This window comes from Primulina tabacum, chromosome 13, assembly GCF_025594145.1.
Source record: "Primulina tabacum isolate GXHZ01 chromosome 13, ASM2559414v2, whole genome shotgun sequence".
NCBI lineage: Eukaryota > Viridiplantae > Streptophyta > Magnoliopsida > Lamiales > Gesneriaceae > Primulina > Primulina tabacum.
Genome location: NC_134562.1, coordinates 1,936,332 through 2,008,420, shown reverse-complemented (window position 1 = coordinate 2,008,420; position 72,089 = coordinate 1,936,332). Strand labels below are relative to the sequence as shown.

General features: G+C 36.7%; 1 protein-coding gene and 1 pseudogene across 1 annotated transcript; both read right to left on the bottom strand.

The window, feature by feature from the left end:
* Positions 1 to 17,795: 17,795 nt before the first annotated feature.
* Positions 17,796 to 64,107, bottom strand: LOC142523132 (phenylalanine--tRNA ligase beta subunit, cytoplasmic-like). Its single transcript, XM_075626779.1, has 18 exons — positions 63,973 to 64,107; positions 23,723 to 23,892; positions 23,403 to 23,532; positions 23,197 to 23,312; positions 22,421 to 22,487; positions 22,020 to 22,061; positions 21,710 to 21,751; positions 21,451 to 21,527; positions 21,125 to 21,251; positions 20,876 to 21,043; positions 20,375 to 20,503; positions 20,201 to 20,302; positions 19,984 to 20,118; positions 19,545 to 19,619; positions 19,014 to 19,121; positions 18,679 to 18,774; positions 18,495 to 18,578; positions 17,796 to 18,099 (listed from the first exon to the last, which is right to left on the bottom strand). The coding sequence occupies exons 1-18, from the start codon at positions 64,105 to 64,107 to the stop codon at positions 18,031 to 18,033; spliced, it is 1,872 nt and encodes a 623-aa protein (XP_075482894.1). The 3' UTR covers positions 17,796 to 18,030.
* A 6,948-nt stretch (positions 64,108 to 71,055) lies between these two features.
* The window catches only part of LOC142523130 (uncharacterized), a 1,749-nt pseudogene continuing 715 nt past the window's right edge, over positions 71,056 to 72,089 (bottom strand).

The window sequence follows — 72,089 nt, the reverse complement described above, 5'->3', positions numbered from 1 at the left end:
CGCAGCATGGGAGAGATTCAATAATTTAGTAACAACATTCAGGAATCATGATTTTTCTAACTATGTTCTTATTCGACTTTTTCTTAAAGGTTTGGATACAATTACACGAAGATGGGTATTTAATGGAGCACTAACAACTGGTAGTCAACTACTTAGTCGACGTGAAGACAGTGTGATATATTTGCTAAATGATATGGCCGACTTTGACTACCATAAGTATTGGGATCCTTCGCTGCAGAGTTGGAGCCACCAATACACTCCAGAAATTAGCCAATCTGATTTTACAGACCAACCTTTCGAGCATCAAGAAGATGAGGGATATAGTTTGAAATAATCATAAGTCGATTGAATGATATGGTAAACAAGCGTGTGGCATTGAATGAGGAAACTGTTGAGCCTCAGTCTGAGGAAGTTTTGGAAGAAATATCAAACGAAGATGAGGCACCAATGAAGTTGAGAGATGAACAAGCTCCTGAGACTATCGATATGAGCTCGTCGATAATATTATCATACATACATCTAGGAGATCCTTGTCTTTCTCCATTGCCGATTTTTCAACAGATTTTGTTCTTCAAGAGCCAACGATGATACTCTCATCTCATGTCTATTATTTAAAGTCACGTTTTGTTGAGGAGACGAGCTTACATTGCATACATCAAGCCAAACTTGAGGGCACATGGAACCAAGACCCATATATGGTGTCATATGACACATACTTTGGACGGCAGCCGCTCTTTAAATGAGTGCTTTTGAGGGTCAAGCCGACGACTAAAAATCAAACGCTTTTGGGAGGCAACCCAAAATTATTTTTTTATTTTTAATTTCTTTTATTTTTATTTTTTTCACATAGTACAATCGTTATTACCTTTGTCCAGAAGATGTCTTCTAACAAGGCGTGACCACGCCTTACAAGAATATCACTTCTGCACCAAAAAAAAAAAAATTTCCAAACACAGTAGATGTCTTTTGACAAGGCGTGATAACGCCTTGTCCGAAATCATCTTCTAAAAAAAAAATTGTCTTACACGCAGTAGATGTTTTCTAGCAAGGCGTGATCACGCCTTGTGAGAAAACATCTTCTGATTTTGAAAAATAAAACAGAATTTTTGTTTGTTTTATCTAACCCTATTTGTTCTCACCCCCTTTCACATCTTCTGTCGCAGGCTTCGTCAACACCGCCACAGCAATAGAAAGCTTTGCTCCACGATGACCAACAATTTTCAGGGGAGTTTTCTAACTTCTTTTGCGTTTTTACTGTCTACGTTGTGCATTTAATTTTTATGTCATTGAGGACATTGCCACATATAGGTATGGGAGGGGGTACATATCTTTATTTTTAGTTTCAATTTTTATTTTTTCTACTTTTTTTGCATATTTATTCGAAAAAAATATTTATGAAAATAAAAAAAAAGGAAAGGAGAGTACGACGGAGTAAAGTCGTTTGATCCATAAAGCATTTAATGTTTATTCGTTATCTCTCTCATTTAAATCTTGAATGCCTCTGATGCGAGTCTATGAAAAAAAAAAACCTGATGTTTTCTTTGTATGCAACTGATTTTGCATTCTTACTGCTACATTTATGGGTAGTTGCTCTTGATGATGTGTTGAAATGACAAGTGTATGAGGTCTAACACACATACCACTTTTCTTTGGTGAGCTTTGAGCCTATGAGCAAACATTATATAATGCTCCATTTTATTTGATTGTGTGTTGGTCATACATTGTTGATTTTTCTAGAACTTGCATTGTTATACATGTCTTTGTTGATACCTTGTGATGGATTAGGTGCATAAACAAAGTAAAGGGTATTAGGTTCAAACCATTTTTTTCGCATCATCAGTGCCGTTCTTTTTGAGCCTACCCGGAGTCATTTACCCCTAGTGAGCCAAGTTCGAGCCTGAGCCTATTTGTTGAAAAATAACCACGTTACAAGCCATGATAAATCTTTTTTGTTGGTTATTCATCTATTTGAACCTTGAATTGGAGAATCATACAAACTTTTCGTATTTAGCGTCGCTTTGAGCCAAGAAAGTGCAAATTGTTGAGATCGAGTGAGTAATGCTCGAAATCGTTGTCTCAAAAAACTCCTTATAAAAATAAATGAAAAAAAAAGAGAAAAAATATATATTTATAATGAAAAGAAAAAATGAATGGAAAAAAAAGGGAGTGAGAAGAAAATAAGAGCAATGAAGAAAAAATATGCTCTTGGATGTTATAATGAAATTGAATATGTTATTGTTCGCTGGATTCTATTGTCTTTGTGAAAAGTGTGTATGATTTCTTCAATTCCATAAATCCATTGTGCCTTCTTTCCTACCTGACCTTTAGCCACAGTACAACCCATTTATAGCCCTTGTTTGTGCATTTTAATTCATTCATTTGGTGGAAGATGTGATATATTTGCAAGCTTATGGTAAAATTTTCAGTGTTTTGACATGAGAGCTCCTTGATACATACCTAGACACTTACGAGTGAAATGAGCGAATCCTGTGAGGAGTGTTTGGACTCTATGCATTTTTATTTCTACACATTCGGATGGAAGTAATTGCTCATGATGTTGATAGTTAGATGTTTAACAACTAAATTGCTTTGGTGCATGAAAAAATATTTTACGGACAAGTAAATGAAGCAGAAAGAGGATAAAGAGTTGAGATAATGGATCTATTCTTGTATGCTTGAGGACAAGCATGGTTTAGGTGTGGGAGATTTGATAGGCTCATGATAGTTTGTATTTTTATTGTCATATCTCTCATTGCTACGACTACCAACGTGCTTAATCGACAAATTTTTGTGTGCTTTTATTGTAGAAGGAAGTTTTCTGCTCTTGCGATAAATCTGGGCTAAAAAGGGCGATTTTATATCACAATTAAAGTTGCCGATATGATCTTAGTGGAAGAAATGGAGCAGAAAAATTCAGAAGATGTTTTTGCATAAGGCGTGACCACGCCTTGTGATGATTCCTTGGCTGCCTAGTGAGATAAGGAATTTTTATATCAAGGAAGAAAAAGAAGATAGAGTTTTTTCCATAAAAAAACTCTATATTCTTGAAGGATATTTTCTATTATCATTTAATTTTTAGGGATTAGATTTTATTTTTTAGGTTATTGGTTTTTTTTTTATGTTTTGGGCCCATTTTCTTTCTCTTGAGAGCCTACTATTCACGTGATAAACAAGAGGAGGCAAAAATCAGGTTTTCTAGAATCTCACACACAATCCTCTAACCACCAATCTCACGTGGTGAAGAGCAGAACCTTCCTCTCCAAAAAATCTCACGTGAAGCACAAGAAACAAGGTGCTCAAAGATTTTCTCTCCAACTCTCTCCACACTTTTAGGCTAAGTTTTATTTATGATCCAGAGATATTTTTACTATTTCAATTTTATCATTGTGAGGCTTTTTGTGCTGTAATTTAATATTCGTGTTAGTTCAAGTATTTGTTGATTTATATTTAATTCTATGAAAGTTGTATCTCGGTTAATCTGACAATTTAATTCGATATATAATTTTCTACTGCTAACCATGAATTCAGTGATCCGTAATTGTCATGAATGATTGGGTAATAAATAGCATAGATTAGATGTGTTGTGCTATCATAATATATTTAGTATAAATAAATTAACGAAACTCGATCTATCAATTGCAGCTATCTCGGTTGTTAGATTTTAGGATTAACTGTTTTCACAAATCTAAATGCTATTTTTAATTAATATGGAACGCTATCGTGCCCAGTTAATTATTGATAAGTTTTGACTGGATAATGGGTTTGGTCAATTAAATTAGGAAAACACAAGGATTTTAGCGGCTATCCCTATAATTCTAAGGTTAATTATTTGTAACTGCATGAATAAATAATATGTTAGCCGATGAACAATGAAACAATTGAATAGTGAAAACCCCCTTGAATCAGAGTTTGATAATTTAATTTTCGTTTAGATTTATTATTTTTTATTACTTTCTAATTTTAGTTTTAATATTTTATTTTGTTCATATCCCAAAATCCCCCCATTTTTATTGCATTTTGCTCGAAAGAAATCATCCCCCGTTCCCTGTGGATTCGACCCTGCTCACCATTACACTCGTTTTTATTTAAAAGAGTAGGAATTTAAGTTTGGTGGCACAACGACATCACACCAGTAGTATTTGCGCTCAAGATTTGGAGGCACTATCTATATGGAGTAAAATGTGAGGTGTTTACCGATCACCAGAGTGTCAAGTACATTTTCACCCAAAAGAAATTAAACATGAGGCAAAGAAGGTGGATGGAACTTCTCAAGCACTATGATTTGTCAATCAATTATCATCTGGGTAAGGCAAATAAGGTGGCAGATGCGTTGAGTCGAAGGAACCCTGGGACGGTGAGCTTATCTTCACTATCAGTACAACCAGGCCTCCGAGAGACCATCAAATTGAAGCAGAGTCAAGACACCTCCGTCCTTAAAATGAAAGAACAAATCCAAGAAGGAAAAGTTCCAGAATTTCAAATTGATGAAAATGGTGTACTCTGGATGAAAGGATGATTGTACGTGCCAAACATCGACGAAATTCGAGAAGAAGTAATGGCCGAGGCACATAAGTCAAGATTCTCAGTACATCCAGGAAGTACCAAAATGTATAGAGACTTGAAGAATAATTAATGGTGGAACGGAATGAAAAAAGACGTGGTTGTCTTTGTTTCCAAGTGCCTAACCTGTCAACAAGTCAAGGCAGAACATCAACGGCCTGGGGGACTTTTACAACCATTGGAAAGAACAACATGGAAGTGGAATAACATCTCCATGGACTTTGTAGTCGGACTACATAGATCAAGGCAAGGTCACGATGGAATCTGGGTAATCGTTGACAGATTGACTAAGTCGGCACATTTCTTACCGGTGCGGATGACTTACAACCTGGATAAGCTCGCTACCTTGTATATGGACAACATAGTGAGACTATACGGAGTCCCGACAAGTATACTGTCTGACAGAAATCCAATATTTGTATCAAGATTTTGGAAAAGTTTTCAAAAGGCTATGGGGACCAAGGTTACTCTCAGCATGGCCTATCATCCTCATATGGATGGTCAAACCGAACGAACAATTCAAACCCTCGAGGATATGCTGAGGGCATGTGCGTTGGATTTTTTTGAAAATTGGAGTGAACAGTTACCCCTGATCGAATTCTCCTATAACAATAGCTATCATAGTAGCATCGAGATGGCTCCTTATGAGGCTTTGTATGGTAGAAAGTGTAGGTCGCCTCTATATTGGGACGAAAGTCGGAGAAAAAGCTGTTACCGGACCTGATCTTGTTAAATTAACCGTTGATAAAGTAGCCATAATCAAGGAAAGACTCAAGGCAGCCCAAGATAGACAAAAGAGCTGGGCCGATCTGAAGAGAAGACCCTTACAGTTGGAAATTGGTGAAAAAGCTTACGTCAAGGTCTCCCCCATGAAAGGAGTAGTTCGGTTCAGTAAATCCGAAAAGCTAAATCCGAGATATATGGGACCAATCGAGATACTGGAGAAAGTGGGAACCTTAGCTTACCGTCTAGCTTTACCGCCTGATATGTCCAGAATACATAATGTTTTCCACATCTCACAGCTGAGGAAGTATATCCCAGACCCTAGTCACGTACTCAAGGTTGCACCACTGATGATTGAAGGAAACCTCAATGAAGAACTCAAATACGAAGAACTCCCTATCCGAATAGTGGACACAAAAGATCAAGTGTTGAGGCATCGGACAATCCCATACGTCAAGGTGCAGTGGTCAAATCATACCGAAAGAGAGGCCACTTGGGAGCTTGAAGAGAAAATGCGCTCACAATACCCTAATTTATTCACAAGCTCCAGCTGATCCAAGTTTCGAGGACGAAACTTTCAATAAGGAGGGAGGGATGTGAGAACCCGGAATTTTCCGATCCGAAGCAAATCATGTAAGAGATTCGAACTTGAAATTTAACTCAAACTAAGCTTAACAACTTTCATTCTAACTATAAAACTTGAATATTAACTTAGATTTTCGGTAAATTTAACTCGAGGAAGTGACTTCAAAGCTCGGAGACTGACTCAACGGGAGGCCAAGCTGCAAGTAACCACATCCATCGAAGTATTGTCACTGGAGGAGTAAAACCCCAGCTCAAGGACTCGTTCTGTCAGCTCAAAACAGCTCAACCAAGCTTGTCCTAACAAGACAAAAAAGGGAGCTATAAGTTGAGCCAAGAGTTTGGACAAGTTAAATGTGCAGGAAATAACCTTTGCGTTAAACCATGGAGGAGCTACGGAAGGAGCTAAGGGCTAGAACATCTTTATCATGCAAAGAATGACCCTTGATGCTTGGCATGCCTTTGACCACCATAATGAGCACAATAAATTCTTTCTTGGGAGACAAGGTTTCGGCCATGGGCTAGATGAGGGGACAAGTTTTGGCCTATAAATATGAGACACCATGCATTGCAAAACCTCACAAAAACCAAGCAAGAAATTCGGTTTCCCCTTCCCCCACTCTACAAAGCTTTCGGCCGAAATTCAGTTTCTGCATTTGCAACTCTGATGTATTCTTAATTCTATTATCAATGTACAGACAATGTTTAATTTATGAAAAAGACTGGTTTTTGGCATTTCGATACGAGGCTTAATTGTTTTCAAGAAATCGTAAAACAATGTCGGATGTCACCGATGCTTCGGACACGGGGCGTGACAGTGGCTCACATCTCTGTAATGATTTGCAGATGATGGGAAGAAGTAGGAAACTTAGAAAGGTGAGACCTTCTTGAGGATGGGCAATGGAGCAAGAGTTTCTGCCAAGGCTATTGGAGATGTTTACTTGCTTTTGAATAATGATTTTAAGTTAATTTTAAGAGATGTTTTGTTTGTACCAGATTTGGTTAAAAACATTATTTCCATTTCTATGCTTGATAAAGATGCATATTATTGTTTATTTAGCAAAGGTGTTTGCAACATTTACAAGAATGAATGTTTGATTGGTACTGGAGAACTTGAAAACGATATCTATAACTTAAAATTGAAAGATATTCCACTAAACAATGTCCAAGAAATAACAACAAACAAGCAAAAACAAGATACTCTAAATTCGGCACAATTATGGCATGCTCGATTAGGAAATATTTCTCTAAGATGGATGAACAAGCTAGTGAGAGTGGGCATGTTTGATATGTCTGATATTAATTCTCTCCCAAATTGTGAATCATGTCTGAAAGGAAAGATGACTAAAGTTCCCTTTAAGGGCCATGTGGAGCGAGCCAAAGGGTTATTGGATTTGATCCATACCGATGTGTGCAGTCCGCTTAGCATCACCACTAAGCATGGACATCCCTACTTCATCACCTTTACCGATGACTTTTCGAGGTACGGGTATGTGTATTTGATGAAATACAAGTCTGAAGCCTTTGAAAGGTTCAAAGAATTCAGAAGTGAAGTAGAGAAACAGTTGGGACGAAGCATCAAGTCACTTCGATCGGATCGAGGTGGTGAGTACTTGAGTGCCGAGTTCCAAGAGTATCTTAGGGAGAATGAGATTCTCTCGCAGTGGACTTCGCATGCTACACCACAGTTGAATGGTGTTTCACAGCATCGTAACCGAACTTTGATGGACATGGTTCGGTCTATGATGGGGTTCACGGAGTTGCCGCCATCCCTTTGGAGATATGCGCTTGAGACAGCGGCACTGTTGTTGAACAATGTCCATTCAAAGGCAGTTGATAAGACTCCATATGAGATATGGATGGGTAAGCCTCCCAAATATTCTTATCTTAGAATATGGGGATGCCCTGCTTATGTGAAGTAGATAGTGGGAGATAAATTGGATAGTAGATCCATTTTATGTTACTTTGTGGGATATCCAAGGAATTCAGTTGGATACTATTTCTATCATCCCCAAGAAACAAAAGTGTTTGTTTCTAGGAATGCAACCTTTTTGGAAAAAGAATTTCTATTGGATAGACAAGGGGAGATGATAGAACTCGAAGAGGTTCGAGAGACACCCACAATTGAAGAACCCAGACCCGAAGAGGCAAGAGAGGAGATACAAGCTCCTAGAAGACCCGAGAGAGTCTCGAGACCACCTATGAGGTATGGTCTGCTTCTTGAAGAGGTCCATGATGAGTTTAACCATGTATGTGATCCAAGGACCTTCAAGGAAGTGTTAATCTGATGCCGATTCATCCAAGTGGCTTGAAGCAATGGAATCTGAGATGAATTCCATGCATTCGAACCAAGTGTGGAATCTCGTGGATCCACCTGAGGGAATTGTTCCCATAGGATGTAAATGGATTTACAAGAGGAAACTTGAGGCGGATGAGAAGGTATTAACCTTCAAGGCGCGAATGGTGGCAAAAAGATATACTCAAAGACAAGGAGTTGACTTTGAGAAAACCTTTTCTCCAGTTGCAATGTTCAAGCCCATAAGGATATTGCTAGCCATAGCTGCATGGTATGACTATGAGATATGGCAGATTGATGTCAAGACAGCCTTTCTTAATGGGGATATTAAAGAAGAGATTTACATGTCTCAACCTAAAGGGTTTACATCTGTCGGAAGTGAGCATATGATATGCAAACTTCAAATATCTATTTATGGTCTAAAACAGGCATCTAGGAGTTTGAACCTCAGATTTGATAGTACAATCAAAGAGTTTGGTTTTGATGAGAATCCTGAGGAACCCTGTGTGTACAAGAACGTTAGTGGGAGTGTTGTGGCATTCATGGTGCTTTATGTTAATGACATTCTATTCATTGGGAATGATGTAGGAATGTTGCAATCAATTAAAATATGGTTAGCCAGTAAGTTCTCGATGCAGGACTTGGGTGAAGCGTCTTTTGTATTGAGAATACACATCTATAGAGATAGATCAAGAAGATTGCTAGGTCTCACCCAGTCCACATACATTGATACCATCGTGAAGAGGTTCTCGATGGATGAGTCCAAGAGAGGACATCTACCAATGTGTCATGGTGTGTCCCTATCCAAGTCAATGTCTCCCAAGACTGATGCAGAGATAGCGGCGATGACACGCATTCCTTATGCATCTGCAATTGGTAGCATCATGTATGGGATGATATCTACACGTCCTGACGTGGCTTTCACACTAATTGTAATGAGTAGATATCAATCGAACCCTGATCTTCCACATTGGAAAGCTGTGAAAGACATCCTCAAATATTTGAGAAGGACCAATAAATTGTTCTTGGTCTATGGGGGTGGGGAACTGAAATTGGAAGGCTATACTGACTCTAGCTTCCAAAGCGATATCGATGACTCGAAGTCAATATCGGGGTTTATATTCATGCTCAATGGTGTTGCTGTCTCTTGGAAGAGTTCCAAGCAAGACAGTACAGCGGATTCCACACTAAGGCAGAATACATTGTTGCATCATCCGCAGCAAAGGAGGCTGTTTGGATATGGAATTTCGTCCAAGAGTTGGGCGTCATTCCTAATGGAGTTGCTCCTGTCCCGGTGTTTTGTGACAACACGGGAGCCATTGATCAAGCAAAGGAGCCAAGGTCTCATCAGAAGTCCAAACATGTATTGAGAAAGTACCCCATCCTCCGAGAGATTGTGGAAAGAGAAAAAGTGTCGATTGACAAAGTCAGCTCCACAGATAATGTTGCTGATCCGCTAACTAAGCCTTTACCTGGACCATTATTCAAGAAGCATCGCGAATCGATGGGTTTGAAGCATATGGGTAGTTGGCTCTAGTGCAAGTGGGAGATTGTTAGAGTAGGTGCCCGTCGAGCCAAATGTTGGCCGAGGGTTCATGTTTAAACTCTATGTATAAACAATCTTTATTTTAATAATATTTGAAATTATTGTTTTGGCACATCTTTAACTGTATACACATGCTAGTTGCATAGATAAAGTCCTTGAATATACAAATAGTAGAAAGAATATGAGATGCTCATATGATGAGTATCATGAAACTCATATTTGGAATACTGTATATTCTAAACAGTTCCTAGTCGATTCAGCCGCCGGAAAGAAGGATATAGGCCACTCGAGTTCGAGACTAGTATGTGCGATGTGAGTACTATGTTTCATTGGTAGGGGACATTGTGATGTCCGAACATGCAGATAGGTGCTCCTTGTAGAGTGCACTGAACAACCCTCCATAAAGAACTTTCCAAGTGGTTCTCACTTATCGAGTGGAAACGTCCTAGTTTATGGTTGTATACCATTAGTCCTTATGACCTGGGACAACATTGAGACTCTATATGTTAGCATTGCACTTTGACTTGTTTACCGACTCTCATGGGGTCATCAGGTGGGAAGGTTGGGTGTTTTGTCGAAACATATAGGAGTCGATGCATTGTAGTCGGGGATTCACCACTTACCTTTGGGTATGGATATCCTATGTGATCTCATGTATATGTAGTATAAAATCTCTTATCTGAATATGGTGGTAATTATGAAAGGGGTTTCATAGATCGATGCAACTACGACATGACACATAGTATCGATTCTTTGACAGCTCTTGATATACCAATAGTTGTCGAATCGGTCGGGATATATGAGATGAAGGGACCGTACTGTACGCTAACCATAATTGAATGGTTCTTGCAGGCACTATCATTTGATACCTAGGGAATCATGTAAGCGATGCTGCTAGGCGTTTAACATGATTGATTGGGTACTATCAGACTTGAGTTCTGACGTTCTTATTATCAAGGAGTTGATAAGTAAGAATGGATCAATTGGGGTATGCTCATATAAAGACATGTTTAGTCACGAATCACATGGAGATGTGAACCCACGGCTAGTTGTATCAATGAACCATTGAGGGCCACACAAGTGCTAACTTTCTAGATCCCGTTGAGAAGTAAAATAGTTCAATTTGTTGAACGGCTTATAAAGGAGTTTATAAGCGCAAATAAAAATAGAAGTATGACTTCTATAAGGAGAATGTAACTTTTAATTTGAGGAAGTGTTCCTAAATTAAAAGTTGGCCAAACAAATAATGTATTGAAAATTGTGATTTTCATAAACATTATTATGGACTAAATTAAATTAATTCATGTGTTGAATAATTAAACACTACTGGACCTACTAGAGTCCAAATAATTAAATTAATTCAAGTATTGAATTAATTAAACACTAGTGGACCTAGTAAAGTCCAAATAATTAAATTAATTCAAGTGTTGAATTAATTAAATAACATTGGGCCTTGTAGAGCCCAATTAGAAATAATTATTAAACTAGTGGGCTTGAGTAAAATTAAGTAAAGTTTAAATGGACTCAAATGTGTTTGAGACATTTAAGTAAAAGTCCATGGGCCTTGTAATTGTTACAAGCCCAAATAGAATTGCATGCTTGGGAGATGAAGGGTTGGAGGCAACTTTTGAGTTAATGGTATGTCATGCACATGAAACTTTTTCTTTTCAACTTTATGCATAACCAAGACAACTCATCCTCCCTTCATTACACTTCACCTTGGCCGAAATTTTTGTTGCATATTCTCCTTCATTTTTCTTTCTTCAATTGTTAAGGAAACTCTCTCTTCTCAAATGAAAAAAGCTCTAATTTTTCTAGTGTAAAATTAGAGTGGATTTAGCTTGTTGGTGGTGGACTTGATCTTGAGCAAGATGTGCTCAAAGGAGGCTTGTAGATTTGTCTACTTATCAAGAGCCAAGTTGTTTACAACTTGGTTGGAGCCATCATCAATCTCAAGAGATTGATAGGTAATTTCTAAAACACCCTATGAATGTCCTATGTGTTTTTATGTATTTGCTACACACTATAGTGGTTGAGGTGCTCGGTTTTGCTATGAAAAATAATTTTTAAACTTCCATTGCGCATTCGGGCACCTTAAAACGACTCCTTTTAGTAGGACCAGCAACTCTCACATCACGACGCAAGATCGACCGTAACCCATCAATAAAATGCCTCAACTTCTCCCGGGCATCATTCGCAATTAGGGGCACAAAGTGACACCCCCTCTCAAACTTCCTGACAAATTCTTCCACACTGTTGTCTCCATGTCGCATCGTCATGAACTCCCTGGTCAGGCGGGAGCGTACCTTCTCAGTGAAGTGCTTGGAGTAGAAAACCTCCTTGAAACCATCACACGTCAGTGTTTGCAAGTTCACTGACACCAATGTGCTTTCCCACCACAGTCTGGCGTCTCCTGTCAGAAGGAATGTGGCACACCTGACCCTGTCTGCATCCTGCAGCTCCATAAACGCAAAAATTACCTCGATGGACTTAATCAATCCCTCAGCTATCATCGGGTCAGTAGTCCACGAGAATTCCTTCGGATCCATTCTCCTAAACGTCTCATAAACTGCTTCTGGTCTAGGCCTCGCCCCTGTATCCACTGCAGCATTGTTCCCCTGAAACTGTGCGAAGAACTGAGTCATCCCTGCAAGCATCTGAGATCGCATATCTGGCAGTGGACGAGGCATAGTGGCCCTCTCCCCAGCCTGAGGCTCTCTGTCCTCATCGCCTGCTCCACGCACAATCCTACGTCTGGGAGGCATACTGTTCCAAAATTTACCCAACACGTAAACCCAACATACATGAACATAATATCAATATCATAAGATACAAGTAATTTGAACTTAAACATATACATGCTGAAATCATGTCTTGATGCTTAATACATGAAAGAATTTAAAACTGTAAAACTTACAGACTTGAGGTGTGACTTCGTGAGCTTCTCGCAACTGACAGTAGGCATAACCCTTTACAAGAACACCGCTCTGATACCAACTGTAACGTACCGTACTTTTAAACTATTTTAAATATGGGGAAAAATAAAAATTTTCTTAAATAAATAATAAAAATTCAAGTTGTGTTAAAATAATCTGCTCTTCTAAAAATAATTGAAATAAAAACAGTTACAATCGAAGTTTGCAAAAAGATAAACGTTTAAACATCTTAAACAATATAATGAAAATCAGAGTATTTAGAACATGCATAAAGTTCTTAAAATCAAAGGCGGTCCTCGGGTTTAGCCTCCTACGCAGACCGAGCCGGCTCATTGGTCCCCACCCCTCGTCTCCTCATACTCGTCATCACCTGCATCGATCAAGTCCAGTGATTCTAAAGACTCAACATGTATAAACTAGAAATAACAAGTAATACATAATAAAATCACATGAATTTTTAAAGAAAAGCGTACATACATAAACTTGAACGTATTAATCGTAAACATAGACGTGCCATCATCATACAACTTTTCATAAACATACTTGCATCATACATACTTGAACATGCATAAACTTAATCATTTTTGGGTAGAGATATGTTTCAAAGCAAGTGACACATACATAAATGCGCTTGATCAGACTAAACTACAGTACTGGGCTGGTAGGGATGTCCACCACCGCATACATGAGATCCTCGGTCATGCTTTACCAGGTGGATTGGTCCCTAATCATGCTTTAGCGCTTTCCAATCCTGATCTAAACTCAGTCATGCTTTACCGAGGTGGACAGGTCCTCGGCCACATTCACCAACTTCCAAACCCGTTCATAATTGGTCACAAGACATTTGGTATACCTCAAAAACATAAAATATTTTCTTTTTGCACATCAAACATACTTACATGGAAGAGATTCGTTGGGTCTCGCTTGGGGCCACTGCTGCACATACTAACTCAATTTCATGCACTAAAATTCCATACTTAGATGTAGTAATCGTGCTCACCACCAAAATGACAATTTTCTAATGACGTTCTAAATCACTCAGGACTTGAACTCGTTTAATCATCGTACTAAACAATGAAATCGAACCCCGAAATAATACTCTATATGAAATGTGAACATTTCTCCAAACATGGAAGACATGGACCTAAAATAGTGATTTAAAAAGTCATGGAGAAGCGCCTAGGCGCTGCGGCACTGCCTAACGCCTAGGCGTTAGGCGGTAGCAAGGCCGCAGGTCTAGCGCCACGGCGCCACAAGGGAAACACCGCAGCGCTAGACCTGCGCAGATAGGGCGCTGTGACGCTAACCCTGCGCACAACCAACCAAAAGAACACATTTTGATGCAATTTCAAAAGTCACACCCAAACGACCCAAACCGATGCAACGAGACTCAACCTAGGACGTTATGGCAATGTTCCAAACTCACACAATGCCCAAAAACAACGACGCACAACAAACAAAGCAACACAACCCGTGAACACGACATTTTGACACCAATACGTTCCCTACGACTTCTAATGAAACTATGTGCCTATCGACATGAAACGAAGCTCCAAAATCATCCCAACCTCATACTCAATATACCTAAACGCAGGAGCGATCATCTAACGGTTCCCAACGAAGCCTGCAACAAATAAACTTCAAGAACACGTCAAGAACGCATTTTCAAAAAATCGCAGTTTGAGCAGTCCCACAAAAATAATCATAACTCACTCGTTTCTTGTCAAAAAATTACGAATTTACTGTCAACTCGAAGATATCGAATATTACTACGTTTTATATGTTGAAAACCTTTCCAAAAAATCGATCGAATTTTCTCAGTAATCGAAATGACAGCAGGACATTTTTAGATCTAAAAATTTGGACCTAAAAATCATTTCAAACATTTTCATAACATACATGGATTTTACGTATAATAAACATCACAACACACAATATGACGAGATCGATGCAGAAACAATAGAATATACATGCCTTGATCTTTCAAAATTCTTGAAACGACGATACCAAAGCGGAACAAATGCGAGGGTTGATCCGGAACAATTTGTGGCTCGATTTCTTGAAGAAAACCCAACGTGAAATGCTGAAAAATCGAGGGGCAAGGTGGTTGCTGCTGAAGGCACTAAGAACCCTAGGTTTTTCTTTCAAAAAAATGAAATGGGAATGATGTGTGTGCAATGAAAACCGATGTTGTGTGTGTGGGAGTGTGTGTGCGTTAACGTGTGTGTGTTATAATTAGGAGTAATTAATTTGCTTAATTAATAATTAACAAGCTAATTAAAATATTAACCCCTTCTAACTTTAATAAAATCCCCTGATTTGAAATAAAATGCACAAGTGTTAAACTTTAAAAGTTTAAAATCATAAAATCAACTAATAATTCTTAAAACTAAATAAATCATTTAAAATGTCTCATTCTTAACTTAAAATAAAATACCACATTTTAAAATCTCCAAAATCTTTGCTGATCTCTTTTCCTTGATCCCGCATCGAATAATTGCCTGAAACATGAAACTCGAGAAAATAATTTAACGTGCATCACATAAACATAAATAATCTAAAATAATACAAATTCATAAATCATGCATCGCTAAAAAATCATTTTAAATTTAAATTATTAATTTAACAATTTAAATAAATGCATGAGTTTTACGTGTACTGAATTTAGGCTCTACAAATAAACATCCACCAAAAAAAGTCACGACCACTTGAAGGAATTTTATATAAAATTTTGGCCAAGCATTTTCTTCCACCGCTGCATCCCTCCGATGCTGCACCGACTCTGTATTTGGAAATTCGGACGTCACAATCTCAACAAAAAATTGTTTGCGATTACTAGTACAATTTAAACAAGAAAAACATGATATTTTCGTTATTTAATTTGACAAACAAAAGACGGAGATCTGTTCGAAGAGAAATACAATAAGGACCAGACCATCTCCGCTAATCCTGGATTGGTGGAATCTAGTGTTTAAAATGCACATGTATACAAACTAAACATTCTATGGATGTCTAAATAAACATAGGATGTCCAATGACATTTTTGAACGTTGAAACTAAAAACTTTAAACTTCTTTTGTGTCTTTGGTATGAGAAATCGATGTCCCAATAATAGATTCCTGATTTAATGAAGGAGATGTGAATTTATACACTTTCATTGAGAAAGCATAGATTTTTTAAAGGTAGCATATAAAATTTGAATCAATTTTCTTGGGAGAAGGGGAATCCCTCAAATCTGCCCCTCCCCTCTTTCCTGCGTTGGTTTATTTAGTGGAGTGACTTTTTCCGTATATTGACAGTTTAATGCCAATTGTGTCGACACTTGGCTGACCTCATGGACAACATTCTGCACCCATTCGCAAGCATGATGCAAGCAGAAGCCTTGAGGGAAACCCACATCATCAGACTCGATGATAATTTGTGGTCAGTCGGCTCGCCTATCGATGAAGCTGTGTTTTTTATAGACTCATGTCTAGGGATGTAATCGAGTCGAGTCGAGCCGAGCCGAACTCTTGAATGTTTGAGCTTGATTCGTTTATAATCGAGTCGAGCTCGAGCTTTATTTAACGAATATATGCATTGCTCACGAACTTATTCAAGCTTTTATTGAGTCTAAACAAGAATAATAAATATAAATTATATATTTAAATTTTCATTAAATTAATTAAAAAATAAATTATATATTTAAAGAAAAATATATTATTCTTATTAAAATTTGTAAATTTATTATAATAAATAAATTTAATAGATTTTTTTATATATTTCATAAATAATATGCAAAATCAATAAATCAAATATCAAAACTATTATTTTTTTTATCTAAAAATTACTCATGAACTTACCAACGAACATGTTCACGAGCTAACGAGCCGAATACTGTAAAGCTTGAATTTGGTTTGTTTATCTTAACGAGCCTCATTAAACGAGCTCAAACGAGCTTTTATCGAATCGAGCTTCGAATAGCTCACGAACGGTTTGGTTCGTTTACATCCCTACTCATGCCAGGATCCAAGTCTTACCAGGTGCATGAGCGAATAAACTCTTGAAAAGAAAAAATGGGTTTCCAATATGTCAACACAGACCTCAATTTGTACCATTTGGCTTCGTTTGGTACGTTTGATAGGATAAGTAAATGATTAATAATTAGAGTGATTAAAAAATGAGATATATGGATTAATAGTATGGTCGGATAAATAACATGGTGTTTGGTATGATTTTAAAATGATGGATTAATTTTGTAAATTTTATTGTAATGACCAAAATGCTCCAAATGCTAATTAAATATATATTCTTAAAATAACTTGATAGATAATTAAATATTTATAATTATAATTTATGTTTATTAAAATTAATTTAAATATATTTATTAGAAATAAATTTGTAAATATGCATTTATTTTAATAATTAAAATAACAATAATATTTTTAATGTTAATGTTAAATAAAATTTTAGTAATAATTATAATATTATTGTTTTTTCTTAAAATAATTATAAATATTCTTAAAATAATTTGATAGATAATTAAATATTTATAATTAATAATTAAAATAGTTGTAATATTTTGAATATTAATTTTAATGTTAAATAAAGTTCAGTAATATTATAATATTATTGTTTTTTTAAATAATTATAAATATTCTTAAAATAATTAAATAGATAATTAAATATTTATAATTATAATTTATGTTTATTAAAATTAATTTAAATATATTTATTAGAAATATATTTAAAAATATTACGGTAATCATTAAACACAATAAATTAGAATTTAACAAATTTTTGTTTTCATAAGAGATCGGAGGATAAAAATGTAATTTGTGGTGTGTTGATAACTTATTCGACTTAATTTGTTAGATTAATAATCAAATAATTAATCATAAAAGTAGATTTTAAACCGGATCAAAATGATTATTAATATATCTTAAAATTTTAACCAAACTTTAAATAAATATGTGATTATTCATCTATCCTTATTTAATCACCTCAACCAAACTCAACTTTTTTGTACATGTTCAAGATCCCGAGCTCTTAACAATTGATTAGTGATTGGTATTTGTTATCATTATACTGCCAAGGTTTAGTTCGCTTCACAGAAATAGGACTCTTTCTTTTGAGTTTTCCATAATAGTACAAATCTGCTGTATCAGCGACATTGAAACAGAACGAATCGTCAGATCGTAATCAATCAAAGTTAGACAAAGTATGTGTATGAGCAGATCAGTGCAACTGTGCTGTAGAGTGACAAAATTGATCTCTTCGAGCTGCTGGCTACACAAATAATAAATTGGTGGCACGATACAATAAAATAAATGACACCATCTCGAAGATACATGAGGATTGCCTTGAATTGCGATCATTCTCTATATCTTATTTCGTGTTGTTTTACTCTATAGAAAGCTCTCCATGTCGAGTTCCACGAAAGAGCAGGGGTCCGGAATATCGAAGTTATCCAACACCTGATGCCATACAAACACAGATGCATGAATAAACTCAAAAGATCATTTTACTTCTATTTTCATGTCACCATGTCGTCCGAAATGATGAATTTATTTCTTGCAATTTCATAAAGATAGTCCGAAATGATGAACAAAGTTTCTGGGGAAATTACAAGACCAGTGTATGGCTGTGTTTCAAATGTTTTCTGGGAAAAATTTTCTGGAAATGTATTTTGAGAAATTGAATTTGAAAATAACATATATGTTGCATTTTGTCTTTGTATCGGCTATACATCAAAGCCAGGAAACGTTGGTTAAAATTAGGTTTGCATCATATGTTTGAATTACTATATATCAGGATTGCATGTGTTTAAATCGTGAGTCGTTCTTTGTGGCGTGAAAGGGATATTACATACCTGTGGATTGACGATACCGAAAGTGCCTATCTGTTTTCCCTTGTAAATAAGGTTCGCTTGTCTACCTGAAAGAAACTCAGGCTCCTGCAGTATGGATACAGTACATTATCTTATTTTATGTTCCTTGAAAAAATTCATACAATGCTCAACATTGTCAAAATAGAAATGACTAAAGCAAACATACGTCTGAACTCTGTATATAATAGCCCGTTCTGTCCCCAGGGGCTACAAAAGGAGTTCCGATGACTTCCATGATTCTATCCACAAGACCATGTATCAGCTGATAAAAAAAACCAAAAGATAAAAACTTCAGTCATGGATCCTCAAACTTAGGTTGATCGATAGGAAAGGATAGTTATTTTGAACAATAACAAAGACAGAGATCGACACAACATGACCATTTTCACAATATTAGTGACAAAACCATGCAACTCAGATTAAAGCTAAATAAAGTGCTTTTCAAGGTATCTCAACTATAAAGATAGGTATAAAGTAAAGTAGAGAATGTTGTGTAGGTACCTCGAATCCTGAGGTAGACCCACAATATAAAGCTGCAAGATAACGACGATTTGATGCACCAACATCTTTTGTCTCATTAAGCAGCACCACATCACCCACTTCAAAAATCTAAATCAAAAGGATACATGGATATAATAGTTTAATAAACAGAAAATGCAATGATGTAAAATGTATGGAGAAAGAAACATGACCCAACATTCTAAAACACATGGAAAGGAACAATAATCATCTCTCCTGCATGCACATCAGCGAAATACGATGCCCAGATTTAAACAGAGGGACAGAGGCTGACTGAGCATGCATGATGAACACATCCAGAATAGCTAGAAACTATAGGGTCATACTATCAAATTTATTCTAGCGTTTTAATTTCCAAAGCTCCATGCTGAAAATGCTCTTGTAGCACCATCTTCATAGTATCAGCAAGATAAAAATGTTGTGTCAGTGCTTATATAAATCTCATGATTGTCATGATAAGACTTATCATCAAATTATAGGCATGACAATGAAAATGATATGTGGACCAATTACCTTTATTGGTTTTGGATGGTCTTTATTGTGCCCGACTGTTTTCAATATGTCCGGCATAAGGCTGGTACGGACAACCTGAAAAATTAGAAAAATGTATGGAGGACAAAGGCTAAGAGGCTAAATGGACCAAAATGCTCCTGATATGTCAGAATCTTAGAAACAGTCAACTACTGATGAATCATACAGCATGAATGCAGATCAAAATTAAAGTTTAACTGATATTTTGAGACTTAAATAACAGAGCATATTATGTTAAGTTTGGATAAATAAGAAAAAGAATTGCAGAATCAGTTATATATTATGTTAAATACCAAATAGGGAAGGTGTTAACAAACAAATATTCATCGTTCATTTCCCCAATGGTCCTATTTTGCCCTGCACAAAAAGCTAAGTTTAAATGATCAGCATAGTCCCATATTGCATGGCAGAAGAAACAAACCTCAAAATCAGCAGAACGGGGATTTCCATTTATTGCTGCTGTTGCCTTGTCGTTTTTCCGGTTAAGCATGGTGAAATTTTCTTTATACGAGCATAAGATCCATGTTAGCACCTCTGTATAACCAACCATTGCAATCTAAAAGGGAATATCGCAAGTTTGGGTCAAAAGAAAGTAACTCCAAGTGAAAAACAATAAGATAATGCATACAGCCGCCTACCTCTGTTCGAATAAGATCACTGAACTGATTCAATGACTGTGGCTTCAAAGATGGCAGCTTCATCTTTGGAATTTCATTGTAACCATAAGCAATTGCAACATCCTTGAAGAGGGAAGAGAGTAACATCACACAAAATAATAACCAGAGCAAAGAAAATGAACTTATGTAAGATACCTCAGCCACATCACAAGGATGAAGAATATCGCTTCTCGTTGGAGGTACAGATATAGTGAAGATGGTTTGCTTCTCTTTAGATACAGATGGCTCAGTATGTAATTGCATTTTATTCAACAAACCTGCCACCTGAAATTCAATTCGTGAATATTAGTAGGCAATATTTTATTTTGTTCAGAGTTTCCTAGCCTATGCATGCGAGTCATACAGCAAAATACTTTGTGCATTTATTGAAGAATTTCTGCCACAAGTAGCATTCCTCATGGTTGTTGAACCAACCTGAGCACATAACATGCGACTAAAGGGTACAATTTCTAATGTTACTTTTCAATCTGATGCATGTTTTCCTGCATTCATTTTCAAGTTATGCAGCGACTACCTACTTGACCTTAGGTCAAAAATTTGAAGGCAAATTAATAGAAAAAATAAACATTAAAAGATGTATGGCTGTCACTAAGAAACAAAAAGGATAGAGTATTGATGATCAGCATGATGCAGAACCTCATGGACTGACAACGAAACTCCAACTGTACTAGTGATGTATGATAAAGGTACAACCATCTGGTACAGTGATAGATCTGGGCAAATGTATGATTTTCCATCAGGGTAAATTACTTCAACCGGCTCCACCTCAAACTTCCTTGCACAATAGACCGAAAACATGGCAACCTGTACAATAAATTGTTAACAGCACAAACAATGAAGAGAAAGAAGCAGAAACCTAATGCACTGGATCCATTGAGATAATACCATTGTGTTCAGAACAATATTCGCTTTCGTCAGATCTGTGGCTGTACACTCAATAAACACATTCTTTGTCTCCAAACTAATGGCAGAATGTGCACCATTAATAATTGGAGGCAAAGACAAAACAGTTCTGCAGAAAAGAAATAAAAGTCTTATCAGGTCAAAACATCAATAAAATTAATCATTAGGTATCCATATTTGTAAACAAGATCACACTTGTATACGCAAGCTAAGTGTCTTTCAAAGAGGAGGTAAAGTCCAAATTATAAAGGTAACTCCAGATTTTATGCTTGAATACAATGATTTAGGTTATCAGAGCATCCAATTACCTGCTATTATCATATATAACTGGGAACACCGGTGAATCCTCAATTATATGCAAGAATTTCTTCAGTTTCATATCCGACTGGCAAAGGATGTGGCAAACAATTAATTACAACCCCTATGGAGTGCCCAGTCATTGCGGCAAGTAAATACAAAATTCAATCAATTGACATTCTGTTGACAAGCAACGAGCACCAGAGACTGCTGCTAAGAACTAGATGAAAATGGGAAAAAAAATCCTGGAAAAGTAACCAAAGGAGTCACCTTGTAAAATTCCATTAGCTCATCCGCTCTGAAGTTCTTCGTCTAAGCCAGTGCTTATTAAAAAAAAATTCAGAATCATAAAGGTGAGGAAGAAGAAAATGTTACTGAAGTTAATGTTTACAAATTTATGGCCTATTACCCAAACTTGATGCACTGGCATATACGTAAGCTTTCCGAGATTTTTGTCGTTGGTTCTAACCATGTAGTGTTCTCGAAATGTTATAAAGATGTTTTGTTGTAAAGTAGCTATTTTTTTATATCAGCTACTCCATTACATTATATCAAAAAAGGCTCAGTAAAAGCTGATTACCTGTTTCAATGGTATGAAGTTTATCTGTGGAGGTGGTAAAGCCTGAAAATCATTCAAACTGGATATATCAATAATTATTTCCCACAAAAAAGTATTCAGCTTTAAAAAATAGAATATGACCTTGTAAAAAACTAATAGTGCTAAGATTGGTGTAAGTTGGGCATAAAATTTGCAGTCATTCATACGGGAAAAAATGAGAATAATAGGAACTAGAACTGAAACTTTATGTCTACTATTTGGAATTAATGGAAATAGATAAGACACAGACTAACTTGTTCAAAAAATTTCACATATAAATTAAGTCCAGATAAGGAGCATGAACAGTTGAACATAGCATTTTCTTAAATCAGACAATTCATAGGACTTTGAATGATGCACATATAAACAAGATAACAACATACTTCATATGTGAAAGGGCCTTTTATTGTATCCAAATCGTGCGTGCCAATTGCAACCAGAGTTCTTCGCCTAAACAGATGCAAGCACAAAATGAAGAAATTAAAGTGAATAAATAAATTGCCATATAAAAAAATTACAGGAAAATCATGTTCAAAATGGTGGAATTCACTTCACAGTAGAGGTAAATGAACACAAGTAAAACATTCATCAGTTCGATTCCCCTCATCCTTGAATAAATTAATGATAACAGTAAGCACATTTAAGAATCATACTCGAATAATTTAATGATAGGAGTAAGCACATTTAAGACTCATCCTTGAATAAATCACTGATAAGATTAAGCATTTTAAGAAAGGGGTAATATAAAATATAATCATGTTGTAGATACATTAAAACACAAGTATGCTCCTCAAGCACAGAAAAAGAATATGAATATTTGTGGTCTTGGTCACAAATTTTTTACTGTGTTTTAGAGCAAATGCATTTCAGTTTTCATTAGGCCAAGTGCAAATAATCTAAAAAAGAACGTCAAACACATAAAAATGGAATGATATTTTCCACTTTAGATAATTTTATCCCTCCTAACAAGACAGAGAATGGGCAGGTAGAATTAACACAGCCCCAAAATGTGTGTATAAACAGAACTTGCACACGAAATAACAACCACTAGAATTAATTACTCATTAAAAAGTAGGTATCACCATGCAGGAATCATTTTCTTACAGAAAAACTAAGCCAAAGATAAATTGATAGTAAATCGGAGATCTGATAACATTACCGGCAGATATTCTGATGAAGTCGATCTTGAAGATCTATAAAACTATTATATCTAGCTTCATCGAATGTAACACCTCTTAAAACAGCGCATACAACATATGGTCGAACCTGAGACGTCTGCAGCAAAGGAAAATCACAACTGGAGCAATGGCAAGAATGAATGCAGATTAACTAATAATATTACACTTGTTTTGGCAATTTGCATACCTCCGTTCGCACATGCATTTTCAGCATAGATTCTTTACTGATGTTTGCAACATTGTATGTAGGTATTGGATCAAGCCCATTGAATATGCGGAGGGCTTGTGCCAACCCCTCAAGACAAAGCAAGTCATATCTGCCACCAATATTTCAACCCGGGAGGAAAAATGGCACAAGTATCAACCTGTTTAGCCAAAAATTAAAAAATTACATTTCACATAGAACATTTCAATGGCCAAAAAATTTCATCAAATCCCGAAACTACCACATCACTTTAACCATTGCATATACAGCAGCTCACCGACAAATGTAATTGACAATAGTACCTATTGGCCGGCACCTCAATTTTGTAGATCACTTCTTCATCTTCAGAAGGGTCTTCTTCTTCCAAATGCTTCTCTTTCCGTATAATTGCTTTTTCCGTTGTCTGTTTCCACGTCAACGCAAACCAAAATGTCAAAATCCAGAAAACATGAACAACAAATGAAGTCATGCTCTGTATGCAAATCAACATCGCATTAAACATTAACGACTAAACAAGCAATCTACTAAAAACACAATCTACTCGAAATCCTCTTTGTACCTGGACTGCGGCAGAGCTTCGATACTCGCAGAACTTAGAGAACCAGAACTCGAAAATTTGAGAACAACTTGAGAGCAAATTCTAAAAATTATGACTGAATTTTGGGTGTTAATTTTCGAATGGGAGCCCTCTCCTATTTATAGGGTTGACTATTATCCTGATCGTGTAATATATTTACATTTAAACTTTTGAATTAAATCTTCAATATAGGATACTTTATCCTTTCTTATCTATCTCATTAGATATATTTTCGAAAATATTCCCTTGTTAGCCTGGAATTCAAACTCCATGTTTAATCTTTCAGCATCTGGTATATCTTTTATTCTGCAATATAACTTAATATATGCCCTTAAATTTTCTAATTTTTCCTTGTGTAATTTTGAATTTTAATCATTTATCCTTAAGATAGGTCTCTTGATTTTCTTGAAATCTTGATAGAAAAACTTTTGAATTTCCCATACATGCATTTTTTTTTATTGTGTGGACTTTTATCTATCTTCATGGTCTACCTCTATTTTCGGAAATTATATATATATATATATATAGACACACACACATTAAACTTTCAAAAGTCTAATATTACATTATCCTCTAGCTTGATCTTTCTTTTATCTTGATCTATATGTGTATCAAAATTATCTCAAATCTTATACATTTATCTTGTATTTTATTCCCAAATTTTGAAATTATATCCCAAAATTTTCGAAATATATAGATTTATATAGATTATCCCTTTTTTAAATTATTGGATCTTGACCTATTTATTTATCCCAAAAAAATCAAAATATAGGCGTATATCAAGTTTTGAATTCCATGAATATTTGTACATAAGTATTTAATTATCTCACACAACTTTAGATAGTCTGAATAATCACAAATAAAAAATATTGGATAAACCTAGTACAACTTTAACTACAAGAATGATTTCTCAAGTCTCAAAAATTTGCGGGTTTTAGAGTTATGGGCTAATACTCATTATTTTTATAATTTAAGGGATGGTCTATATTAAAATTAATTATAAAAAGTCACACTATACTAATGATAATCAATTTGGACAATAGGATTAGCTTCAACTTTGGATTCTCACACTCCTCTATAGTAAATCACTAAAGTGAGAAATTTTTACTCTTCTTCTTATAGCCTTTAAAATTTGGCATGGAAATTATAATATGATATATTCTTAAATGATATTCACCATATTTTATTGATTTCTTGCGCCTATGCATAATTATTGTATATCTTAATCTCGTTTATGCATATTTAATATGCACTACTCTGATTGTCACTCCTTCTATCTTAATGAATCCTCAATCATACCGGTATCCTTCTTATGGATCAAATCTATCATCTTGATCGCATCTTATTTAAGAATTTATTCCACTTAATTTACTCATTACTATTATTTTGTAATGATTTTATTCAATACTTCAATATAATGTTCTCATTGTAATACCAACATGCTAAGTGTGATTCTTATCAAGCTTCCATCAAATGAGTTTTGGATAATCATCGAACGATTGAATGATAAAGTGATTGACCGAGACAGTGCCATGGAAAACGGACTTTGGTCTAGAGACTGAGTCTATTAAAAAACGTGACTTTAATCCGAGTATATTAGTTCATTTGGCTTGTTACTCTTTACTGAACATTTTTTCATGCACTCATATAACCATATGTTGAACCTATTGTCTATTGTATCATTTTGTTATACTTAGTACCATATTTATCATTAGTTAACTCTCATTAATTCCTTAAAGACTTAACCTCTCTATTTTCTTTATCTATTGTAATTTTCAGAGCCAGGTATCCAGAAATTGGGATAAGGAATGAAGTGTCAGTGAATGATGTGTCAGTTGTTATTTGAAATAATTATAATAAATCGTTGTCATTTTTTTTATCTTCTAATTAGTTTAGTCTTGTAAAACTCTATCATTATTTACTAGTACTTTATACAATTCGCTTCTGTTAATAAAGTTTAGTAGTATTTTTTTACTGTCTACAACACTTCAAAAGAGACAAAATTCTCACATGAGGTATTATTAAGGAATGTTGCATTCCTCAAGGGCTAAAAACCGAGTTGGGTGCAACATATAATAAGTCAAACTTATTTTATGGAAAAAAATTGTGATCACAATTAAATTGTAAGATCCAATTTATTTGACAATCATATCAAGAAAAATAAATTTAATTAATACAAATTAATAGACAAGGAAACAATCAATAATTTTAAGTTAATAAGTAAGTGCTCAAAGGTAATCCGGAGATAGCATGGGGAACTATGGGCCTATAATTTCAAGTTCCAATAATATTGATAACATATTAAACTCTTCTATAAGTGTGTCAATATTATTAATTTCCAAGTTATACTACTATAAATATGGAACTGCACTCTTGAAATCATAAATATAAAATTACTCAAGAATAATGAATATGTAATGCCCGAGATTTTATATCGTGTTAAATTACGATTATTGATTTTAATCGAGACGATTATGAAAGGGCTATCGAGACACGAATTGAAAGTTTGCATGTAGGATTGTTGATGCGAGAGCCGAAGGTCTCGCGCATATGCGCGAAGAGTAAGCGCGCATATGCGCGAGTAGTGCAGAAGCCCATGATGAGGGACCGAACACTGGGCGCACATGCGCGACTTGTATACGCACACATGCGCGACTTGTATACGCACACATGCGCGAGAGGTCCAGAGAGTTGGGCGCACATGCGCGACTTGTGTACGCGCACATGCGCGAGAGGTCCAGAGAGTTGGGCGCACATGCGCGACTTGTCTACGCGCACATGCGCGAGAGGTCCAGAGAGTTGGGCGCACATGCGCGACTTGTCTACGCGCACATGCGCGAGAGGTCCAGAGAGTTGGGCGCATATGCGCGGAAATGTGTCGCGCATATGCGCCAGTAGTTGGGAAGACACGCGCCGAGACTTAAGGTCTCGCGCATATGCGCCGGTTGATGTCGCGCATATGCGCGAGACGTGTTGCGTGAAGGATGTGCCATTTGCCTTGCTGCATGCACGAGATATATATATATATATCATTCCTCTTCAGAAATGAAGAAAAAGAAGAAAGAGGCCGGAGAAGCTCCGAAAAATCTCTACGCCGTTTGTGAGAAATCCGTCCGTCTGATTTTGAATCCGACTTCGGTATTGAGTTCCTATCGACGTAAGCTACAACTGGACGTAATTTTTGCTACGTTTTGATATGATTTGAAATTATGGATATTGTCAAAATCTGATATGATTCATATATGATGTTCTTGTCATGTTAGACATCGTATAATCGAAACCGGACTGGATAACAGATTTCTGACTGATATGGTAGTGCTGGATATATTGAAATTATGACATTATATTGTTGAAACAGAATTTGATTGAATTCTGATTATATTCAGTATTGATTGAGTGGTGTATTGATGTCGTACCCTCAATATTGTTATTGTCAGATTGAGTATTGACAGGCTTTGAGTTCGAGACTTCGACAGAGTCAGAGTATCAGAAAGAAAGGTATAAATTAATGTCGAGTTGGGATTGCACAACTCGAGTGAGGTTTGACTCGAGTCTCCCTAAATCACATACTTAGTTTATTGCATTGATATTTGTAATTGATGAGATTGATGTTTGTAGTCTATTGATTTATAGTCACTGCATGTATTGACTACTGATTGTTTAGTCATTGGTTGATTCGCCTAGTCACCGGCTGATTCGTCTGGTTATTGGCTGATTCGTCTGGTTATCGACTGATTCGTCTAAACTTTGGCTGATTCGCTTAATTACTGGCTGATTCGTCTAGTTATTGGCTGATTCGCTTAATTCTTGACTGATTCGTCAATTCTGCGGCTGTTTCGCCCAGACACTGGATATATGAATTATATCGATGCCGTTTAGGGTTGATTCATTCCTATCGACTGAGATTCAATATAATTATCAATATCCAGACATTGGGATCCCTAGGTTAGAGTTGAGTCGAGTATGAGACGACGCGTTGTTTGAGTCGAGTCTGTGATGACTAGTTTATTTACAGTTTATATCATTCATGTTTGTTGAGTTGCTACATGTTAATGATATCTTATTTATGCTTTTATATATGTTTTTATATGATTGCATGTTTACATTGTTTATACTGGAATTTATTCTCACCGGAGTTATCCGGCTGTTGTCTTGTTTTGTATGTGTGCATGACAACAGGTGGGGCTGGATCAGGGTCAAGAAGAGGATGAGAGAAGACAGTTAGCGTGGAGATCCGGACTTAGGAGTATATCTGTTATATCACCTGAGATGTAGTGAAGAAACAGTAGTTATTATGATTTACGATTGTACAGGACTTGTACTTAGATCTGAATAGTGATATTGTAAATGAGATAGGACTTATTTCATATGCTGCGTATTCTCGTATTTAAAAAAAAAATTTAGACCCTGTTTATTTTAATTGATTAATTATTCCCAGAAAGTGATTAAGAATTGAATTAAGTTCGGGTCCCCACAACAGGTGGTATCAGAGCGATAGATCCTTTAGACTGAGATAGAAGCTAGTGAGCGGGGTAGATTGAGTTTTCCTTCCTTGCTTGTGATTGCTAGCATGCTTTACTGCTTTATATAATACATGTTACTTGACTTATTTGATTTGATTGTGTAATATGTATTATTGGGAACGAATTTGAACCGATTCTCGATCAGCAGTAAGATGATCGGAGGAGGGAACTGAAGTGAAACAGGTTTATTAGATTGGGGTACTAATCCATTTGATTATCAGATATGCCTCCTCGAAGAATACCAGAACAGGGTAGCACATCGAATCCTCCAATGGATGTGACAGCAACTCCGATGGAAACGTTATTGAAAAGGTTTCAGTCATTCAAACCACCGACTCTGAAGGGTACTGAGACATCAGTTGAATGTGAGAGTTGGTTAGATAACATGGAGATGCTGTTTGATTCACTGGATTACAGTGATGAGCGCCGAATTAAATTGATTGGGCACCAGTTACTTGATATTGCAAAGAACTGGTGGATTACGATGAAGAGGGCCTTGGAACATCGAGGTACGACTATTACTTGGGATGTATTTAAAACTGAGTTTTATCAAAGATTTTTCCCAGTATCGTACAGGAAAGACAAGGGGGACGGAGTTTGCCAATTTGAGACAGGGTCAGCTGAACAATGAAGAATATGTGACCAAGTTCTCTACCTTGTTGAAGTTTGCTCCACATGTGGCTGGAAATGACGAAGCCGTTGCTGATCAGTTCATCAATGGCTTGAATCCCGATATATTTACATTGGTGAACGCAGGGCGACCGAATAACTTTGCTGATTCTATGAATAGAGCAAAAGGCGCTAAAGCGGGCCTGATAAGGCAGAGAGGAGCTGCAGATGTTCCTCCCTGCACCGAGACCACAGCAACCACCTCCCTGATCCGAGAGTGATAGTAGCAGTGGTGGAAAGAAAGATTTTCTGAAGCTAGAGGAAAGCAGTTTAAGAAGTTTGGCGGCAGTTCTTCTAGCTCCAATGGTTCCAAACAGAGTTACACCGGAGCTTACTGCGGAAATTGTGGAGGGAGACATTCCACTGAGCAATGCCAAGGAGTACTTGGTAGTTGCCACTTCTGCAAACAACAGGGACATTTTGCCAGAGTGTGTCCACAGAAGGGTTCTCAAAGATCCCAGGGAGCCGAATCATCTGGATCAGCGGTACAGTGGAGTAGACGATCAGCTGCTGTTCATTCATTTCAGCCAGCACCATCTCAGTCACAGCAGAGGCCAGGAGGAAGTCAGACAGTTGGCCAGCCTCCTAGACTAGCAGGCCAGAGTATTTGCTTTGACTGAGGAGCCGGCTCAGGAAGCACCACATGATGATGTTGCAGGTAACTGTTCTTGATGTAGTTATCCTGCTTTTGTATTGATGAATACGGATGCTTCCCATACGTTTATTTTTGAACGATTTGCATTGAGTCATGCATTACCTGTTGAGTTTTATCTACTGTAGTATATCTCTTTACTGGTTGGGGAAAGTTTTTATAGCAGTGAATTCTGTAAAATATCGTATACTACAATAGGATGAGAATGAGATTGAGTTAGATCGTCTGGTAGCTGGTATTGTAATAGCGTTGTCTGAGTTTGGGACTGCATTGATGATATTGATATGCTGACCAAGTACAGAGCTACCCTAGATTAGTTCCAGAAGATGGTGAGAATCGGACCTGAGATGGCCAAAGGATGAATATTGTACGATAAGGATTCTAGATTGAGAATTCCTTTGATAATCCGTACTATCTATGACGCGATTATTACAAAAAAGAGCAGAGAGACTCCTTATGTATTCAGTTGATTTACTGAAGTTGAGTCTATCATTGGCTGATTTACCAATGATATGAAAGTTATTGATGTTTTCCCCAGATAAGACTTTAGATTTGATTTCAGTCAGAGAGATTGATTTTAACCTTGACTTGATATCAGAAATTGTGAAATGGTGAATCCTGGTGGAGACAGATTTCATTCAGGATGTGTTATATCTTAAGATGATGTACCTGTTGATTTTAGCAGAATTAAACCGTAATTAGTTGGCCGAGATGGATATCAGTGTTAGATATTTGCGGTTTTATGAGTTAGCAGATCAGTACCGATGAGTGATGTTTTGAATTTGATTGAATATTGCTGTTATTCTGAATCCGTGTTCGAATCAGATAGTAGACACTGGGGGAATTTATATTGTACAGTCCGACCCAGAGCTGATTTTGAAATATAAGCAGCTCAGAAAGTTGATCAGAAGGTACAGAAGATAGCGAGGGTTAGAGCAAGACATCGATCTGAGTATCAGGTTCGTGACAATGTTCTGTATGAAAATGATTGTATTGTTGTGCCAAATGTTTCGGAGTTGAAACGATAGATACTATCAGAAGCGCACAACATTCGATTCAGTATTCATCCTGGTGGCAGGAAAATGTATAATGATTTGAAAAGACAGTTTTGGTGGAAACAAATGAAAGCTGATATTGCTAAATTTATAGCCAAATGTCTGAATTGCCAACAGGTAAAGGCTGAGAGAAAGAGACCCGGAGGATTGTTACAGAGTTTGTCCATTCCTGAATGAAAATGGGATCACATTTCCATGGATTTTGTGACGCAGTTACCATGTTCCTCCAGAGGTTGCGATGCGATTTGGGTTGTGATTGACAGATTGACCAAATCCGCATGCTTTATTCTGTACATGATGATGTACAGACATGACTAGATGGCTGAGATTTATGTCAGAGAGGTAAGTAGACTGCATAGAGTGCCGAAGTCGATTGTAGCAGACCATGATCCTCGGTTTACATCGTACTTCTGGCAGAATTTACAGCAGATTTTGGATACGAAGTTATATTTTAGTACTACATATCATCCATAGACCGATGGATAGTCTGAGCAGACGATCCAAACATTGGAAGATATGCTGAGAGCAGCAGTGCTTGATTTTAGCACTAGCTGGCAAGATATATTGCCACTTGGTGAGTTTCGTACAACAATAGCTATCAAACGAGTATTGAGAGAGCTCCTTTCGAAGCGTTGTACGGAAAGAGGTGTCGATCCCCTCTTTAGTAGAATGATATCTCTGAGGTTCCTGAGATCGGACGTAGCATGACTAGAGATATGATTGAAAAAAGTGAAGCTGATTCAAAAGAGAATGAAGGCAGCCCAAGACAAACAAGCCAAGTATGCCAATGTCCGACGACGACCATTGGTATTTGAGGCTGGTGATCGAGTATTTTTGAAAATGTAACCTTTCAGAGGAGTTGTCAGATTTGGCAAGAAAGGGAAACTTTCTCCATGATATATTGGGCCATACGAGATTTTGAGTAGATAGGAGATCGTGCCTATCGACTAGCTTTAATTGCCTTCATTATATGGGATACAGGACGTTTTTCATGTTTGTTCTTGCGAAAATATATGTCTGATGCTTCACATGTCATCCAACCAAATGAGGCCGAGTTGGATGAGACAGTGAGTTATTTCGAAAAACCGATTCAGATTATTGATCGTAAAGAAAAATAACTCAGAACGAAGATTATTCCACTTGTGAAAGTTCGGTGGAGTTAACATGGCATTGAAAAAGCTACTTGGGAAACTGAGTCTGATATGAGACATAGGTTCTCAGTTTTATGTCACTAAGGTGAGTGATTTACTTAGCTTCTTCTATATACCTTCTTATTGATACGATTGATTGCCTGTGATTTCGGGGACGAAATCGTATCTTGGGGGGGGGGGGAGGGGAATGTAATGCCCGAGATTTTATATCGTGTTAAATTACGATTATTGATTTTAATCGAGACGATTATGAAAGGGCTAATCGAGACACGAATTGAAAGTATGCATGTAAGATTGTTGATGCGAGAGCCGAAGGTCTCGCGCATATGCGCGAAGAGTAAGCGCGCATATGCGCGAGTAGTACGGAAGCCCATGATGTGGGACCGAACACTGGGCGCACATGCGCGACTTGTATACGCGCACATGCGCGAGAGGTCCAGAGAGTTGGGCGCACATGCGCGACTTGTATACGCGCACATGCGCGAGAGGTCCAGAGAGTTGGGCGCATATGCGCGGAAATGTGTCGCGCATATGCGCTAGCAGTTGGGAAGACACGCGCCGAGACTTAAGGTCTCGCGCATATGCGCCGGTTGATGTCGCGCATATGCGCGAGACGTGTTGCGTGAAGGATGTGCCATTTGCCTTGCTGCATGCACGAGATATATATATATCATTCCTCTTCAGAAATGAAGAAAAAGAAGAAAGAGGCCGGAGAAGCTCCGAAAAATCTCTACGCCGTTTGTGAGAAATCCGTCCGTCTGATTTTGAATCCGACTTCGGTATTGAGTTCCTATCGACGTAAGCTACAACTGGACGTAATTTTTGCTACGTTTTGATATGATTTGAAATTATGGTATTATCAAAATCTGATATGATTCATATATGATGTTCTTGTCATGTTAGACATCGTATAATCGAAACCGGGACTGGAGAACAGATATCCATATGAAATTGTTATGATTTTGAATAGTTTTGGAGTCGATTTGATATCAGAATTGAATTGTTATCGATTATGAGGTGTTGGAATTGATATCTGACTGATATGGTAGTGCTGGATATATTGAAATTATGACATTATATTGTTGAAACAGAATTTGATTGAATTCTGATTATATCCAATATTGATTGAGTGGTGTATTGATGTCGTACCCTCAATATTGTTATTGTCAGATTGAGTATTGACAGGCTTTGAGTTCGAGACTTCGACAGAGTCAGAGTATCAGAAAGAAAGATATAAATTAATGTTGAGTTGGGATTGCACAACTCGAGTGAGGTTTGACTCGAGTATCCCTAAATCACATACTTAGTTTATTGCATTGATATTTGTAATTGATGAGATTGATGTTTGTAGTCTATTGATTTATAGCCACTGCATGTATTGACTACTGATTGTTTAGTCATTGGCTGATTCGCCTAGTCACCGGCTGATTCATCTGGTTATTGGCTGATTCGTCTAGTTATCGACTGATTCCTCTAAACTTTGGCTGATTCGCTTAATTACTGGCTGATTCGTCTAGTTATTGGCTGATTCGGTTAATTCTTGACTGATTCGTCAATTCTGCGGCTGTTTCGCCCAGACACTGGATATATGAATTATATCGATGCCGTTTAGGGTTGATTCATTCCTATCGACTGATATTCGATATAATTATCAATATCCAGACATTGGGATCCCTAGGTTAGAGTTGAAGTCGAGTCTGAGACGATGCGTTGTTTGATCGAGTCTGTGATGACTAGTTGATTTACAGTTTATATCATTCATGTTTGTTGAGTTGCTACATGTTAATGATATCTTATTTATGCTTTTATATATGTTTTTATATGATTGCATGTTTACATTGTTTATACTGGGATTTATTCTCACCGGAGTTATCCGGCTGTTGTCTTGTTTTGTATGTGTGCATGACAACAAGTGGGGCTGGATCAGGGTCAAGAAGAGGATGAGAGAAGACAGTTAGCGTGGAGATCCGGACTTAGGAGTATATCTGTTATATCACCTGAGATGTAGTGAAGAAACTGTAGTTATTATGATTTACGATTGTACAGGACTTGTACTTAGATCTGAATAGTGATCTTGTAAATGAGATATGACTTATTTCATATGCTGCGTATTCTCGTATTTAAAAAAAAATAAATTTAAACCATGTTTATTTTAATTGATTAATTATTCCCAGAAAGTGATTAAGAATTGAATTAAGTTCGGATCCCCAAAGAATAGTACATTGATATAGCCATTACATATAAATCAGTAATCCATAAATGATTCATAATTAAAGCTAAGCAATTTCTGTTAACCTATTTAATTATATTTTTTTCCTTAAGTCTCATTGATTCTCTAATTAATAGTATATTTATGATCTAGCCACAAATTGAGCTCTCTTATTATTCAAGTCTCGAATCAACACTAAATGGAACTATTCATCTAACTTCTTCACTAAGAAATGAATTTCATCTTGTATATTAATATTTCCGGCTATTTATTTTATTGTATTTTCAATATATCAAGAATAGAATTATTACACTATCTAATTTGTGTCATTATTCAATAAGTCAAAAAATACAAATCATAAATAAGAGTTTACTAATTACTCAGAATTAAGATCAAATCATATATGACTATCATTAATTAATATTGAATTCTATTTAAGATGACGGATTTCATTCCTATACAATCAAATTATTCATTTCAATAATTTCATTATTAACAATCCGATTGTTCATTAATGTAATGAACAACACTAATAATTTTAAATTAAAAATCTCGACTTTAATTTATGATTACATGCATCTTTAGATTATTATATTTTAGTTATTATCCTCATGTATACAACACTTATAATTATATTTTTAAAGTCACATGATAATAATCCGGGGCATCCACAACATGCATGCAAAAAATAATATTAAAATATTTCTCAAATAAAATGAAAACATTTGTTTATGAGCATATAGCCCAACAATCTCTCACTTGACCTTAAAGCCAAAGTGACATGTTTTTGAGTCACGTCCCATCGAGATGTTGCTCAAAACTCAGAGCAGGTAATGTCTTAGTAAATGGATCAACTATATTGTTTCCAGAAGAACTCTTTTGAACTGAAACATCTCCTGACAATCTCTCGTAATCAAGTGGAACTTTCGCTATATATTTTTCCTTTTGCGGTGATTTATTGGTTCTTTGGCATTGGCCACCACTGCACTATTATCACAATAGATCTTGATTGGTTCATGCATGTTTGGAAAAACTTCCAGATGTCTAAACATCTCCTGACAATCTCTCGTAATCAAGTGGAACTTTCGCTCTATATGTTTTCTTTTGCGGTGATTTATTGGTTCTTTGGCATTGACCACCACTGCACTATTATCACAATAGATCTTGATTGGTTCATGCATGTTTGGAACAACTTCTAGATCTTTAAAGAACTCACGAAGCAAAATTACTTCTTTACCTGCTTCACAAGCTGCCACATACTCAGCCTCTATAGTTGATTCAGCAACACAAGTTTGCTTGATACTCCTCCATATGATTGTTCCATTTCCCAAAATGAACACCGCACTAGAAGTATACTTTCGAGAGTCTATATCTGATTGGAAATCAGAATCTATATATCCATTATGAATCAAATCCCCATCGGAATATACTAACATAAAATTTATTGTCCTTCTTAGATATTTGAGTATATGTTTCACTGCTACCTACACAACATTGCATACATAAGAATACCAACTGATGATGCATAGGGAATTTGTCTCATCTTCTCTTCCTCTTGCGGTGTTTTAGGACACTGCTCTTTGGAGAGATTAGCTCCATGTCTAGAAGGTAAACTACTTTTTTTGGAATTTTGAATCACAAATCTGACAAGTACTTTGTCAATGTATGATGCTTGAGACAATGCTAGAAGCCTATTCTTACAATCTCGAAAAATCTTGATCCCAAGAATATAGTTTTGTTCTCCCAAATCTTTCATTTGGAATTGACTAGCTAGCCAATTCATTATGCTAGACAAAGATTCCACATCGTTCTCAATGAGCGAATATCATCTACATGAAGAACTAAAAAGACCACTTTCTCTCTTCTTATCTGCTTGTAGACATGGTTCACCCATACTTTGATGAAATCCATAAGACTTTACAGCTTCATCATATATTATGTTCCAAGATCTAGAAGCTTGTTTAAGTCCATAAATAGACCTTCGCAGCTTGCCGACTTTCTGTTCTTGGCCCTTAACCACGAAACCCTCAGGCTAGACCATATGAATGGTTTAATCAAGATGATCAGCGAATAATGTCGCCTTGACATCCATTTTTCATATCTCATAATCGTAATGAGCAGCAATGGATAAAAGAATTTGAATGGATTTAACCATGGCTACTAGTGAAAATGTATCTTCATTCATTCTTTTTGAGTAAAACCGTAAGGTCCAAAATTAAGACGACGTAATCCAACTACATGCAACTCTAGGAAATATGAAAAAATGAGTAATTAATTGATTTAATTGCTTAATAGTATATGTGACATGTTTATTTGATGTTTTAGTAGTTTTCTACTTACATGCATAAAAATGTGATTTTTAAAGGTTATTTGAGTTGTGATCGAGGAACAGAGACCGATGGCTGAAAAACATAAAAATGTTTTTATTAGATAATTGTTTTTAATTATTTAAAATATGAACGATACTTTTTCATATTTTTGGAAATAAGGAGTTTTGAGGTGATTTTATACGCCGGGAAGTAATTTTTATCGGTGTTGGTTTTTCAACAAAAATACAAACTTTTTGGCAACCCGGCTATTAAATTCACAAACTTATTTTGACAAAAATATTTTAAAATTTTAATTAAATCCTAATCAAGCACTAATGGGCCTAATTGGTATGCTTAATAGGTCTAGGCCTTGATTAGTGAAATAATTAACTATATAATATGTTAATCCCACCCCAAACCCCACACAACCCCACGCCTCAAATCAGAATTTTCTCCCAAACTCCCTCAAAGTACACGGCTCACACACACACAATTTGAAAGGAAAATTCGAAGCTTGCAAGGAATTTCTAGCCAAGGTCCCATCGTCACCGTTCTTCGTAATCGTTAACGAGAATTCGTGCGTTAAATACACAAAGGCACGCATATTTCTTTCCTTCAAACATCATCACACCATGATAATTGTTTAAGCATACTTTTAAAGGAAAATTATGGCACACAAACTGAATTTTCGAAACTATATGCACATGTGTTCTAAACTTGTGTGTTTGATTTCCAAAATCATGTTTTTGTATGGTTTAAGGGGCTGCCATGATTTAGGCTTGTTTCACATGGATTTTGAGTCCTAGATCATCACCAAAAACCTTGCACAAAACGAAAACACGTAAGCTGGAACCATGTTCGAACACTTGCATCATAGGGATCGGGTTTCTTGAGCTGGTGGCTTGGCTTGGTTCGGTTGGACCAGGTTTGGGCTAGAGTCTCGTGAGGGGTCTGAGAAGGGGTCCTAGCCACGCTAGGGCTCGAGTAAAGTGGGCTGGGAGAAGTCCTTTCCAACAAGGACTCCTACACGAGAATCTTCAAGCCACGCGCAGAAGTTGCGCAGGCTTCCAGGGGTTAAGGGGCTCGGTCTTTGGTTTAGGGGCTGGGCTAGAGTGAGTCTCAAGGGTCCTGGGAAGGTGCGTGAGTGGTTGGTTCAGGGGATGGGCTCGCTGGTAGGGTATTAGATACTAAAACGAAGAGTTCATGCATGGTAGGAGTTCTCGGCTGCAGAACTTGGGGTGGCTAGCTTCGGTTCTGTGGCTGGGGTCTGGTCCGTGAGTTCCTAGGGTTTCAGAAGGGTGTCCTAAGGGGTTGGTTAGGGTTTGGTCCAACATGGCTCGAGGAAATCGGCCCACGGCTCGGGGTGAACTTTTATGGGTCAAGTTAGGGTTTTTAAAGTTAAAATAAATCGAAACACGGCTCACGGGGGTCGAGTCGTAGTTCATGAGGGCTAAAATAATATAAAAAGACTAAGTTTTGAATTTAGGAATTTTATATTAAAAGTTTGAAATTTTTCGGGATTAAAACGCCTTCAAAACGACTAATTACGAACTAATTAAAAAGTCTAGTATTTAAGCTAAATAAAATTTTGGGGAAATTTAATTTAGGTTTAAATAATTATTTGGGACATGTTAAAGTCAATAAAATTAAAAAATATTCAAAAAAGTGAAATTTTACGTCTAGGGGTAAAACAGTCATTTTACACCTGAAAATTATTAAACGTCACGGCAGTGTCCTAAATGCTGTTTTATATGCTAATATGATTATTTTCAATGATTATGGATGTTTATGGATTTTTATATGTCAAATTATGATTTTTAAATGTTTATGATTTTTGTGATTTAATTATTGACATTTAAAAGACATGTTGCATGATTGGTTTCAAAATAAAACGATATTATGATGCATGTTTTTATCAAGTGATGGAAATACGACATGTTGAAGGACGTGAAAGGATTGTGACTAAATACGATGATATGTTGGAAATATCGTGAGGGTTATGGTCCTAGTGGGAGCCCGACGATCGTGTTTTCTTGGATACGGATACGAATATGAATACGTATATGTTAATACGTTGGCCAAGGCCCAGTTTACCGATGAGAGTGTCGCTGGTGTCCCCGCCGCCCAGTACTGTGTTTTTCTCTAGATGGATCCATCGCCCAATACGATTAAGAATACGAGTCACAATCACGATCGGAATTCAACAAACACGAATATGAATATGAATATGTTAAAATGAATATGAATATGTTAAAATGGATATGAATATGTTTATATGAAAATATTTATGTTTAAAGTTATCCGCTATCATGAAAATGTTATTTTAAGTAAAAATATTTTTCACTGTTGCTTGGTTGTATACGTATTATTTGGTATCAAAAATATGATGTGTTGAGTTTTTAGACTCACTAGGTGTAGTTGATGCAGGCGATTACGATAATAATATTATGGGAGGTCTTGATGGTTGACCTGACTGGACTGAAGATTCACATGACCCGAGGACCAGCGCTTCTACTTTCGCATTTAAGTTTATGAATTACATTAAAGATTTTTCGACTATTGATTTATGCTTTTGGGATATTTTTGAGAGGTTTAGTATGGGTTACACTTTGCATATTTATTGCCTTTTTAGGTTTGGTAAAACATTTGAAGATTTAAAATATTTTCCTTTGATTTTGAAATGTTAGTTGATTGTTTATTTTTAAAATTGTACAAGGTATTTTCAAAGTATTTATATATATGTAAGAGGAAAAAAATTCTAGCACATTTTAAGAAAAACGAATAAGCAGACGTTTCAGTTGGTATCAGAGCAAAGGTCCTGTAAAGGGTTGTGCCACCATCAGAGCCGGGAAGATCAGTCGTCCAGCCTCAATTTGTAAGTGTTACATGCTTTATATGATTTAATATGATGTTATCTGCTTGATGACATAAATAATATGTTTTATGTTACATGTTTACTAGCTTTTTGAGTATATATACCTTGTATGCTTAAAATTGCATAATGGATCAAGATATGTCACATGGCTAGAAAACTTAGATTTAAATGCATGTTGGTTACGTTAGAATTTGGAAAACGTTCAGATAAAATGCCTCCTAGACGTGCCCCTGTTAATGAGAATCAAGCCGAGAACAGTGTGAACCATAAAGAGAATGCACCCCCACCACCTCCTCCGGGGGATGCTGCTACTCGTGAATTAGAGGCGATGGCTCGTCTCTTCGAGCAACAGTTACAGCAGCAGCAGTTGTAGTAGCAGTTATAGAAGATGCAGCAGGCACCTAGGCCACATCATGATATTTATGATCAGTTCTGGAGGCTAGGGAAGTAAGAATTTTCTGGCACTACCGATCCTTTTGCTGCTGAGGGTTGGATTCGTTCACTCGAGGTACACTTTCGCTATCTGGATATGGGAGATGCTGACCGTGTGAGGTGTACCACTTATCTCTTTAGGGATGACGCTTCCTTATGGTGGGAAGGAGCCGACCATGGTGTTAACCTTGATACACTTACTTGGGCTCAATTCAAAACGATATTCTACGAGAAATATTTTACTGCTGATGTCAGAGGGAGATTAAAGAGGGAATTTGTGACTCTATGTCAGGGAGACGCTACTGTTGCTGAATTTGTGAAAAGATTTGATAGGGGTTGTCATTTTGTACCCCTTATTGCCAGGGATGCTGAAGAGAAGCTTAGACACTTCATGGATGGTCTACGACCCACCATACGGAATAATGTTATGATGATGCGTCCTTTGGATTATGCTACTGCTGTTATTTATGCATTCCAGTTTGAGCAATCCTTGAAGGACATTGAGTTTGAGTTACAGAGGCAGCAACATCAGAATAATAATTAGCCAAACAAGAAGCCATATACGAGTACTCTTAGACCTCAAGGGCCTCAAAAGCACCAAGGTCAAGTCAAGAAGCAAGGACAGCAAAAGCCACCACTTGAAGCACCAAAACCTGCAGAAGGAAAACCATGCAAGAAGTGCAATCGACTACACTATGGACCATGTGTGTGGGGTACTACTAAGTGCTTCATATGCAAGGATAAAGGACACAAAGCTGTTGATTGCCCAAAGAAGAATGCACCTACTATGGGACGAGCATATGTCATGAATGGTGAAGAAGCTGAAGAGGAGGCAGACACTACGCTTATCACGAGTAACCTAGTCATTTAACATTTTTATATTGCTTAATATTTCATGAAATGTTAAATTGGCTATTAGAATGGAATTGGGAACAAGATTTAACTAGTGGAAATTAGGTTGCATGTTCTACCTTAGTTGGAATTTAAGATATGATTTTGAAACCATAGAATTGGTATTGAAATTTGTGCCTTAGTTTATGTGAAGGATGTAATATTCCAAATAAAAGGTTTTAGGGCCAAAAATCTAAAGAAAATCATAATCAAGGGTTGATAGGGGTTTTCGAATTTTATTGAGGGGTCATTATGCAATTTTTGAAATTACAAGGGTCTAAAATGTAATTTTCGATAATTAAGTGGCCAAAATGTAATTAACTGAAAGATAAGGGACCTAAGTGCAATTTCTGAATTCTTAAGGACCACAAATCAAATTTTCGAAATTTAAGGGATTAAAATAAGAAATTTTGAAAAATATAAGGGTTAAATTGCAATAATTCGAAAATTTGAGGACTAAAATGCAAATTTTAAAAAACTGAAGGGTTAAAATGCAATTTCTCAAGAAATGCTTAACTTCAACGCGTAATCTACATTTAATTTTGGGAAATTAATGATAGTAAATCCTTAAGCTTCAACACGAAAAGATTTTAAAAAACGTTTTCGCTGCAGGTAGGATTATCATTCAAGGTGTGGCAACCTATGCACTTCTAGATTCGGGAGCTACACATTCTTTCATATCTAAAACCTTCATCAAAAGACTGAATATTATTCCTCAAGATATGGGTTTGAGTTTCAAAGTTTCTATTCCTTCCGGTGATCTAATGCTCACGTCTAAAATTGTCAAAAATCTGGAGCTTCGTTTATTCAAAGATGTGCTTCGGGCAGATCTTATTGTGCTTCCTATGCCCGAATTTGATATCATACTTGGTATGGATTGGTTATCAGCGAATGGAGCTTCGATTGATTTTCGTCCGCGATCAGTGTCTATTCGACCGCCTATTGGTGAATCTTTTATTTTTGAGGCGGCAAGAAACAAACAAATACCGCACATCATCTCTTGTCTTTGTGCGAGGAAACTTATTAAGCATAGATGTCAAGCTTTTCTATCATGTGTCACTACCACACATGCTCTATCAGTCAGAAATTGGAAGATGTTGATATTGTCAGAGATTTTCCTAGCGTCTTTCCCGAGGACGTTTCTGGCATTCCACCCGATCGTTAAGTGGAATTCTCTATTGAACTAATTCCGGGCACTGTTCCTATATCTAAAGCACCTTATCGCCTAGCACCCGCTGAAATGAAAAATTAAAAGATCAAATCCAAGAATTGCTAGACAAAGGTTTCATTCGCCCTAGTTATTCTTCATGGGGCGCACCGGTATTATTCGTAAAGAAGAAGGATGGTAGAATGTGACTCTGCATTGATTATCGAGAGCTTAATAGGGTCACTATCAAGAACATGTATCCACTGCCAAGAATTGAAGATTTATTCGATCAGTTGCAAGGAGCATCGATATTTTCCAAGATTGATCATGCGTTCTGGATATCATCAATTGAAAGTAAAAGAGTCTGATGTTCACAAGAGAGCGTTTCGTACTAGATATGGGCACTATGAGTTTATGGTCATGCCATTTGGGTTGACCAATGCGCCAGCGATCTTCATGGATCTCATGAATCGCTTATTTTAGCCGTATTTAGATCAATTCATCATAGTATTCATTGATGATATTTTGATCTATTCTAAGAGCAAGGAGAAGCATAGTCGTCATTTGAGGACAGCACTGCAAGTTCTGCAAAATAGGAAGTTATATGCAAAATTCAGCAAATGCGAGTTTTGGCTTGATAGAGTGGCATTCTTAGGCCACATCATTTCTAACGATGGCGTTTAAGTTGATCCAAGTAAAATTGAGGCAGTGAAAGAGTGGCTAGTACCGAAGAGTGTACCGAGATTCGCAGTTTCTTGGGACTAGCTGGCTATTATCGCAAATTCATCAAGGGATTCTCATCTATTGCAGTACCTTTGACATCCTTAACTAAGAAGAACACAAAGTTTATTTGGGGATCCAAGTGGTATCAAAAATATGATGTGTTGAGTCTTTAGACTCACTAGGTGTGGTTGATGCAGGTGATTACGATAATAATGTTATGGGAGGTCTTGATGGTTGACTTGACTGAACTGAAGGTGCACATGACCCGAAGACCAGCGCGTCTACTTTCCGCATTTAATTTTACGAATTACAGTAAAAATTTTACGACTATTGATTTATGCTTTTGGGAGATTTTTGAGAGGTTTAGTATGGGCTACACTTTGCATATTTATTGTCTTTTTAGGTTTGGTAAAACGTTTGACGATTTAAAATATTTTCCTTTGATTTTGAAATGTTAGTTGATTGTTTATTTTTAAAATGGTACAAGGTATTTATATATATATAAGAGGAAAAAAAAATTTTAGCACATTTTAAGCAAAACGAATGAACAGACGTTTCAAAAACACTTTGCCATCATCTTATCCTTGAAAGTATCCACTTTCCTATCGGCTTCTCTCTTTTTCTTATAGATTCATTTGCAACCAATAATCTTAACACCTTCAGGTAGATCAATAAGAACTCAGACTTAATTGGAATACATAGACTCCATTTCAAGTTTCATGGCTTCTTGCCATTTATCTCGATCAACATCATTCATTTTCATCTTCTATGTCAATGGATCATCACCACCTCCGTCGGTGACTGTAGCTTGTGCTGCCCTTTCATCATGATAGAAAATGGCCAATATTATTTACCTCCCACTGTGTCATGGTGGTGGTGGTGGTGTTGTTTGATCTAGAGCAGTGGTCTCCACTCTTTGTTGTTCAATAACTCTTGTTGTCATGGGGATAATCTCATAAGCCAGCAACTCCTCCAGAACTACTTTACTTCTGGGTTTGAAATCGGCCATATAGTTGTGCTCAAGAAAAGTAGCATTTGTCGACAACATTACAAAATAGAGCTTATCTTTTTTCCTTTGGGATAGCCCACAAACATACATACTTCTGAACGAGGTTCCAATTTTCCAGTCTTTCATTCAACAAATGTGTTGGACACCCCCATATGTGGAAGTTTCTCAAACTAGGTTTGCGACCATTCCAAAATTCTAGAGGAGTCTTAGGGATCAATTAGATGGAACAATATTAAAAATATATACACTTGTTTGCAGTGCATAACTCCAAAATGAGTTAGGAAGAGAATAATAATTTCACATTGATCTCATCATGTCAAGCAAAGTTTGATTTTTTTTTCAGCCACACCATTTTGTTGTGATGTTCTAGGTGCCATGAGTTGTGAAAATATTCCATTCTCAATCAAGTGGTCCTTGAATTCATAGTCCATGTGCTCTCCTCCTCGATTAGATCGAAGAGTCTTGATTGTTTTGCAAAGTTGATTTTCTACCTCAGCATGGAACTGTTTGAACTTTTCAAAAGATTTGGATTTTATTTATATCAAATATGCATATCCATATCTTGAATAATTATCAATGAATGTAATGAAATAGTCATAGCCACCTCTTGATTTGACGTTGAAATGTCCACATACATCAAAATATATAATGTCTAGAGTTGCTTAAGCTCTTTCACCTTTTGCCAGAAATTGTCTTTTGAACATTTTTCCTTCTATACAAGTTTCACATACTGGTAGAGTGCCAAATTTTAGCTCTTTTAAAGGACCATCTTTCACTAGTCTTTCAATCACATCTATGTTAATATGATCAAGCCATAAATGCCACATATATGTGTCATTATTTTCATCAGAAATCTTTCTTCTTTTAGGGGTAAGTTCAGCAACTTTGAACATTCCGTTTTGAAGTAAATTATGCAAAATTGTTTAAAAAACAATATACCATTCTCAACATAACCCAAAAAATATATTCATACCATTCTTATTAATTAAAGTATAATCAATGTTAAAAGAAATAGAAATAAATTGTTCATGCAACTTCGAAACCGAAATCAAGTTACGTTGGAATCCTGGAATAAAATAAATATTTTTCATAATCAAATATTTATTATTATTAAATTTCAATCGCACTATCCCAACTTTTGTCACCAACAATATTTCCCCACTACCAACTCTCATCATGAAAGCTCCATCTTCAAGATCCCTGGATGATTCCAACATCTGTAAAGAAACACAAAAATGGTTAGATGCTCCTGAATCAACTATCCAGTTTGAGTTATGATTCTCGACAAAGCATGTTTCCATGACTAGTAAATCAGATTTACCTTGTTTCTTCTTTTGTTTCAGCCCATCAACTATCCAGTTTGAGTAATCTATTATAGTTCTAGATCGCAATTCCTGGTAACTCAATGGAGTGGTAAATAAAACAAAAAATATGTCAACCAAATGTACCAACAAATAAGTTAAAAAGATGAGAAATATACAAAATATTATAAATACAATATTTAATTTTCTAAAATAGTGAAATCTACCTTTACTGATGACTTCTCGAGCTATGGTTATGTCTATTTAATGATATATAAGTTCAAAACGTGAAAAGTTCAAAGAATACATAGTTGAAGTAGATAAAAAATTAGGAAAGAGTATTAAAGCACTTCGATCTGATCGATGTGAAGAATACTTAAGTACTGAATTTCAAGACTACCTTAAGGAGAATGTGATTATCTCATAGTGAATCCCATGTGCCACACCCCAGTTGAATGGTGTGTTAGAACGTCGTAATCGGACATTGATGGACATGGTTTGATCTATGATGGGATTCAATGAATTTCCGCCATATTTTTGGAGATTTGTGCTTGAGACTACGACAATGTTGTTGAACAAAGTTCAAACAAATGTAGTGGATACAAATCCATATGAGACATGGATGGGAAAGCCGCCCAAATATTCTTTCTTAAGAATACGAGGATGTAATGTTTATGTAAAGAAGGCAGTGAGAGGCAAATTTGATAGTAGAGCCAAATTGTGCTACTTTTTGGGATATCCAAAAAATTCTGCTGGATACTATTTCTATGATCCCAAAGAAACAAAATTATTTATTTCAAGGAATGTCATCTTCTTGAAGAAGAAGTTTCTATTAGATAGAAAAGATGGAATGATATAACTCGAAGAGATTCTGGAACCACCCACTTAAGAAATAATAGAACCCACCGAAACAAAAGCTTTTAGAAGATTAGAAAGGGTCTCAAGGACACCTACGAGGATGTGCCTAGTTCTTGAAGAGGCCAGTATTAGCCCATTCCTGTATGTGATCCAAGGAACTTCAAAGAAGCATTATTAGATGTTGATTCATCCAAATGGCTTGAAGCCATGCAGTTCGAGATGGAGTCCATGTACTCGAACCAAGTTTGGTCCCTAGTAGATTCACATGAGGGAAATTTTACCATAGGATGCAAATAGATTTACAAAAGAAAACTTGGGGCGGACGGAAAGGTAATGACCTTCAAAGAAAGATTGATAGTAAAAGGTTATACTCAAAGGCAAGGTATTGAATATGAGTAAAATTTTCGTCAGTCACAATGTTCAAGTCATTAGGATATTGTTTGTCATAGTAGCATGGTAAGACTATGAAATATAGTAGATGGATGCGAAGACAGATTTCCTTAATGGTTACCTTAAGGAAGAGATTTACATGTGAAACGTCCACTACTTTTAAACTTTAAAATCATACTATTTTTTTTTTTTTCGAAACCTTCATGCCCACATAACTCAACATTTAAAAATCTGAAATGCATAAATTAATTTGACATTTAACATCTCAAGTTCGCAAAAATCTCTAATTCGTCAATTAACAAAAATCCTACATCAACCTTTAATATGATCAAAACTAACTTCAAAATAAAGCATAAAAGTCTCTAAATAAATCATTCTCAAAATATTTATTTTAAAACTTCAACTATCAAGCTAATGCGAAAAATAATGTCCCTTGAGAATGTACTGCTTGACTCGATCCACTCAAGCGTCAGCGCCTCCCTCAATCTCATCCTCACCTACAACATTCAAACCTAGTGAGTCTAATGACCCAGCACGTTCTAAACATGAGTAACAAATAATACATATACAAGCACATGCATTAAAAATCATACTTTTATTCAAAATAAGCTAGCATAAAATTTTAAGCATAATTTAATCATAAATCTTCAAATCATAAAGATTTCCATCATTTATCATTTTGAGTGATGTTTGATCCTTGAAAGTGACTAGTTGTATCATGTGGTTGACTAATCTGTCTTAGCTCACCATGCGCATGGGGACAGGCACCTAGGCACCGACGTAAAATATAAATACGATCGTTGGGCTCCCTCTGGGCCTTCTCCCGTAAACGGGCTCCCTTTGAGGCCTTCTCCCTCACGATATTCCCAATAACCATATATCATATCCTTCTTGTCACTGTCAATTCAAATTCTTCAAAATATTTTTCTTTTCTTTTTAATCATAAAATATCGTGTCCTTTCCAAATTCGTAAAATAGTATTTTAGCAGTAAAAATTCATAGATTTATCACAAATAATAAAACATCATATTTTCATCATAAATGTTTAAAATATTGTTTAGCATGCGTTATGATTCTTCGAGACGTTGCCAGACCTTTCGTACTACCTAGGATGTAAAATGAACATTTTGCTCTTGGACTAAAAAATTCCTGATTTTGACTTTTTCTCTCTTTTGTTGAATCGAGATTATCACAAATAATTATTTAAGCTTAAATTTGACTTCTAATATTTTATTTAACTTAAAATCGGGCTTTTTGATTTAATTACTTATTTACTAAACCGTAAAGCTATTAGAGTAGGTGCACGTCGAGCCAAGTGTTGGCCGAGTGTTCACAATGAAACTCTATGTATAAACAATCTTTATTTTAATAATATTTGAAATTATTATTTTGGCACATCTTTATCTGTATACCCATGCTAGTTGCATAGATAAAGCCCTTGAATATACAAATAGTAGAAAGATTATGAGATGCTCATATGATGAGCATCATGAAACTCATATTTGGAATACTGTATATTCTAAACAGTTTCTAGTCGATTCAGCCGCCACTAAGGAGGATATAGGCCGCTCGAGTTCGAGACTAGTATCTGCGATGTGAGTACCATGTTTCATTGGTAGGGGACATTGTGATGTCCAAGCAGGCAGATAAGTGCTCCTTGTAGAGTGCACTGAACAACCCTCCATAAAGGAATTTCCAAGTGGTTCTCACTTATCGAGTGGAAACGTACTAGTTTATGGTTGTACACCATTAGTCCTTATGACCCGGGACAACATTGAGACTCTATGTGCTAGAATTACACTTTGACTTTTTACCGACTCTCATGGGGTCATCAGGTGGGAAGGTTGGGTGTTCTGTCGAAACATATAGGAGTCGATGCATTGTAGTCGGGGATTCACCGCTTACCTTCGAGTATGGATATCCTATGTGTTCTCATGTATGTGTAGTATGAAATCTCTGATCAGAGTATGGTGGTAATTATGAAAGGGGTTTCATAGATTACGCCATCGATGCAACTACGACATGACACATAGTATCGATTCATTGACAACTCTCGATATACCAATGGTTGTCGAATCGGTCGGGATATATGAGTTGAAGGGACCGTACTGTACGCTAACCATAATTGAATGGTTCTTGCAGGCACTATCATTTGATACCTAGGGAATCATGTAAGCGATGCTGCTAGGCGTTTAACATGATTGGTTGGGTACTATCAGACTTGAGTTCTGACGTTCTTATTATCAAAGAGTTGATAATTAAGAATGGAGCAATTGGGGTATGCTCGTATAAGGACATGTTTAGTCCGAATCACATGGAGATGTGAAACCACGGCTAGTTGTATCAGTGAACCATTGAGGGACCACACAAGTACTAGCTTTCTAGATCCCGTTGAGAAGTAAAATAGTTCAATGTGTTGAATGGCTTATAAAGGAGTTTATAAGCTTGAGGAAAAATAGAAGTATGACTTCTATGAGGGAAATGTAATTTTTAATTTATGAATGTGTTCTTAAATTAAAAGTTGGCCAAATAAATAATGTATTTGGAAATTGTGATTTTCATACATTATTATGGACTAAATTAAATTAATTCAAGTGTTGAATTAATTAAACACTAGTGGGCCTAGTAGAGTCCAAATAATTAAATTAATTCAAGTGTTGAATTAATTAAATAACATTGGGTCTTGTAGAGCTCAATTGAAAATAATTATTTAACTAGTGGGCTTGAGTAAAATCAAGTAAAGTTTAATTGAGCTCAAATATGTTTGGGACATTATAATAAAAGTCCATGGGCCTTGTAATTGTTACAAGCCCAAGTCAAAAGCATGCTTGGGAGGTGAAGAGTTGGAGAATACTTTTCATTAAAAAAATTGCATGGCATGCAAATTTTGATTCAACTTTTTACAACACCAAGAAAATTAATTCTTCTCCCTTCCTTGAAGCACTTGGCCGAAATTTTGAGAGGAATTCTCCTTCAATCTTTCTCTCTTTTCTTCTTCAATAGTTGAGGAAAGAAAACTCTTCTCAAAGAAAAATGCCATACATTTTCTAGTGCAAGTGTAAGGTGGATCTTTTAAGTTTGGTAGTGGGCTTGATTTTGAAGTAAAGAAGCTTGTAGATTTGTCTTGCCTTGAAGAGCTTAGTTGTATATCAACTAAGTTGGAGCCATCATCAATCTCAAGAGATTGATAGGTAACGATTTCTCAACACCCTATGAATGTCATAGTTGTGTTTTTGTATATGTTACATGCTAGTACATGAGGTGTTCAAATTTTTCCTTTAAAATTTTCGATTTTCATGCCTTGAAAAGATTTTTGAACTTCCGTTGCGCATTTGAACACCTAAAATCGATCCTCTTTCAAGTGGTATCATGAGCTAAGGGTACTAGTTTGTGTAGCATATACATGATATTATATTGAGAACCCATTTCTAACCGCATGAGATGATTTTTTGCAACAAAAATCAAGGCATATTTGGGCGTTTTTTGGGCAGCTTGGGCTGCCCGAGGGGCTGCCCGAAACGGGCAGCAAGGGCAGCCCAAAGTGCTGCCCGAACAACCCCATTTAAAATAAATTTTTTTTTTGGCATGTTGGCCGGAATCCGGCGACGGAGCTCCGGCGACGGTGATGACGACTAGGGTTTCCAAAAGTATTTTGGATTATCAAAGTGTCATGGGCCTTGAAGTTGTTGGGCCATGAGATGGCTAACATATTTGTGAAATTTAAATGGGCCAAAATGTTTTTGGTGAAAAATGATTTTTTGGGCCCTTAAATTTAAATTTATAAAAGTTGCAAATATTTTCTCATGAAATAAATAATTTAAGTTGGACTTTAATTATTTATAGTAAATGGTGATTTACAAGAAATTCGGTTATAAATAAATTAATTAGAAAGTAGACAAATGTGTTTGTATACTTTGTTAATTTAGTTTATAATCGTGGCGGTTAGTGATTGGATCAAGATATATAATATTGGAATCAATTAATTATTTTGATAATTATTTGATGGTGTATGATATGTGATATTATGCATGAAGGATGATCAAAAGCCCAAGCCCAATTTGCTAGGTGTATGCTAGGATATTTTGTGTTGAATGATTGTAATAATTATCAAATTTAAAGTGGGCTTGGTTTATGGCCCGTTCCCACCCCATGAGATGTATCCCTATTTGCCATGGATATTTATTTGTAAATATTAGTATAGTGGAAGATCAAGATTGGAAGATGGTGGCCTTGATGATTATGAAGATCGAAGACATGTAAATATTGGAAGCTTATGTAATAGTTGCATTTGTATCCCATGCATTTCCCTAGGATTGGACCTAGGCCCGTGCTTAGCTCACACGGGCCATTAGTTTTGGGGCGATTGATCATCCTTGTTTTGTTTACTACTTATAATATATGCATGATATGTTATAAATAATGAGTATGTGCGTTATTATTATGATAATAACAAAGTTGCATGAATCCGACAAACATACGATCAAACATGGCGAGCTTTTAAATAAAATTAATGATGAGACCTTTCAAAATTAAAAACCCTCATTTTGAATAAGATTCAAAATTAATATCAAGCCCGAAAATGGAAATTATAAATTTGTTTATAATTTTCATGTCTTCCATCGACAATGGGTGCATGATGAACGCTACCCATGCTCAGGGCTCGGCTCATATTATTGGGGGGGCCCTGCGTGCCGGAAAGCTGTGACATTCATTGACATGGTGATGTGAACTACGTGGAACTCCCATGATTTCGGCTCATATTATTGAGGAAAGCTCATGGCGACCGTCCATTAAGGTTCAACATCGATGGGTAAGGCTTGACACGTAAAGATGAACGACGTCATATTATTGGGTCCTAATCAAACATGAGACAAAAGTTTACGTAGAGGGTTGCATTGAGATGCAATTGGAAACTACCTTTTAGGAATTGTGATTGGCTGATATTATTCGGGATCATGATTCGCTAATTGGACCTTGCGTACCTACTGAGGAAAGGAGTTTCCCGTTTTCACTAGAGGGTAGTGAAAAGATGACAAAACAGTGGGAATAAACATTTATAAAGTAAAAGTCCATACTTTATATCTTAATAAATATTTTAAAATAGTCATTAACATTTATCTGTTATACTTTTCAGTACAATTTTTGACAATTTCTTCGATTCGCAATCCGCTATCTGCAATACTCGACAAACACGTATTAACCGGACCTAACTACGTCAATTGGCTAAGAAACCTAAAAATTGTCTTGAATTCGGAAAGGATAGCATATACACTGACTGAGTCGCCCCCTGTTGAGGCTCCGACTGACTGCACTCCTGAGGAATTGCAGACTTACAAGGAATGGTGTAACCATGACTTGAAAGCCAGGTGTTATATGCAGGCTTCTATGAATGATGAGCTGCAGAGGCGTTTTGAGGATGCAAAGAGTGCTGCTGACATTCATTTGCATCTCAAGTAGCTCTTTGGTGAGTAAACACGGCCTCTTAGGCATGCTACCAGTCAAGGAGCTGATCACTTTGCGCATGCGAGATGGGGCCTCAGGTCCATGAGCATGGCCTGAAGTTGATTGGGCTCGTGTACAAGCTCGTTGGCATGGATCTGATGTTGCCTTCGGAGTTGACCACCGACGTGTTGCTCTTATCGCTGCCCAGCTCATTTGATTCTTTTGTGGTGAATTTCAACATGAACAAGCTAGAGCCGACCCTTGAGGAGTTGGTTAACATGCTTGTTACGTTTGAATCCACCATCAAGAAAGAGAAGTTGGTTCTTTATGTGGGTTCTTCATCTGGTACGAAGATTGATCCACATGGGAAGGGAAAGAAGCGTTCTTTCCAACGTCCCAAGAAGAACGTGCCCTTGTTGAGGCAATCTTCGAATCCCGTCGTGGCAGCCACACCAGTTAAGGCTGACAAGACTAGTGATGTTTGTCATCACTGCAAGAAGCCTGGACATTGGAGGCGTAATTGCAAAGAATATCTTGCTCAGAAAAGTTCTGAAAATGGTATGTTCTACATTGAAGTAAACATTTCAATTAACTCTACTTCTTGAGTATTGGATACCGGCTGTGGCTCACATCTATGTAATGATTTGCAGGTGATGGGAAGAAGTAGGAGACTAAGGGGAGGTAATACCTTCTTGAGGATGGGCAATGGGGCAAGAGTTGCTGCCAAGGCTGTTGAAGATGTTTACTTATTGTTGAACAATAATTTTAAGTTAATTTTTTAAGAGAAGTTTTGTTTGTACCTGATTTGATGAAAAAATATTGTTTCCATTTCTATGTTGATAAAGATGAATATTCTTGTTTCTTTTGCAAAGGTGTTTGCAATATTTACAAGAATGAATGTTTGATTGGTACTGGTGAACTTGAAAACGATCTCTATAACTTAAAATTGAAAGATATTCCACTAAATGTCCATTACAAAGGCAGACATCATATGAGATATGGATGGGTAAGCCTCCCAAATATTCTTATCTTAGAATATGGGGGTGCCCTGCTTATGTGAAGCAGGTAGTGGGAGATAAATTGGATAGTCGATCCATTTTATGTTACTTTGTGGGATATCCAAGGAATTCATTTGGATACTATTTCTATCATACCCAAGAAACAAAAGTGTTTGTCTCTAGAAATGCAACCTTTTTGGAAAAGGAATTTCTATTGGATAGAAAAGGGGAGATGATAGAACTCGAAGAGGTTCGAGAGACACCCACAATTATAGAACCCACACCCGAAGAGCCAAGAGAGGAGATACAAGCTCCTAGAAGATCCGAGAGAGTCTCGAGACCACCTATGAGGTATGGTTTGCTTCTTGAAGAGGGCCATGATGAGCCTATCCATGGATGTGATCCAAGGACCTTCAAAGAAGCATTATCTGATGCCGATTCATCCAAGTGGCTTGAAGCAATGGAATCTGAGATGAATTCCAAGCATTCGAACCAAGTCTGGAATCTCTTGGATCCACCTGAGGGAATTTTTCCCATAGGGTGTAAATGGATTTACAAGAGGAAATTTGGGGCGGATAGGAAGGTATTGACCTTCAAAGCGCGATTGGTGGCAAAAGAATATACTCAAAGACAAGAAGTTGACTTTGAGGAAACCTTTTCTCCAGTTGCAATGTTCAAGTCCATAAGGATTTTGCTAGCCATAGCTGCATGGTATGACTATGAGATATGGCAGATGGATGTGAAGACAACCTTTCTTAATGGGGATATTAAGGAAGAGATTTACATGTCTCAACCTGAAGGGTTTACATCTATCGGAAGTGAGCATATGGTATGCAAACTTCAAAGATCTATTTATGATCTAAAGCAGGCATCTAGGAGTTGGAACCTCAGATTCGATAGTACAATCAAAGAGTTTGGTTTTGCTAAGAATCCTGAGGAACCCTGTGTGTATAAGAAGGTCAGTGGGAGTGCTGTGAGATTCCTGGTGCTGTATGTTGATGACATTCTACTCATTGGGAATGATGTAGGAATGTTGCAATCAACTAAGATATGGTTAGCGAGTAAGTTCTCGATGCAGGACTTGGGTGAAGCATCTTTTGTATTGGGAATACAGATCTATAGAGATAGATCGAGAAGATTGCTTGGTCTCACCCAGTCCACATACATTGATACCATCGTGAAGCGGTTCTCGATGGATGATTCCAAGAGAGGACATCTACCAATGTGTCATGGAGTGTCCCTATCCAAGTCTATGTCTCCCAAGACTGATGCAGAGATAGAGGCGATGACACGCATTCCGTATGCATCTGCGATTGGTAGCATCATGTATGAGATGATATCTACACGTTCTGACGTGGCTTTTGCACTAAGTGTAGTGAGTAGATATCAATCGAACCCTGATCTTCCACATTGGAAAGCTGTGAAAGACATCCTCTAGTATTCGAGAAGGACCAATAAGTTGTTCTTGGTCTATGGGGTGGAGAACTGAAATTGGAAGGCAATACCGACTCTAGCTTCCAAAGCGATATCGATGACTCGAAGTCAACCTCTTGGTTCATATTCATGCTCAATGGTGCTGCTGTCTCTTGGAAGAGTTCCAAACAAGACAGTACAGCGGATTCCACCACTGAGGCCGAATATATATTGCTGCATCAGATGCTGCAAAGGAGACTGTTTGGATAAAGAATTTCGTCCAAGAGTTGGACGTCATTCCTAATAGATTTGGTCCTGTCCCGGTGTTGTGTGACAACACGGGAGCTATAGCTCAAGCAAAGGAGCCAAGGTCTCATCAGAAGTCCAAACATATACTGAGAAAGTACCACATCCTCCGAGAGATAGTGGAAAGAGGAGATGTCACGATTGACAAAGTTGGCTCCGCAGATAATGTTGCTGATCCGCTAACTAAGCCTTTACCTGGACCATTATTCGAGAAGCATCAGCGAATCGATGGGTTTGAAGCATATGGGTAGTTGGCTCTACTGCAAGTGGGATATTGTTAGAGTAGGTGCACGTCGAGCCAAGTGTTGGCCGAGTGTTCACAATGAAACTCTATGTATAAACAATCTTTATTTTAATAATATTTGAAATTATTATTTTGTCACATCTTTATCTGTATATCCATGCTAGTTGCATAGATAAAGCCCTTGAATATAAAAATAATAGAAAGAATATGAGATGCTCATCATGAAACTCATATTTGGAATACTGTATATTCTAAACAGTTCCTAGTCGATTCAGCCGCCGCTAAGGAGGATATAAGCCGCTCGAGTTCGAGACTAGTATCTGCGATGTGAGTACCATGTTTCATTGGTAGGGGACATTGTGATGTCCGAGCATGCAGATAGGTGCTTCCTTGTAGAGTGCACTGAACAACCCTCCATAAAGGACTTTCCAAGTGGTTCTCACTTATCGAGTGGAAACGTACTAGTTTATGGTTGTACACCATTAGTCCTTATGACCCGGGACAACATTGAGACTCTATGTGCTAGAATTACACTTTGACTTGTTTACCGACTCTCATGGGGTCATCAGGTGGCAAGGTTGGGTGTTCTGTTGAAACATATAGGAGTCGATGCATTGTAGTCGGGGATTCACCGCTTACCTTCGGGTATGGATATCCTATGTGTTCTCATGTATGTGTAGTATGAAATCTCTGATCAGAGTATGGTGGTAATTATGAAAGGGGTTTCATAGATTACACCATCGATGCAACTACGACATGACACATAGTATCAATTCATTGACAACTATCGATATACCAATGGTTGTCGAATCGGTCGGGATATATGAGTTGAAGGGACCGTACTGTACGCTAACCATAATTGAATGGTTCTTGCAGGCACTATCATTTGATACCTAGGGAATCATGTAAGCGATGCTGCTAGGCGTTTAACATGATTGGTTGGGTACTATCAGACTTGAGTTCTGACGTTCTTATTATCAAGGAGTTGATAATTAAGAATGGAGCAATTGGGGTATGCTCGTATAAGGACATGTTTAGTCCGAATCACATAGAGATGTGAACCCACGGCTAGTGTTATCAGTGAACCATTGAGGGCCACACAAGTACTAGCTTTCTAGATCCCGTTGAGAAGTAAAATAGTTCAATGTATTGAACGGCTTATAAAGGAGTTTATAAGCTTGAGGAAAAATAGAAGTATGACTTCTATGAGGGAAATGTAATTTTTAATTTATGAATGTGTTCTTAAATTAAAATTTGGCAAAATAAATAATGTATTTGGAAATTGTGATTTTCATACATTATTATGGACTAAATTAAATTAATTCAAGTGTTGAATTAATTAAACACTAGTGAGCCTAGTAGAGTCCAAATAATTAAATTAATTCAAGTGTTGAATTAATTAAATAACATTGGGTTTTGTAGAGCTCAATTGGAAATAATTATTTAACTAGTGGGCTTGAGTAAAATCAAGTAAAGTTTAATTGAGTTCAAATATGTTTGGGACATTTAAATAAAAGTCCATGAGCCTTGTAATTGTTACAAGCCCAAGTCAAAAGCATGCTTGGGAGGTGAAGAGTTTGGGAATACTTTTCATTAAAAAAATTGCATGGCATGCAACTTTTGATTCAACTTTTTACAACACCAAGAAAATTAATTCTCCTCCCTTCCTTGAAGCACTTGGCCGAAATTTTGAGAGGAATTCTCCTTCAATCTTTCTCTCTTTTCTTCTTCAATAGTTGAGGAAAGAAAACTCTTCTCAAAGAAAATTGCCATACATTTTCTAGTGCAAGTGTAAGGTGAATATTTTAAGTTTGGTGGTGGGCTTGATTTTGAAGTAAAGAAGCTTGTAGATTTGTCTTGCCTTGAAGAGCTTAGTTGTATATCAACTAAGTTGGAGCCATCATCAATCTCAAGAGATTGATAGGTAACGATTTCTCAACACCCTATGAATGTCATAGTTGTGTTTTTGTATATGTTACATGCTAGTACATGAGGTGTTCAAATTTTTCCTTTAAAATTTTCGGTTTTCATGCCTTGAAAAGATTTTTGAACTTCCGTTGCGCATTTGAACACCTAAAATCGATCCTCTTTCAAAAGCGTTTAATTTCCAAATTAATTGAAACTTAATTTCATGCCTAAACTACCTTCGTGAACCATGAATTGACCCCCGTGGACATGGTTCAAGCCCTTCCCTTCACCAGGCCAAAATTCGAACCCTAACCTACCCATATTGAGTCACGGCTCAAATCCTTCGAGCCACCACCGAGACATCATGGACCAAAACATTTGCAAACCCTCTTGGACGCTAACCGACCTAGCCTAGACCAGCACGAACTAGCCCAAGCCTCTGTCAAAGCTCGTGCAGTCCTATTCCCCTCTCCAAGTCGCGGCCCTCATCCCCTCGAGCCACCACGAACCACGGTTTCCCCAGGTCCTGATACGACCCCTAGCCATCTTCCCTAGACCCTATTGGACCAGCCTAGCTAGCCCCACCTAGCCGCGAGCCACCCTAGCCACAGCCTTCCATCCGCGTGCATGAGGAAGAGTCCTACCTCTTGTGGACTCTTCCCTAGCTGCTATCAACAAGTCCTAGGCTTGCTAGGACTCTTCTTAACCCTGAACCAGGTCTAGCACAAGCCCATACCCGAGGCCTGACCGAGCCGCACGTTGCCATGCACCAAGCCGTGCCCATGATCGGGTGGCCCTCCATAGAAAACCCTAGGATCGTTTCTTCCTAGCCAAGCTTGACTCTAGCCCTCGTGTTTTCCCTTAAGGACTCTTTTCCCATCCCTTAAACACCTCCTATTGGCAGCGTGTCTTTAGAAATCGTAACATTTTCAAACAAGCGTAAAATCATCAAAATTTTGAAAGTATTTGTTCTATCGTTAAACGAATCGTGTTTAATTATTTTTCATGCAAAAATAAATAAAACAAGCATAATTTGACTTGAATGATGTGTCAAAGGAGTTTAGAAGCGTGCCTTTGCATTTTAGAACGCTCGAATATACGATCGTTGGCGTGGGGTGCGAAGAAGGACGAACGGGCGACGAAGACTCCTTGTTTTTTTCCTCCTCAAAATCTCGAAAATATGGAGTGTGTTGTGTGTGTGTGTATTTTCGTCTGAAAGAGCTTAATGAAGACCCTAGGTTTCTATTTTATAAATTTAAAATTTGCATGTTAATAGGCTTGAGTTTTATGCCTTTGAGTTTATAAGCAATTGGGCTTACTAATCTTAGATAAATTAGAACTAATAACACCTATTTAATTGAAAAATAAAAGTTTATAAAATTTAGTTTTCAAAAATAATACTTTTGGTCCTTTAAAAGTCCCTCGTTTGCCTAAAACCGGCTTTCCCGATAAAATCATACTCGTCTTATAAAATAATTTGGTCTCTACTATTTTTAGAAAAATTTAATCATATTTAGTCATATTAATAAGCCTTGAAAATATTAATTGAAAAAAATATTTTATCTTGGTCGTCATATTTATTTTCCTCAGCCTATTATCGAATATTCGGATAAAATCTTCAATTGTCATGAAATAGTGCAATCTAATTATTTAATAATGCAATTAGACCTTCAATCATATAATATACATCAAGTAAGCATTTAAAATCAATTAAATAAAACAATTAAGCAATTCAGCACATTTGCATGCATGTGGTTTACGTGGGTTGACTTTTGGACGTTACATGTCTTTAACCTAAAAGATTCACATCAGTAGGAAGTGAGCATAAAATATGAAAACTTCAGAGATCCATCCATGGACTCAAACATGCATCAAGGAACTGGAACCTCATATTTGAAAATACTATCAAAGAGTTTGAATACTGAGGAACCATGTGTATACAAGAAGGTCAATAGGAGTGTAGTAACATTCCAAGTACTTTATGTTGATGACATACTATTCATTGAGAAATATGTAGGGATGTTACAGTCAAGTAAAATATGGTTAGCTAGTAAATTATCCATGTAGTATATGAGTGAAACATCATATGTATTAGGAATAGAGATATATAGGAATACATCAAAGATGATGCTAGGGCTCACATAATCCACTTATATCAATATCATAACGAGGAGATTCTCTATAGAGGAGTCCAAGATAGGATATCTCTCAATGTGTCATGGTGTGACTCTATCGATTCTATGTGCACTAAGACTGATAATGAGATAGAAACCATGAGCCGTATCTCATATACATCTGTTGTAGACTGTATAATGTATGGTATGATATCTACTCGACATGATATTGAATTTGCACTGAATGTTTGAGCAGATATCAGTCGAATCCCAGAAAATTGCATTGGAAAATAGTGAAGGATATTCTTAAGTACTTAAGAAGAACTAAGAATTTATTCTTTGTTTACCAGATTGGAGAATTAAAAATAGAAGACCATATTGATTTTAACTTCCAATCAGATGTCGATGATTCAAAATCAACCTCTGGATATTTATTCAAGATAAATGGTATTGCAGTTTCTTGGAAGAGTTCCAAGCAAGATACCACAGCGGATTCAACCAACGAAGCCGAATAAATAGCTGAATCAGCTGAAGCAAAAAAAGCTGTATGGATGAGTAATTTTGTTTAAGAGTTGGGTGTCATTCCTAAAACAGTTGATCCAGTCCAGGTCTACTGTGACAAAATCGGTGCCATTGTGCAATAAAAATAACTGAGGTCACATTAGCGATCCAAACATATACTGAGGAAGTTCCACATAATCCGATAGATTGTGGGAAGAGGAGATATACAGTGGAGAGAGTCTCCTCTGCAGATAATATTGTTGATCCACTGACGAAGCCTCTGTCAGGACTATTATTTGAGAATCATCGTGAAACAATGTGTCTGAAATATATGTGTAGTTTGCTGTAGGGAAAATGTGAGATTGTTAGAGTGACTTGAGCTTTATTGACTTTTATGTAAAAATAATCTTTATTTTAATACTATTTTATGATTATATTTACTTGTATCATTTACTTTATTTTAATACTCATGCAAGCTGCATAAATAAAGCTCTTGAATATTCAATAGGTATCATGGGATCTGTTTCGCAACGTAAGATCCTGAAACTCATTACGAAGTGTACCATATATTCTAAACAAGTTTTTAGTCGAATCAGCATTCTAAAATAAAGATAAATGTTTCTTGAGCTTGTGACTAGCATATGTGATTTAAACATCATGTTTCATTGGTAAGATCGTGAAGACGTACATGCATACAAATGAGTTATCATTTGATGATGCACTGAACAACTCTCACTTGGACTATCCAAGTAGTTATTATTTATCGAGTGGAATAGTTCGCGGTTATGGTTGTACACCATTAGTACTTTGGCCCGAGACAACATAGAGGCTCTACGTACATGCATGCACTTGAATCCATTTACAGGCTCTATTGATGCTCATCAGGTGGTGAGATTGAGTGTATTTTCAAAATACGTAGGAGCCAATGCATTATTGATATGAGTCCTCGTATGAAGAAAAGCGAACACGATTAAATATGAATCGCGCCCTCAATTCAATAACGAACAAGGATCTTTGTTATGATGTCCCGATCATTTGATTCAAGCAATGCGCAATCTTCACCCCTAAACTACGTGGTTTAGTAATAAACGATCACAAAGAAACAACCGAAACTCAATCGAACCTTCAAAGAACTCGTTTTTGACAATCTGCATGAGGAACAATCGACAAACGCCCGAAAGTAAAACTTTGATAAGTTTGATTTTGATTACAAAGCAAAAGCCTTGAAAAAGTTGAGAGCAAACTCAAAACTATTGTATAAAATCAATGATAATCTGAATTGTCTTCAAAATTCGTCCAAAATAATGTTTACATACTCAAAAGATAACAAAATCTAGTTGCCAAAATAATTAGGACTCTAATCAAAGAAACGAGGATTTTCTCGCAGCGGGCTCGCGCTCGGGCGGTAGGATCTTACCGCTCGAGCGCCGAGGGTTCTACACATTTGGCGCTCGGGCGGAAAGATTTGGCCGCTCGGGCGCTAAGTGTTCTGTAATTTTTCTTCATGGGCAGTAAGTGTGGCGCTCGGGCGGTAAGCTTTGGCAGCTCGGGAGCCGGTGCTTCAGGAATCCCCTTCATTTATCACTTGAATAGTGTTCCTTTGGCCTCCAAACTTACTTCCACGCATCATGAACCCTTCGGCACTTTGCACCTAGCTCGTAAGCCCTTCTTGATTGCTCATGACTCCCGGTAGTGCCTCCTTGAATCTCTTCAGTCGTCCTCTCGTGATTGATCCTTCCAACAACTCTAAAAGATCCCATGCTTTCCTTGGAGCTTGACCATACGTGTTCGCATCATCCTCCCCTTCTTGAAAAGGATTTGTTCTCAAATCTTGTTCATCACCTACATCAAACAAAGAAATATCACTAACGTTAAAAGTAGAACTGACGTTATACTCACCCGGCAGATCTAGTTTTTTAGGCGTTGTCATTGATCCTTTCGAGGACTTGAAATGATCCATCACCCCTAGGTAGTAGCTTTGAACATCGCTTCTCAGGGAACCTTTCCTTACGCAAGTGTAGCCACACCCAATCACCCTTTTCAAACACCACCTTCTTCTTCCCCTTGTTGGCTTGCTTGGTATATAGCTCATTTTTCTTCTCTATGTTGGCCTTGACCTTTTCATGCAAACTCCTCACAAATTCTGCCTTCTTTTTACCAGTCCATGTTTAACCTTTCACTCACAGGTAAAAACATCAAATCCAACGGAGTCAAGGATTAAAACCATAAACAATCTCAAATGGCGAATAATTTGTAGTAGAATGCACACTTCGATTATAAGCAAACTCAACAAATGGCAATCATTCTTCCCAATTTTTCAAGTTCTTCTTAAGTATAGCACGCAAAAGTGTTCCTAAAGTTCTATTAACAACCTCAGTTTGTCCATCCGTTTGAGGATGACAAGTAGTAGAAAACAACAAGTTTGTGTCAAGTTTAGCCCACGAGGTCTTCCAAAAGTAACTCAAAAATCTAACATCACGATCAAACACAATAGTCCTAGGCATACCATGCAACCTAACGACTTCTCTAAAGAACAAATTTTCGATGTTAGATGCATCATCAGTTTTGTGACAAGCAATAAAATGCGCCATTTTCGAAAATCTATCCACCACAATAAATATAGAATCCCTCCCCTTCTTTGTCCTAGGAAACCACAAAACGAAATTCATAGAAATATCAACCCAAGGTTCACTAGGGATGGGAAGTGGTGTATACAACCCATGTGGTTGAGTTCTAGACTTAGCTTGCCTACAAGTTATGTACTTATCACACACTCGTTCAACATCACGCTTCATAAGTGGCCAATAGAAATGCTCATGTTAAGCATTCAAAGTTTTAGCCACACCAAAGTGTCCCATGAAGCCAACCCCATGTGCCTCCCTAACAATATTTTCTCTAAACAAGAAACCATGATACAAATAAAATTTGTCATGTGGACCATGCATACATGTTTCAAAGACACCTATAAAATCATCATCTAACATATATAACTCATTGACATGCTCAAACCCCAAAATTTTAGATTCCAAGGTAGAGAATAATATGTACCTTCGTGATAATGCGTCGGCCACAATGTTTTCCTTACCTTGTTTGTACTTGATTATGTAGGGGAATGTTTCTATGAATGCCACCCACTTGGCATGTCTCTTGTTCAACTTCTGTTGCCCCTTAAGATGTTTTAAGGATTCATGATCTGTATGAATCACAAACTCCCTAGGCCTCAAGTAGTGCTGCCACGTCTCTAGCATCCTCACAAGTGCGTACAACTCCTTGTCATACGTCGGATAGTTCACCACTGCTCCATTGAGCTTCTCACTAAAGTACGCCACCGACCGTACTCCTTGCATCAAAACTCCGCCAATACCTACACCTGAAGCATCACATTCAATTTCAAAAGTATTAGAAAAGTCAGGCAAAACAAGTAAAGGAGCATTAATTAATTTTTGCTTAATCATATTAAAAGACTTCTCTTGCTCCTCGTCCCAATGGAATGGGACGTTTTTCTTTATCATCGCCGTCATCAGTGTCGCAAGTGTGCTAAAATCCTTTACAAACCTCCTATAGAAGCTTGCAAGACCATGAAAACTTCGGACTTGACCAACAGTAGTAGGCGTTGGCCAATCTCGAATAGCACATACCTTGTCTTCATCCACTTGTTTTCCCTGAGCTTACCGCAAAACCAAGAAAGACAAGTTTGCTTGTACAAAAATCACATTTCTTTAAGTTAGCATATAAACTCTCCGCTCGAAGTGTGATTAACACAAGTTTTAAGTGTTCAACATGCTCTTCTAAAACTTTTTCTATACACTAGGATATCATCAAAGTAGACCACAACAAATTTCCCTATGTGTGCACACAAAACATGGTTTATTAACCTCATAAAAGTGCTAGGAGCGTTAGTTAAGCCAAAAGGCATTACCATCTACTCATATGACCCGTTTTTGATCTTAAAAGCCGTTTTTCACTCATCACCTTCCCTCATTCTAATTTGGTGAAAACCACTCTTCAAATCAATTTTACTAAAGATACCAGATCCATGTAATTCATCTAACATATCATCTAATCTAGGTATGGGATGCCTATACTTGATGGTTATATTATTGATTGCCCTACAATCCATACACATACGCCATGAGCCATCTTACATCACAAGGAGACATGGACTTACGCACAAAACCCCTTTCTAACAACTCACTTACCTAACGTTGAAGCTCCTTAGTGTCCTCCGGATTGCACATATAAGCTGGACGATTTGGCAATGCACTTCCCGGGCACAAAATCAATTTGGTGCTCAATCCCCCTCAATGATGGTAGTCCTTGAGGTAGCTCATCCGGAAATTTATCATCAAACTCCTACAAAAATGAAACAAAAATTCTCGGAAGGGACCCAACTATATCACTTGTGTTAAAGAGGATCATCTTTATAAAGAATCAACACAAGTGGTTCATGTGTGTGCGTCAATTGCTTCAACTCATTCTTTCGGGCCATATATGTTTTCTTTTTGTCCTCTTTCCTCTCATTTTCTTTCCCCTCATTTTCTTTCCTCTCTTTTTTGTTTTGTATGGTCGTCTCACTCTTTTGATCACTCTTTTTTTCAGCCATTTCTTTTTTGCTCTCAAAGGCCATCTCACTTTTTTGTTCACTCTTTCTTTCGGTCTCTTCTCACTTCTTTTTTTTTTCAATTGGTCCTCCAACACTTGCTTTGGGGACAATGGAAGCAATACAATAGGTTCCTTCTTCAATACAAATGAATGCCTATTCTTGAACCCGTCGTTAGTCACTTGCCTATCATATTGCCATGGCCTACCTAGCAAAATATGACAAGCATGCATTGGCACCTACATCACACAATACCTCATCAACATACTTCCCAATTGAAAATGCAACTAAAACTTGCCTATTAACCTTCACTTCCGCATAATCATTCAACCATTGAAGCCTATATGGTTGCGGATGCTTCAATGTAGGCAAACCCAATTTCTCCACCATCTCAATACTAGCCACATTAGTACAACTCCGCCCATCTATGATTAGATTGCAAACTTTTTGATTTACAAAACACCTAGTATAGAACAAGTTTTCCCTTTGGTTAGTATCCTCCTCCTTGACATGGGCACTCATGATCCGTCTAGTCACTAGTGCTTCTCCTACGACCGCCTCATAACCTCATGGGAATCCTCTAATGTAGGCTTCTCATCATCATTATCCTCGTCATCCCCCTCACTTTGAGACTCATACCCACCATAGTCATTCAATATCATTACCCTCTTATTATAAAATTGACTAGCAATATGACCAACTCCTTGACACCTAAAACATTTAATATCTCTAGAACGATTAAGAGGAGTTTCAGTTTTACCTTGCGCTCCTTTTTTTAGGCGTCTCTTGCTTGGTCTCAATTTTGGGCTTGGTCATCATCTTATTCTCCTCACGTTTAACCACATTTGATCGCCAAGAATATGATGAACTCCCAATTTGATTGGTGCGGCCAACTCCTCGTCTCTTGAGTTGTTGCTCCACCTTTATGGCCATTTGCACCATCTCGTCTAGATTCAAGTAGTGTCTAAGCTCCACTTGATCTTGAATCTCCCTGTTCAAACCACAAAGAAAACGTGTCATCGTCGCCTCACTGTCTTCTTCTATATTTGCCCTAATTATGACTACTTCCATCTCTTTATAGTAGTCCTCAACTACTCTTTACTCTTTGCCTCAAAGTTTGTAGCCTCTTAAACATCTCCCTATAATAGTGATTGGGCACAAACCACTTCCTCATGACCCTCTTCATCTCATCCCAAGTTTCAATGGGTCTCCCATTATATCTCCTCCTAGTTGTCACTAGTTGATCCCACCAAATGAGAGCGTAGTCTAGAAATTAAACCACCGCCAACCTAACCTTCTTTTGTTCGGAGTAGTGGTGACATTCAAACACAAACTCTACCCTCTTTCCCCTCTCTAAATATGCCTCCGGGTCAGATTTCCCATGGAACGATGAAATCTTCATCTTAATACTACCCATGTTACCATCTTCCCTATCATCGTATCTACCCCGTACGGCTCCTCTTCTTCCTCTACCAAATCCTCTATCTCGTCCGTTCATAGCCCAATTTTCATTTTGGCTCTCCTCGTCTCCTCCCAAATCATACTCTTCCTCTTCTTCTCCTTTACCCAAATGTTTAGGCTTAGATTTATCTCCACTAGTGCTAACTTCAGGCCTACTCATCCTCTCATGTAACGGCTCCAACTCGGCCCTCATCATCCTAGAGAAATGTCCAAACAACGCCTCCATTTGAACTTTAGACAAGCCTTGGTTAGACCTATCTCTTTCCTCCTTGTCAATTTTTCTTTCGGACATTGTACCTGCAAGAAATGTTAGTATAAAGAAAATAGAATATTCCTCACCCAAATTCTCACGGTCACTTCAAATAAAATTCACTCATCTCTCTTCTTTTTTTTTCACTACAAATACTCACCGGTCGCTCCAAAGAAAATTCACTTGCACTCAAGTATTTTCACTCGAATTCGAGATTTCCCCCAAAGGTGCTCAAGATTTGTATTTGTGTATATCAAACAATCAAGTTCAACTCGTGAACAATTGTAATCGACTAACTTAGACTATGTAGACAAGAAATTTGAAAATATAAATATATATTTTTTTGACTGTGAAAGACTATTGAATATGACTCACAAAAGAGAATAGAACAAAATATCAAAACCAAATAATGGAAATTTTCGAAATTTTTTGTACTCTTTTGTTTTTTGGCTGAGTACTACTCGAAAATTCAACAAAAAAATCATCCAAAATTCGAGAAACTGACGAAGATCGATAGAAAAAAACAGATCTGAAAAAGGAACAAAAGAATAAACAGATTTGAAAATAGAACGAGATAATATAGCGATAAAATTACTTGAATTCAATGAACCTAAGTCTGATACAAAATAATATGAATCCTCGTATGAAGAAAAGCAAACACGATTAAATATGAATCACGCCCTCAATTCAATAACGAACAAAGATCGTTGTTATGATGTCCCGATCTTTTGATTCAACCAATGCGCGATCTTCACCCCTAAACTACGTGGTTTAGTAATAAACGATCACAAAGAAACAACTGAAACTCAATCGAACCTTCAAAAAACTCGTCTTTGACAATCCGCATGAGGAACGATCGAAAAATGCCACAAAGTAAAACTTTGATAAGTTTGATTTTGATTACAAAGCAAAAGCCTTGAAAAAGTAGAGAGAAAACTCAAAACTATTGTATAAAATCAATGATAATTTGAATTGTCTTCAAAATTCGTCCAAAATAATGTTTACATACTCAAAAGATAACAAAATCTAGTTGCCAAAATAATTAGGACTTTAATCAAGGAAACAAGGATTTTCTCGCAGCTGGCTCGTGCTTAGGCGGTAGGATCTTACCGCTCGAGCGTCGAGGGTTCTGGACATTTGGTGCTCAGGCGGTAAGATTTGATCGCTCGGGCGCGAGGTGTTCTGTAATTTTTCTTCTTGGGCAGTAAGTGTGGCGCTCGGGCGGTAAGCTTTGGCCGCTCGGGCGCTGGTGCTTCTGGACTCCTCTTCATTTTTCACTTGAATAATGTTCCTTTGGCCCCCAAACTTACTCCCATGCATCACGAATCTTTCGGCACTTTGCACCTTGCTCGTAAGCCCTTCTTGATTGCTCATGACTCCTTGTAGTGCCTCCTGGAATCTCTTCAGTCGTCCTCTCGTGATTGGTCCCTTCGGCAATTCTAAAGGATCCCATGCTTTCATTGGACCTTGATCATCCGTGTTCGCATCAATTATAGTCAGAGATTCACCGCTCACCTACGGGTGAATATATTCTTTGTGATCTGATAAGTTGATAATGTAAAGAATCTCTGCCCAGATTAAGACATGTGTATTTTGGAAATATGTTTCCTCAGTTGCATATAGCATATCACTGAAATTACTCAAAGATATATGTAACGTCCCGAAAATTCGATGGTCCACGTGAACCACATGCATGCAATATTATTAAATCGCTATAATATTTTAATTAAATGATTTTGAACGCATGAATGATTTATTTTAAGTGACTAAATGAGTAATCATGTTATTTTGCCCGATTCCATGATTTAAAGATTTTCAGGCGAATATCGGTGGTTGGCTGAGGACGGAGGACCGGAGACGATTAAGGTGTTAAAGATTTAAAAGATAAAATTTTATTTTTAGTTAAGAAAATAATTATTTTAAATAATTTAATAATTATGGAATTTTTAAGGTCAAATTTAAATCAATTGGTGGGACCAAGGAATTTTATGTATTTTATAAGGGGATTTTTGAAATATATATATGTATTTCGACCGATTAGTAGAAGGATAAAAAAATTCTAGTACTTTTTAAGCAAAACGAGTAGTGGACGTTTCAGTAGGTATCAGAGCAATGTTCTTGTAAAGTTTACATGCTTTATATGATTTTTATGGTGTTACATGCATAAGTACATCCTGCATAAGTACATGATTTATATGATTACGTCACATGTTTAATAGCTTTATGAGAATATATGTTTTATGTGTTTAAAATTGTTCAAAAATGGATTAAGTATATGCTGCATGATTTAAAAACATGGACGGTATTTATGTTTAAGCTTGCATGATAAATGATTTTATGATTAAATATGCATCATTGCATGATTTTTAAAGGTAAAAGATTATAGAATTTAGAATTTTTACGAATGTTACGATATGAAATAAGAAACTATATGATTTTCATGCATGCTGGCTTTGTGGTGGAATTGGACATGTTTAAGAATTTGGTTAATGGACCTTAGAAAAAGTTGAAAATTATTGGACTATATTGATTTTTGGGATTTAGTATTTATGTTCTACTTCTTGGGTCATAAGTTAATCGTGAAGATAATGAATACTCTATGGGAAATGTAGATTTTCTAAGAAAATACTGATGATTCGTGATTACTAGTTGAGTTAATTTTTTAGAATTACACATAAGTAATAATGATTCGAAGACTGCGATGATCATTAGAAGTAAGAAAATGTATAAAATGGAATGTTAGGATTCGATGGAAATGTATTATCGGTTATGAGAATTGATTTTGGGTTAATAAGCTTAAAATTATTGAAAATTATGTCATGTGAAACCTGTAGAAGGGAATTAAGAATGCCTAAAAACTTATGAGTTAATTGTAGGATTTTCAAAATTTAGGATCAATTGGGTAATTCTTGAGGAAATTAGGAAATTATTTTGCAATTGTTAAGAAATTTGGGGACTAGTTTAGCAATAATTTAGAATTGAATGGATATTTAGAACTTCGAAATATAATAAGTTGATGAACATCTTAGGTATAATATAAGGAAAGTAAGATACAATAAGTTTGGACCTCCATTTATAATACTGGAAATTGTAAGAAAAGTCGAAATTCGATGTTATAATAACATAGAATTAAGGTCGTTTTAAATTGCGATTCGCAAATGAGGATTTAGAAGGAGAATTTAATTAGGATTGAGGAGACATAAGGACATCCTAAAACTTATTTTATCAGAGTATCGCAGCGGAAGCGTGGATTATTGAGATACTAGAAGTAAGAGTTTAAACTTTTGATTATCGAGGATAAGCGAATTTCGAGGACAAAATTCAATTTAAGGTGAAATTATCATCACACAGTTGGCTTATGCTTATCAAATTTGAATTTAATCCTTCAACATGAAGCACATTGTGGAACTTTGGTAGTCCTTCAACATTCAATGTACCATTTCCAACAATCCTTCCTTTAGCTCCCCCTCCATAGGTTACTCTACCACATTTTTTTTCAACATAATCAGTTAGATGTTCTTGTGATCCTGTCATATGGCGTGAGCTTCCACTATAAAAATACCAATGACCTGCAGTGTTAGTTTTCAATGAAGTATAGACAACTTTACAGTGAGTTTTTACCTTTGGTACCCAAATTTGTCTTACTGTAGGTCGGTGGTTGGAGGTGTTGCGGGAAATGTTGGACAACATTCGGGGCAACATTTGGCTCGACTTTTGATTCATGCGATCATCCCTGAGTTTAAAACAGTATGACCTGATATGATCAGGCTTAAAGCAGTAATAACATGCATACCTTCGTTTTCTTCTCTTAGGGACATGTGTAGTATGTTGTCTTTTTGGTGGAGAGCTTTTGGTTGAAGATGTAGTTTGAGATGGTGTGAATGTTTCAGTTTTTCCTTTCACAAACACAGTAGATTTTGAAGACTCGCCAATTTCAAACACACTATCTTTGAAGCCTAAGCCTTTTTTGTCATCTCTTCCCATCAAAAGTATGGAATCAAGCTTGGATGTGCTTGGATTGAAATTGGTGAGTGTCTCAGTTGCCTTATTGAACTCATCCTTGATCTTCGAAAGTTCTAAGTCCTTTTTGTTCAAAATTACTTCAAGTTTGGCAACCACGGGTTTTAGATTGATGTTTTCTTTCATAAGAGTTGAGTTAAGCTTGTTTCTTTTGGTCCAATCCTCAAAAAATTCTTCATACAGTTTTTGAACACTCTCAAGAGTAATCTCTTCATCATCAGCTTCTGATTCATCATCTCCACTCGAATTTCCAGAAGTTGTGGATTTCAAACACACTGATTTTTGCAGATGTTGCGGCAAGATGTGGCAACACCTAGGGCAACACCTAAAGGATTCACTTGCAACCAGTGTTTTTCTTCATTCTTTGGTCGAAACTGTTGTTGGACAGGAGGTTTAGGAGATGGTGGTCGAAGTGCTCCGTTTGCAAGTGATGTGTCCATTAAATATTTCTGTAAAAAAAAAATAAAAACCAGAATTAGCACTTAGTATATCAAGAATAGGCTCTGATACCACTTGTTAGAATTATTTTATCTGACAGATGCTCAAAATAATAAGAATATCAGTATATTATGTAAAATAGAAAATTTGTGTTTTGTCAGAATTAGGTGTTGTTCCAGATGTTACAACATTTGGAGACAACATGCAGCGGAATATTATATTTTGTAACACAAATTCACTTAACTTAAACAGATGGACGAGATTAAATTTGAACAAGTATAAATACTTGTGCGGTGCCTTATGACAAAAATTAATGACTAGAAAAACCAATCGTTTACAAAAACTTATCACTAGTGATTGTCACTAAAATCAATTTCCTCAACAAGTTAAGAAAACAAATGCTTTCTAAAACAAATAACCAGAATAAAACTAAGACAAGAAAGCAAAAACGTGTTGCTAAAAAGTAGATCCACGAGAAGCAATCTTCGGCCAACTTCTTCCCAGACTGTTGTCCGCAGATGTTCTCAACATTCACAGCAACACTTTATCACACTCTTCACAGCACGTCTCTTGAATAAGGTTTTCTCTGAATTTCTGAACGTGCACACGTGAGTGAATATTGACCGAGGAAGAGGAAGAAGGCCACCACAAAAATCTCCCACGAAAATCTCCACGAAAATCTCTCCAATAAAAATTCTTCCACAAAAATTCTCCTCACGTGAAAACTCTTCACGAAAACTTTCCACAAAAAACACTCTGTCTCCACGAAAATTCTACACACGAACTCTCTGAATTTTTCCCACGAAAATTCTTTCTTTTAAGCTCCCACGAAAATCACCTCCACGAAAATTCTACACGTGAATTCTCTGAATTTTTCTTCTTCTCTCTCACTTCTCTCTCTCTCTATTTTTGAATCTTCATCTCTTATATTTAAAATTCACTTCATCTCACAAGGAAATCTACAAAATAAATAAATCAAGAGTTAAATCAATAATATCATATCTTCAAGATCTTTATCATAAATATAATATCTAGAAAAGTAAAACACAATATTCCACATAATCTTATCAAGATGAAATTAAAATTAAGGAAGATATTATATCACAATAAAATCTTAACATAATTATCTAGAAAGGCAAAATCATAATTAAATATTATACTTAATCAAATCAACAAGGAAAAAATAATATTAAGGAAATCAATTTTATATGTAAATTATATTTCCCTTCAAAAGCATTAAGTGCATCAGGTATTTTTCCTTCAAGATAATTGTTTTCCAGGTGAAGACGTCCGAGCAGAAGGCAACTGCCCAAAGTGCTTGGCATAAATCCTGATAATCTATTGTTAGACACGTCCATGTATACAAGATTACTTAGAAAATCGACTTCTTGTGGAATAGAACCCGTGAAGGCATTGTTGGCCAAGTTAAAAGAAATCGAAATGGATGAAAGGCTAAAAATGTCTGGAGGTATTGGCCCGATGAAATTGTTAAAGGAAAGGTCTAAGTATAGCAAGCTGGTGCAATTACTTAGACTTTGAGGAATCGTTCCTCCCAAGTGGTTATAACTCAAGTCAACATGATTCAACAACGTCAAGTTCCCAAGAGAAGCTGGTATCTCATTTGCCAACTTGTTTACATCCAGATAAATTTCTTGCACCCTACTTAGTTTTCCTATGCCGGAAGGAATAGGACCGTCAATAAAATTGCCTTCAAAACCGATGCGTGTCAGACCAATGAGGTTTTGAATACCCGAAGGAATGTTTCCATGTATTTTATTATCATCTAGGTACAAGACTCTAAGCTGACTTGAGAGATTGGCGATGGAGTCTTGCAAAGAACCACTCAAAAGATTATCGGCGGCAACTAGTACTTCAAGATTAGTACAATTTGTCAAGGATAAAATAAAGTTAATATCTTCTCAATACTGTTAGAGTAAATGAGGAGTTCTAGAAGAGATGGAAGCCTGTTGTAATATTTTAGATTTTTCCCTGTAAATTTGTTTGAAAATAAATATATTCTTTCAAGAAAGGAAGCATTTGAGACTGAAAGTGGAATGGGTCCATTTAAATCATTCGCTCCCAAATCAAAATACGTCAGTTTTGGAAGTGTGAAGCCTATATTCCAAGGAATGTTTCCTTTGAGTCTATCGTGGCTCATTATGAAATAAGATATACTGGAAATAATATATAAACCAGATGGAAT

Excerpts from the sequence above, each read along its gene's own strand:
- LOC142523132 (XM_075626779.1), bottom strand. The coding sequence starts at position 64,107 with ATGGTGGAGAAATTGGGTTTGCCTACATTGAAGCATCCGCAACCATAT. Across the intron at positions 22,488-23,196 it reads CTTCATCAGAATATCTGCCG|GCGAAGAACTCTGGTTGCAA; the intron begins GTAATGTTATCA and ends GCATCTGTTTAG. Across the intron at positions 20,119-20,200 it reads GTGATCTTATTCGAACAGAG|ATTGCAATGGTTGGTTATAC; the intron begins GTAGGCGGCTGT and ends ATTCCCTTTTAG.